We start from the raw sequence: 60,948 nt of genomic DNA, 5'->3' as shown, positions 1-60,948 counted from the left end.
TCTTCACTCTTTTGCAAAAACATTTAACACAGATGTCATTCACACAGTCCGAACTCCATCGTGCAATTCAGAAATCATTCTGTTTTTATTTTGTTTATTTCTTATTCACTGAGCGATTTTTACTTAACATTTCAGTTTTTCAATCATGGTTGCAAAAAATGTAATTGAATCAATAAAATGTGTAAGAATTTCTGATTCTGGATCCAATTTTTTGTGAGAAGGAAAATCTGACAGCACAACAGATGTTACTGACGTCACAGTGACGTAAAAGGCTTCAATGTTAAGCAATGACCCTAATGCCTGTTAGTTTTTTATTTGTTTGTTTCTTTTTTTATGGGGCCCGCTAGTCTCCTAGCACATTTAGCATTTGCCTATGCTACCTAAAAAATAATCCGTCCTTGTCTGACATATAATAAAGATGATCAACGATCAAATTTACAGAAAGGAAAACTAAAACGGGTGAGAAGTTCATTGAAATTTGTAGGAACATGTTTATATATATATATTGTTAGTAGTTTTCTAGTCTTAATAGTCTAGTCTAAACACCAGAGCAATAGAGGCCCAGATCTACCACACCAGACAAGACCCAAGGTGCAGGTTGTGCAAGGAGGCCCCTGAGACAGTCCAGCACATAACAGCAGGGTGCAAGATACTGGCAGGGAAAGCGTACATGGAACGACATAACCAAGTTGCAGGCATAGTGTACAGAAACATCTGTGCAGAATATGGACTGGAAACCCCGAGATCAAAGTGGGAAACACCCCCAAAGGTGGCGGAGAACGCCAGAGCTAAGATCCTGTGGGACTTCCAGATCCAGACAGACAAAATGGTAATGGCGAACCAACCAGACATTGTCGTAGTGGATAAACAACAGAGGAAAGCCGTTGTGGTAGATGTAGCAATACCAAGCGACTGCAACATCAGGAAAAAGGAGCACGAGAAACTAGAGAAATACCAGGGCCTCAGGGAGGAACTGGAGAGGGCCTGGAAGGTGAAGACCACAGTGGTGCCTGTGGTCATCGGGGCCCTCGGGGCAGTCACCCCCAAACTGGACCAATGGCTACAACAGATCCCAGGAACAACATCAGACATCTCAGTCCAGAAATGTGCGGTCCTTGGCACAGCCAAGATACTGCGCAGAACCCTCAAGCTCCCAGGCCTCTGGTAGAGGACCCGAGCTCAGAGGATAAGAACCACCCGCGGTGGGTGACAAGGGAATTTTTATATATATATATATATATATATATATATATATATATACTGTATATATACTGTATATATATAATAAATCTTAGCGTGATTTAGCCTGGATTTGTCCTGCTGCTTTAATTTGTCCATATAAACCACTCAGAATCATGTAATATTAAAAAGAACATCAGTAAAATCTGAAGAACATTTTACGCCCCAGCTACTCATTTTACATTGTTACTCTTGTGCTCTTAAAAAAAAGTTCATATATGTTTCTAAAGGCCCGTTTTTTGTGATGTTGACTTGAATTATTTTTTTTAAAACATTTGTTTAACTATGTGCTCTTTTGCAAACAGGTTGTTTTAGCTCTTACAAATTTGAAGATTTGTGCAAATTTGATGGTTTTGATTAACTTCCAATGTTCTCTGTAATTGAAAATGTTATTTTTTGTGCTGTTTGAATTTATGGTTTATGTGAGCCATATGAGTAATATAATGTTCTCTGCTTGTCACCTGCCAGAGCTGATGCCTGCAGCTTCAAGAACCAGATGAATAAAAGTCACTTCTCAGCACCAGCCCCCTGCAGCCCTGCAAGGATTGACGGTATTGACAAAGGATGGATGAAAGGATACTTTCCTTAAAAATCTAATATTGTAGGTGTTTCTAAACTTTAAAGATCCACCCCTTATAATTCATTGTATGACACTGTTCAGTTGTGGCACATACTGCATGTCTTGCAAATCTTGTCCCGTTCGTTCATGTGTCTTATCTTTTACAATCATTTAATCACCTGCTTCCGGGTGGCGTGGGAGCTGGATTCTGTCTTTAGCCGGGAGAGGGCAACAGGTGGAGTTTGACTCATCCGAAGCCACTGTTCATAGGGCAATTATGACTGGCAAGGTTTGGAGTTGAGTACACAGAGAACCAGTGCATGAACAGAGAGCATTTTTGGACTAATTTGTAAATACGTAAAATAAAAAAAAAGTATAAATTTTATCTCCTCCAGGTTTGATTTATTCTTAAAGTACAAAAAAAAAAATCCCAAGTCTAAATGTGTTCATGGTTCAGATACTCGACAAAGAGGGTTGAGACTAAATCACTATCATCTGTACTGCTTGATGTCAGTACAGACAAATCCAGTGAAAGTTTGAGAACAACATGTGAGCATGAGTCATATTTCTCTTCAACACTTCACAAATCTTCAACACACCTCTGTCACAAGCAACGCCCACAAGAGGGAGAGATTTTCTGAATGAAGTTTGTTCAGATTCAAGTCAGATGTTGTCTTGAAAGCGTCTTTAGGGCTGCCTACAGATGTGGAAAGCTTTAGTTAAACTTGAGGGTTTTTTCTCATGAAAGCAGAGAATAGTGATGTATTTTTGTCTTTACTTTGTCCTGGGACTGCTCTCTTCAACAGGTATGTGTAGAAGAAAGTTTGAAGTTATTTCCTCTGGATTTCATCTTAATGAGTTACAAATGTACCTAAACATGTTGAATGTGTTGTGGAACGCAGTAGACAGGCAAAAATGCCATTTAAAGTGAGATTTTATTTCACTGGAACTATTGAAAGTTTTTAAAGTGGAGAAAGTTTTATAGATTCTTGTTACATTCTGTGATTCAGTATAAACAGTTAAAGTGCAGCTGCTCCAATTTGTTTCTTTTAAACAAATATCAGTTTAAACAAGTTTAAATTGAATATGAAGTGAGGTTTAGGTTTGCTTGACGTGTTGAGTCATTGTGTGGAATGCTTTTATTTAATGTTACACTGATCCACGTCAGACGTGTCAAGAAAACTGGTATGAGGTTTGAGATCTATCCAGGTACACACAGAAAAAGGTGCATGAAAGCCTGAAGGAAATAAAGCAATCTTGTGTTTTGATTTATAATGATTGAGTGTTTTGATAATGATTAAGTTGAACATGGATGAATACAATAGGTAAAATGACTGTATGTAAGTAATCACTGAATGATTCACTGAATGATTCTGAAGTGTACGAATCATGATCTGTAATAACATGACAACAATGAAATGATTAAGGTTTGATGATTTATAATAAGTGAAAGAGGTGATTAATGCTTATGATTAATGCTTAATGGAAATCAGCACATAGTTTTTAATATTTGACTGTGTTTAAAAGTTAATCAGAGGAAAGCACATAGGTTTTAATGTTGAAAAGAAAAAGGGAAAAAGCAGAAGGGGAACTTGTGAGTTCCTGCTGTCGCAAGCAGTTCTGAACAGATGGCCAGATGCACAGGATGGGTGGGGCGGTATGGTTGGCTAAGAACAACGCTGAGGAAAGGACGGTACTTTCCATCCCAGCCAGCAGACAGGAGGGGCCGAAACCACGTAAACTAACACTCCCCATACACATATATGGCAGAGAACTGTATATAAGCAGACGGAAAAGGAGAAGTTCTTGTTCTTTGTCTGCGGCACCGAAGTAGAGCTAACACGAAGAAGCAGATCAAGGAAACAACAGCAGACCACACCCTGAAGCCACGGGAAAAGCTGAAGCTTCGTGCCGCCAAAGGGAGACAAGTTCCAATCGTCCAACCCGGGTTTCTGATTCGATCGTCGGTCTTGCCTCAACCCAAACATTGCAACAGACTTGGAGAAAGGACAAAGGTCCCGTAGGGATAAAAGAGTTGGGTTTTCAAAACAATTGAACCCTCTCTACTTTGCTTCTATTCTAAAGAGGATTTTCCACACAAAGGACAAAGATTCAGACCAAGGTTTTCGGACGTTCCTGTTGCTAAAGATCCACCACCAACTGGGTATGAGTTGAACTCGCTTCCTAAAAAGCTATCTCAGAATCTGTGACATAGGTTAGGGAAAGAGACAGGAGGGTATGATTATACATGTTGATCTTATTACACTGCTCTTGACTTGTATACAATTGATTATTGATTTGTATGTCACATATCCCTGCTTAAGCTTGCTTAATAAATTCTTACTCTAAAATTCTAATGAGGTTGGTGGACATTGGAATTAATTGAGTCATTTAATCATTTTTTAGTTCTTTTAATAAAGGTAAAACTAAGGTACATGGTTCTAGTAAAGAGGAGGCTTCATAATTTCCTTTGGCGAGAGTAAAATAATGACCCAGGGACTTACATCCAAGTCACTAAATTTAATCTAGCCGGTTCCAAGAGCAAGTTATATTTTAGAAAGCGAGCTACCGTTAACAGGAGTGGTTATTGGAATTACGCAGCTGTGAGGGCTACTCAGCTGACTGTTTCTTAACTGAAAAGGGTCGTAACTTCTGGATTGGAGGTAGTTAGAGCTAGACGAATCGCTTTCGACACCAGTTTAAATAGATTATCTCTTATAGATCTCTTTTAGGGTAATACCCAGGTCTTAGAGATTTTCCGGACCTGTTAGACAGAGAACTGGTCAGTAGTCAGCCCCGGAGGGTTGTGATGAAGTGGGCGGGGCTAGCTATTGCAGGATAACGGACATGGCGCCCAACGTGGGGCGGAGCCAAGTAGGCGGGCCCTAATAAACCAAGTCAGTAAAAACAGAAGTGTGATTCTGAATAGCTCACTTGGATGGTTAACTCTGAGGGAACAGAGTTAACGGTGACTGATAAGGCCGTCAGTCACAACCCTTGCAGTAACTGTATAGCATGCAGGTGAGGGAAAGCTTCTACTGAGGATAAGTGATAGTATCCAGACAGTGAAGCCAGTAGCCAACACAGCCTGGACCCATCCCTACTCAAGAGCGCAAAGAGAGGCTTTGGGGGATAGGCAACTCGAAGACAAAGACAACTATGAATGAAGAAGAAAGGGGGGAACTGGATCCCCTGCAAGAGCCAGCAAAGGGACAAGAGGCAAGCAACATCAGCCGGGATGGAGAGAGTCATCAATCCCATCTTTCCCAATCCACATTATCACAATTGCCTGTATCGTTGATATTACTCGGTGATGGATTGGATTCCTGGATTGAGGTAATTAGGAGGGTTTTCTTTGAATCTCACTACACCATCAAAGAGGACATGGCACGGAACTTAATGAAGTACCTGGTGCAGACTCGGATATACTTTTGCACACAGCTTAAACATGGTCACCGACTAGGAGTTGTTAAATGCCCGGTAAAGGTAACCAAGAAATCGGAGATCAGAGAATGGCTGGAATGGTTCGCTGAACTCCTTGAAAGATGGACGATTGGTGAGCTGCGGATGGTCTACAGCCCCTCCGAGAAATATGACAGCCTGGTGAAGACAGCTACATTGGAAGCGGGCATCGAAGGGATCCTGGTGAACCCTCTCGCCAGTGGGGTGCGCAAATACAAAGAATATGCCGAGGTTCTGCAGAGACTTTCGGCCTTCAAAGAGACCCGAGGAAAAGAGCAGGCCCCAGACAAAGCGGAATCGGAGGTGGCTGAAGCCCCCTCTCAACTGCCCAGCAGAGCCACAACACCGACTAACCAGCCGAAGCAAGATCAGCAGGACCTGATAGACCTGACGGAAGGCGATGACGATATCCCAGCTCGACCGGGAGCATCGAGGAACGACGAGATCCCCTCTGAGCAGTCAGAAGAGGAAAATCACGAAGGATCGCTCATTGACGGTTTCGCTGAGGAACAGTTGGAGCAAGCGGCCAGGGATTGGTCCCCTCGACGGGGTCAGGAGTTCGGGTTTCATCCCCGAGTCCACAGCATGGAAAGGAGGCAGCTACTGCCACCCACGACTCCAGCGGGCAGCAGCTCCGACGAGGACGGGGAGGAATCGGATGAGGAGCTATGGGACCCCGGCCGCCCCAAGAAAAAGACCCAGAAATCGGATGTATGGAGGATGGCCCGAGAGCTGGCCAAAATACCATCAGAAACCATCAGCATAAGGCTGCAATCCGGGCTCATAATTTATCAGTTTATTGGAGGAATATGGGACCTTGAAGGTGACGGACTGATTGTGTTCACCAATGACAAATACAAGATCCACAATCGAAAGTTCCGACGCAGCCTTAAAAACCAGGCTGGGAAATATTACAAAAAGGATTCAAAGGTGTTGGAAGCTTCCTGTAGAGTAAAAACTAAAGGAGACGTGGTGATAATGAAGGGATACAGTCTCCCTTACGGTGCCGTAATCCTGGTCCCAATTGATGTTTACAAGAAAGGAGAGAGTCTGGAGGAGTATCGGAAGAAGATGTGGCACGGACTCGAAAGGGGCCTGGTGACTGCCAGCAATGAAAGTATGAGAAGGGTGATGGTGAGCGTGCAGGGACTAAGATCGGCAGATTTGCCAGGAGACACCGCCAGGGCGGTCACAGAGAACGGAGTGGTGAACATAGCCAAGACCAACAGTCATTTCTTTGTGTTCAAAGAGGTGGTGGTGGTGGTTGACCCCCGTATGCATCGACTCCGTACGGAGCAAGGTGTACGAATGGCAACTGAAATGGAGGAGCAATGCCGCATCAGCCACCCAGCAAAGGAGATCAAGAAATATCCCTTAAAAATACCCCAGAGTGGAGTTTCAAACACCACCCAGACCGGCACGGCCAAAGTTATGGAGCCACTCAGGATAAGGTTAAGGGAAGCACCAGTCGGGCCAGAGTCCCAGGCCGCAAGATATGTCAAAGAATTCTCATTCGAGGGAAGCAGCAGTGAACTGAGGCAACCCAACACGGGCAGAGTCAAGAATGAGCAGACGGTCCAGAGAGAAGTAGGACCGATGAAACCAGCCAAGATTCAACCGCTAAACTCCCCCAGGAGGGAACCTCTTAGACAACAACAGTATGAGGACATCAGCGACTCGGAGGAAGGAGAAGAGCAACAGGAGATCGAACATTCCGAAGAAGAAGAAGAAGAGAGTGATCACGGCAGCATCTTCTCCGACCCAAAGCAACCACCGACAGGGCATAAGACACTCCGAACAGGACAGCACCGAGGAAAGAAGAAAGAAATAGAAACCTTTGACATCGAGGGTTCTTCTGAGAAACTGGCGAGAGACGTGACCTGGGGCCCCGTACAAGCTAAAGACGGACGGCGTACGTATGTACCAGAGGTCGGTCAGACAGAGTACCAGATTCCAGCAGGATGGGCCAGCAGGCTGGGAGACAAGGTGCTGCTCGAGGTAGAAGCGACAGTCGGAGAGTGGGCTAACATCCTGATGACACCATCCTGCTCTACCCTGACAGCACACTATTCCCTGACCACCAACTTCAGGAACGCATACATGGGAATTATGTATGATGTGATGCTGCGACGACTGAAGAAAGCGGCCTACAAGTACTCCAGGGAGACTCGACAGAAGCTGGACGAGGTGTCGGCTGATGAAGAAGAGCCGCAGGCGACGTCTTCAGAGCCAGGGCCACAGATCCCGCGGGAACCACAAGGAGTGTCAGCCCAGCCACCGGCCACTACTACCGGACAAGATGCATACGCAGAACTAAAGAATCTAAGGCTGGTAATTCGGAGTAAAAACGCAGACGAAAATAATGAGGAGTATCTGAAAGATGTCTGGCCAACTGTGCTATCTACCACCAACCACGAAGGAGCCAAAAAGTTGTGGCTGACCAGCGTGACTGCGGACCCGATGGTTGGAACAGAGTCAGCACAGACCAACTATGAGAGATTAGTGTTGGAGGACATGGACGACGAAGAGTCCCAGGTGAAGAGGGCTAGAGGACGGCTGGACAAAGGAAGCCGGTTGGAACCGCTTTGGCACACACTAAAGCAAACCGTTTCTCCCGCGAGGTATGTGAAGGTACTGCGTGAGGTGACAAAGGGACGAAGAGGAGAGATTGTGTTTGTGAAACTACCAGTGAGAAGCACAACCGTGGCCCAGATGGATGTGGCAGTGCAGGGATTTGACCTGGAGCAGCAGTACTACGAGGACAAAAGGAAGAAGGAGGCTAGCCAACCAACCAAGCCACCTGGAAGGGTCAACATCAGACAGCCGTCCAACTTCCAGAACAGGCCGTTCCCGCAGGGCACACAGCCATCCAACTTCCAGGGCCGGCCGTTTCAACAGGGAGCACCACCATCCAATTTCCAAAACCGGCCGTTCCAGCAGAAACCACCAGGACCAAAAGGAAGACCGACCAACCCGCCGGCTTCACAAAATCAGCCAGGGAAAGGTCAGTTCCTGACGGATGAGGAATATAGGAAATTGAGCCCAGAACAAAGGACGGCCCTCCGTGAGTCCCGTAAAGCCGGGGCCGGAGGGTCACCAAAGTAATGGCGTCCAGGTCGCGGGTCATTTTAGAAAATGCCTACTGGGAAGGGGACGAAATCTACGCCAAAGTGGAGGGAGTACCCTACCTGGTGGACACCGGAGCAGAGGTGTCTATGACCCGCAAAGACCTAGAAACAGCAGGACACCTGAAGGTTCAGTTTGCTAATGGAAAAATAGAAGAAATGCCATACGGGACATGGAAAGGAGTAGTGTGGGTGAAAGGTCCTTACAATCTACTCACAGTAAAAGACTTAGATGAACTCAGTAAAAAGAAAGGCACACATCGCCGACTAGAGCGAAGGCTGACGAGCTTGAAAGCAAGGTTGGTGAAAGTCGGCCCGACCCAAACCGGATCCGGGCAGCAGGACTGGTACAAACCGATTGACATACCGACGGTGACAGAACAGAAGATCGCAGAGAGTGACTTCTCCCCGGCTGGGAAAGAGAAGCTGCGTGAGATCATCGTTACAGCGCAAGTGGCACGGTTCAAGAACGATTGTGGGGATTTGGGTCCAAAGGTTGTTCATCACATCGAAGGTGGGGTTCATCCACCTGTTCGGCAGTACCCGCTGAATCCGGGAGCAGTCGAGGAGATGGACAAGATAGTGAAGGAGCTGAGCGCCCTGGAAATCATCAGAGAGGAGCTCAACCCGATCACCAACAGCCCCATCCAGGCGGTGAAGAAACCTGAATCGGCTGGAGGGGGTTGGAGACCAGTTATCAACTTCAAGGCCCTGAATCGGAGAACAATAGCAAACCGAGCCAGTCTAATCAATCCCCAAGGAGCGCTGAAAACTCTTCGAGTCAAGAAGTTCAAGTCATGCATCGACCTAGCAAATGGATTTTTCTCTCTACGCCTCGCCAGACAATCGCAAGGTAAAACTGCGTTCACCCACAAAGGTAAGAGCTATGTGTGGCAAAGGTTACCCCAGGGATACAAGAACTCCCCAAACGTGTTCCAGTCAGCAGTGATGGAAGTACTGGGGGACGTAGGTGCAACTGTGTACATTGATGATGTCTTTATTGCTGATGACACAGAAGAAGAACACCTACAAAGACTACAAAAAGTGGTAGAAAACCTCACCAAGGCAGGCTTGAAGCTAAACCTCAAGAAATGTCAATTTGGACAGTTCCAAGTGAATTATCTGGGTTTCCAAGTCACGTCGGACTTGGGACTCTCAGACGGGTACAGAGAAAAGCTGACGAACATTCAACCACCTCAGTCAGAGAATGACTTACAGAAAATATTAGGACTATGCAACTACGTCCGGGACCACGTACCCAATTATCAGAAGTATGCCAAGCCTTTGTACAAATGCCTGAGAAAGAGTGAGGAGGACGAAAAGGACGGAAAAAGACCCTGGGTTTGGACAGCAGCGAATCAACAGAACCTGGAAGACTTGAGAAAAGCCATTCAAGCAGCTGTGAGACTGGAGCCAAGAAGTTTGTCAGAAAGACTGGTGGCAGAAATCAGCTGTGAAAATGACGATGCCATGATCAAAGTGAGTAATGAAAATGGAGGCTTGGTTACCCTGTGGAGTTACACCCTGACTTCTGTTGAGAGGAAATATCCGCAGGAGGAGAAAGAGCTAGCGGTGTTAGCTCGTTACTGGGGTGTGCTGAAGGATCTAGCACAAGGACAACCAGTTAAAGTCATCACACAGAGCCAAGTTCATAAGTATCTAAGAAAAGGTACCGTGGAAAGTACTAAAGCAACTAACACACGGTGGGGAAGATGGGAAGACATCCTGCTGGACCCGGAGCTTGAGATTGGGCCAGCACAACCCACCAGTAAGAAGAAACCGCCAGAGACATCTGAGAAGCCAAAACAACCGGAATGGACAATCTACACCGATGGATCCAGAAAGGGGTCCGACCAGTCGGCATACTGGGGATTTATTCTGAAGCAGGACGGCAAGGAAAAATGCCGTCAGAAAGGAAAAGCTCCCGGTAGTGCTCAAGCCGGAGAAGTAACGGCCGTACTGGAAGGATTGCTGGAGCTGGTGAAAAGGAAAATCAAGAATGCCAGGTTAGTAACCGACAGCTACTACTGCGCTCAAGCCCTTAGAGAAGACTTGGCCATTTGGGAAGAAAATGGTTTCGAGACAGCGAAGGGCAAGCCAGTGGCACACAGAGACTTGTGGAAAAAGATTGCTGAGCTAAAACTACAACTGGAAATAGATGTTGAGCATCAAAAAGCACACACGCATGAGGGAGCTCATTGGCGTGGGAATGATGAAGTGGACTGTTATGTCCAGCAAAGAAAGATCGTCTTTGTCGGTACCGAGAAGTGGGACAGCACTCCCAGAGGACGGGAGGTCCCAGAAGAGTACGTGGTTGAGGTCGTGCGGAGCGTGCATGAGGCCCTTGGACATGCAGGCGTACGACCTACCCGTAAGGAACTGGAGGAGCAGGATCTTTGGATCCCAGTGAAACAAGTCCAACGCGTGCTAAGGGACTGTGAGGTATGTGGACAATACAACGCAGGTCGCCGAGGGCAGCGGATGGAGGGGTTATCCATCAAAAGCACGGTCCCCTGGGGTTCAGTCTGCATGGATGTTGCAGGCCCCATGGGGATAACAGGAAGAAGAGGTGAGAAGTACCTCTTAGTGCTGGTGGATTCTATGTCGGGGTTTGTAACTACAAAAGCAGCCAGGAAAGCAAACGGCAATAGTGTTGTCGGCATGCTGGAACAAGTATGCAGTGCCCTGGGAATCCCGAAAGAGCTGCGCACGGATAATGGGACTCATTTCCGTAATTCACAGGTTGACCAATGGTGCCAGAAGTTTGGAGTAATGCGAGTTTACTCTCCACCCTATACCCCACAAGCTAACGGAGTGGTGGAACGAGCCATAGGGTTAGTAAAAAGCTGGATAGCTAAAAATGCTAACACCAACAGTTGGAGCACACAGGCGGTGGAAATAGGGCAGGCCCTGAACGACAGAAGCAGAGCCGAGAGGCCCGCCCCTGCAATGGAGCTCAACCAACGGCCGTTCACCACGAAGGAAGTGGGGCGGAGCTCCAGCGACAAAAAGGAGAAGCTGACGCCCAGAGTGCCATTCCGAGAGGGACAGCGCGTGTGGGTCAAAGCAAGGGAGCAACCTGTAAATGCAGCAGTAAAACCCAAGTTTGAGACCACTGACATCGTCAAGCAAGTACTGGATAGGAACACAGTATTGCTGAAAAGAAAAGGGATTCAAGGAGTTGAGCAGCTCAAGCCAGTTCCTGACTAAAGTGAAACAGAAGCCGGTGAAATGGCCAGTGAATCATGTACCATTCCACCCTATATCGGACTGGCCACCGTGAAAGGGGTGGTTATAATTAGAAGAACACCTTCAGGGATTTGGGCAGGACGAGCCCTGAAGAAATTGGATTGGGCTAAAAAGGGAGTCCTGTCGGAGGAGCGAGAGATGCTGATATGGGCAAGAGCTAAAAGTCGCTGTCCGGTTTGTTTAGTAAACAACCCACTCCCCATCACCTGGGAGGGACCGGGCCGTGAAAAACCCAGGAAACAAGGAGCCACCGCAGAGATACTACAACATCTCCGCGTCTCTCCGGTTACGGTTTTGAACAACACCATCTGTGGGAACTGCCGGGTAGGTTACCTGCCCCGACTTCAGTTGGATACCCAATGGAGCTGGCAGAATGAAGAACCAAAAAGCTGTTATTGCGTCTGGGATGGGGACGATCTCCATCACTGTTCTACTTGCGAAGACCAGCTGGGGAGAGGAGAACTGACTTTGACAGGTCAGGCTGAGGGATGGCAGGTGACGAGGTTTTACAGCTCGCTGCGATATTACAGAACATATGGACAAGTACAACCAAATCACGGGAGCCCCATACCAATAATATTACCAGGACCTTCAGCTCCCCCAAACACCCCAGAAGAAGCGGATCCATGGGTGTGGAGGAGAGAAGAAGGGCCCCATGATGTCCTGTGGGATTCTGTTCATGCTGCCTGGCCGTATGAAGCTGCCGGAACATCCCTGTCATTTCCACCATTGAACACCAGCCACTCCCCTGTGATCTTCCGGGTACATCGTCCTCACGCGTACCAACCATCAGCTGAGGGGCTAAGTGCACTCCCAGATGACACCAGGGACCAAGCTGTTAATGGAGGTTGGACAGGCCCCTGGGAGCTGACCACATGGGCACATTTGATTTTGGAAGTCATCAATGACTGCACAATTCCTGTGGTGGATTTACCGGACGTGCCAAGGGAAGATGGGGTACGCTGCTCAGATATGTATTACTACACCACTGAGGTGGACGGGTGGGGCAGCAATGCGGTAAGACCTAAGGAAAAGTCTTGCCTGTACTGGATAACAGCGGAGTCCCAGTTTCGGGATGGAGTGTTGCAACACCCGGGAGGCGTGGCCCACAGAGCGGGTACGCCCTCCGATCCTAGCACCTCCTGCCAGATTCAGCTGTCAGTGCGCATGATCACCGTCCCCTTTAAAGGAATCTACTCCGTCGGAGCAGCCATCAAAGTGGTGCCAGACGAGCAGAATTACGCCACCGTGTCCTACACCGAACCGGAGCCTCCTCAGAAGAAACCCAAGACCCACGCCTGGCAGAAGCTCGCTTCAGCATTTCCATGGAGGAAGAAGAACCAAGACTAACGGATAAACCGGAAGGGGGAAAACGAGTCGTCAAGTCCCAACGTCAGTCAAAACCCACAAGACGGACAGGTACAAAGGTTTTTGTAACTAAAATGTTCAAAGTAGGGGCTGGAGTCTCGTCGGGACTATCAGATAAAGGTCCGTTCCTGAGACTCCCTACTACCTCTATTCTCCTGGATATGCCAAGAGAAGATTTCACTCCTTCCAATCCGCTCACCGAAGCATATTTTCTCAAGTACCTCATATATCTTCGACCCACTGATTTTCAGAACACCAAACAGGTGGGGGAAAGTGAAGAGTACACGTCACCCCCTCCAACGAAGCCACATTTATTCATCCCCACCGCACCGCCTGCTTGGCAAGGACGAGGGTCCAATAACACGGTCCATTATGCATCAATTTCACCTATGAGCCCAAGATCTCTGCCATGAACTTTTAATACAGTGTATCACAGGGTACAGGGGATCGAACTACGGATAAGGTGGGGTCCCCATTACCTTGAACCACTGCAAGGACTGTATTGTGAAATTTCACTTAATGACATGATTATTTGGACCACATCACCAAGTATGGCAAAAACCATAGTAAAGAGGGAAATGAATCCAGAATGTTATATATTTAATAACACCAGGCTTCCATTGAAATTGGAAATAGACAGGGTCTACCCCAATCCGCCACACCAGAGGATTTCTACCCCGTCAACCTGGGGGTACCGCACCAGACTAACTTTACATGGGCAACCTTTGTACACCTACATCTCAGTACCCGCCCCAATAGGGTACAATCACGAATCTTGGTATGACCAGGCGTTGAAAAACGGCACCGCCCAAGGCCCGTTTCCTCGGCCGCACTATTGGAGGGTGTTCCACTGGAAGTGGGTGTGGAGGGGGTTGGAGCCCGACTTACCCTACCCCTCTCCTATATTTACAGCCTTGCAACACAGAAGAGCCACCAGACGCGTTGCGAAGGACCCTGCTAACCAAGGCCGTATCAAGGCTTTAAGAAAAATTTGCACAAAGCCTGATACACCGGATCCCAGAGAATCACTAATCTGGCCAGAATGGATGCTATCGGCATGAGGCGCAAGCCTACAGACCAGGGTTGTCTGGACTCAACATCGGATTCGGACAGCTCTACTGACACTGACGACGACTCGGACACCTCTAGCGAACCTCTGCTACGGAAAACGACTACGATAACAGGAAAATCCCTTTGCCTGAAAGGGCTGCTGACGCTTCTTGCTTTGCTATTTGCTGCTGCTATTCTCGCTACGATCTTCTACTTTATCGGAGTTGGACCGTGGTACCTTACGCATACAAAGGTCACTTATGGACATTCCAAGTACGCCACTTTCAACTGCTGGAATACAAGCACCACGGCTATTTTTGTGCCATGGGACAACGAAACTTCTGCCCAGAATCGAACCGGATTATTCGCCAAAGACAACGGCAAAAAGTATGTGGAAAGCCGAGCCTACAAAGTGAACGACTCCTCCCTAGACGACCTCCTGAATCGGACCTGGGAGATCTACGCCTATGACTTCCTCGAGACCGGAGCGCTCTGCTGGATACGGGTTCTACAGCGCAAGGAGCGACGGACCGTGAGATGCAACTGGATTCATCCGGATCGAGGCTTTCCACAATGGCATTGCAATATGGCCTGTCGGTCGCTACTACTTTTACCGGAACAGGAATACTGGGATACCGAAGTTATATACCCGGCCCCGCACAGGTCCTCAGGCTGTCGAACCTGGCTCCCACGAGGGGAGTTTTGGGGAGACTATCACCTAAATTGCAGAGAAGATGCCAACATCACAGAGCGAGAGCGGATCAACAGAACCTCCCGAAACGACTTTCGCGACTGGGTCACGAGGCCCCCCCCCAACAACAGTTTAGCTAATATTACGGCTTTCCTGATTCGGCAAGGTCCTACACGGTTTATGTACCAATCTGACCAACAACATTGTTATAGGCACCACTTTAGGTGGTTGAATGCCTGCCTCTGGAATAAGTTCGTCAAATGCAGGGGCCAAAATTACATTGTAACAGCTGTAGAAGAATACTGGACGGATTTATGGCACTCTGTACGCACAGTACGTACAGAAATTGAAGTTTGGCTGAATAACACATTCCCATGGACATATATAGCAACGGACCAAACGTTCTTTGTGGGAGACTTCCCAGAGGGAGCGGTTCGCTCTCCTGCTGGGTTACAGGAGCTACACATTGCCAACTTGCGTACCCAACGCCTTCCAACTCCTGAGGATCTTCTGAACGCTCCTAAGGATGATTTTGCAAAGATTGATAAGTGTGTCGCCAAGAGGATCTTTGACAGCCTCAACGATACTTATTGGAGGAAAACCCTATCTTCACCGCGATGTGACCTCTTACAAGAAAGCCCTACTTTATTTTCCGTATGGAAGTATCACTGCCCCGATCCCGACACCTTTCCTACCGCTAAATGGGCTCTACAAGCCTGCTATGAGGATTATTATCGAGATTGCGATTGGGAATGGTGGGGACTCCAACAGGAAGAACTTCAAGCCTGGGTTATACCATGTCTCAGTGAATCCACCAATTATTGGATCAAGTACCAGTACCTCGCCACAGTTTATTCTAAGGACCGCGCGATTTGGCCTGGAATTTTTTGGAGACCTGAAAACTACGTCAACCCGAGACCCTGGCGCATGACTTGTAAAAACAACACACGACATGTCTTTGAATGTGTCATCAGTTTGGCCAGAAGACCCTGCCACGAGGTCCAAGGTTGGGAAAGCTACTGCAACCAACATTATGCCGATGAGTATGACACTCACTCTTCTGAAGTTACTTGGCGCAAAATCAATGGTACTTGGCGGAGGGCTATAGTGAGCGGAAAGACCTGCACCGATGCAATTCTGGGATACCATCTCCAGAAGCGCAAGAGCATTCTGGGTCTCCCAGTTCCGTTCATCCCAAATCCCCTGGTGGCCATCGCCGAAGGACATGCTTTCCGCAAGAATCTGTGTGATGGGCACACAGACCCAGGGTTTGATTGGGTTGGGCCTAACCTTTTGTATTCCAATCTCACCTGCCAAATCTCTAAGGAAATTTGGGAAAAATGTGGAAAAGGATCTGACCAACATGAATGTTATTGGTTCGAGACTTTGGGCTCAGCTATCGTGACCACCCTTACCGACGTCGTGGAAGGCGTTGCTAACGTTGTAGAGGGAGGCCTCCACATCGTCGGACAGTGGCTGCTAGATGCTCTGAGCCTGCTGTGGCCATACATCTTGGGCCTACTGGGCGTGGCCGTGGCTTTAATCGTTGGCAAAATTGTCTTGGAGGTGTGGCTGAAAGCACTATGTCATTGCGAAAAGAGGGGGTACCAACCCCTCCCCCCGAAGGAGGAGCCTGCTTCTGCATAAAAGAGAGCTGCCGTGTGCCTGCGAGCCATTCAATCCTCGCTGCAGTTGCCGACAGCACCGGAACCAAACGAACCACCATCGGACATCATGGAATCTAACTCTTCAACCAACACATCAAACCCCAACTCACTTTTTGCTCCAATTCAAGTGAGTACCCTTGAGCACTTAGGGGTTACCCTGGCCTGGGTACTCTACTGCCACACTGGTTCCTGGCCCAGGGGACATCCTATGAGGATCTTCGTTGCGCTACAAGGATATGTCAAGCTTATCCTACGACCCATCATCCTCCAGAAATGGGGGTTAGCTTCATCCCTCTTTGCTTGTTACCTGATGGGCCGTACCCGCATCAACTGGCGCAGGGGCGTTGTGGTCTGCCTATGGCTCGTCACCGACACCACAGCCCTGATACTGGAGTTGGTCGTTGGGGGTCGTCAAGCCACTCGAACCGCCCCACTTAAGATCCTCACAGCTATTCTAGAAGGGCTCTTCGCAGTATCTATCCTCGTCTACTTAGCGCGCCAAGCCTTGTCCATCAAAGGTCGGGGCAGGCGCATATGGCTGCAAAAGTGGATAGTTCTGGCTCTCTGGGCAACGGTTTGGGGGATCTTGGTGGTCCTCTACTGGCTTCAGGAAACCTCAGACCTAGCCATCGTTGTATGGATGATGACCTATGCTGCAATATTCCATGATTCCGCTCATGTCTATGATAGGGGCGAACCAGCTCCAGATCATGACATTCCGGTTCCTGTGATTAATTCTCCCTGGCTGGCAGCCCAAGCAGGCACACGAGCTTAAACCAGCTACACTCTCCGCTTTCGCTTTTGCATATTTGTTGTGTTATTGTTAATCCGAAACCCCTAATCGTGAAGTTACCTAGGTTGCTGTTTCTTCTCAGGCACCAACCTGCTGTGTGGGATGTGGGATCGCCGCAGAGTCCTATGGATTCATATGGGTTGCATCGTCCTCCCGCTGGTGTCACCGTTGCGTGAGCAGCCGTATCACCGATGTAACGGCAATTCTCTGCGCCACAGGGCAAGGAGATTTGCCTTACATAGCGGCCTCCACATCTCGATCCCTGGAACGGGTGCACAAAATAGTGTGGACCTCTGCCTTTGGCCAAGAAGACGACGACCTTATAACATCTCCAATGCACACGGGACTCCTGCTGCCCGTGATCCAGAAATTATGGGAGCACCAGCTTACTCGACAATGCCTGCCAACTCTACACCTTCTCGATGGACGAGTTGTGGCAGTGGGCGAGTACCTTCCACCAGCGTGTCCCGTGTCGCCGGATATGTTTATCGATGTCGGATGCCAAACCAGCAGTGCGACTCACAGAAAAGGTACCCAAACTGAGATTCTCAGTTCATCTCACCAAGCATGCCAGACAGAAGACACCCTCTTCGTGTCATCTCCTTCACCGGATCCGCCTTCAACCGATATGGATTTTCAGGATCTGCTGACTGAGTTGGAGGGATTCTGTGACAACCCACCGACACTGCCAGACTCTGAGATGGATCTGTCTTCGCTTCTGCAATTTTCCCTGGAGGACATTAGCCCTCCCGGATCAGCAGGATCTCCACTTCCTCCACAGTTGGACGCCGAGTGCTGGATTTCTCCGCCGTCCAATCTGACGGAGTATGAGGTTGTGGATACCTGGACACCATCATCATCTCCGGTTGCCTGCTACGAACAGGACATCTTGACTGCTGATTGCGGTGATGGACTTGACCTCTTTTGACCTCGGACTTTGTGTTTTCTGCGATGCACCGTCCGATCTCAAGGAGGGGGTGTCAAGAAAACTGGTATGAGGTTTGAGATCTATCCAGGTACACACAGAAAAAGGTGCATGAAAGCCTGAAGGAAATAAAGCAATCTTGTGTTTTGATTTATAATGATTGAGTGTTTTGATAATGATTAAGTTGAACATGGATGAATACAATAGGTAAAATGACTGTATGTAAGTAATCACTGAATGATTCACTGAATGATTCTGAAGTGTACGAATCATGATCTGTAATAACATGACAACAATGAAATGATTAAGGTTTGATGATTTATAATAAGTGAAAGAGGTGATTAATGCTTATGATTAATGCTTAATGGAAATCAGCACATAGTTTTTAATATTTGACTGTGTTTAAAAGTTAATCAGAGGAAAGCACATAGGTTTTAATGTTGAAAAGAAAAAGGGAAAAAGCAGAAGGGGAACTTGTGAGTTCCTGCTGTCGCAAGCAGTTCTGAACAGATGGCCAGATGCACAGGATGGGTGGGGCGGTATGGTTGGCTAAGAACAACGCTGAGGAAAGGACGGTACTTTCCATCCCAGCCAGCAGACAGGAGGGGCCGAAACCACGTAAACTAACACTCCCCATACACATATATGGCAGAGAACTGTATATAAGCAGACGGAAAAGGAGAAGTTCTTGTTCTTTGTCTGCGGCACCGAAGTAGAGCTAACACGAAGAAGCAGATCAAGGAAACAACAGCAGACCACACCCTGAAGCCACGGGAAAAGCTGAAGCTTCGTGCCGCCAAAGGGAGACAAGTTCCAATCGTCCAACCCGGGTTTCTGATTCGATCGTCGGTCTTGCCTCAACCCAAACATTGCAACAGACTTGGAGAAAGGACAAAGGTCCCGTAGGGATAAAAGAGTTGGGTTTTCAAAACAATTGAACCCTCTCTACTTTGCTTCTATTCTAAAGAGGATTTTCCACACAAAGGACAAAGATTCAGACCAAGGTTTTCGGACGTTCCTGTTGCTAAAGATCCACCACCAACTGGGTATGAGTTGAACTCGCTTCCTAAAAAGCTATCTCAGAATCTGTGACATAGGTTAGGGAAAGAGACAGGAGGGTATGATTATACATGTTGATCTTATTACACTGCTCTTGACTTGTATACAATTGATTATTGATTTGTATGTCACATATCCCTGCTTAAGCTTGCTTAATAAATTCTTACTCTAAAATTCTAATGAGGTTGGTGGACATTGGAATTAATTGAGTCATTTAATCATTTTTTAGTTCTTTTAATAAAGGTAAAACTAAGGTACATGGTTCTAGTAAAGAGGAGGCTTCATAATTTCCTTTGGCGAGAGTAAAATAATGACCCAGGGACTTACATCCAAGTCACTAAATTTAATCTAGCCGGTTCCAAGAGCAAGTTATATTTTAGAAAGCGAGCTACCGTTAACAGGAGTGGTTATTGGAATTACGCAGCTGTGAGGGCTACTCAGCTGACTGTTTCTTAACTGAAAAGGGTCGTAACTTCTGGATTGGAGGTAGTTAGAGCTAGACGAATCGCTTTCGACACCAGTTTAAATAGATTATCTCTTATAGATCTCTTTTAGGGTAATACCCAGGTCTTAGAGATTTTCCGGACCTGTTAGACAGAGAACTGGTCAGTAGTCAGCCCCGGAGGGTTGTGATGAAGTGGGCGGGGCTAGCTATTGCAGGATAACGGACAGACGGGATTTCCAACTTTCGTTAACTGATCTGCTTTGGCTCCAACATTCAGGCTCAAGTTCAACACTTTTGTTTACTTTAATTATCTCTCTGTCCCATTTGCTCGTAATAATGGTTTGTTCAGTGGTATCTGGTGTCAGACAGGGTTACAGAAGCAGGTGTTGATACGTGATTTTGAAATGTAACAAAGGATAACAGAGCCTTGTGGCAGAGACTCATTGCTGCTTGAAATATTGTGAAATATTTTCTCTTTTAAAAATTATCTTGAGGTTGTTTAGAAGTGCAGCTGCTGCCTTTTAGCAAGAGGGATCCAGGATTTCCAGTCTGGGGTTTTCATGCATGGAGTTTGCAGGCAGTCATGGGTTCCCCCTGGGTGTGCTGGCTTCCTCCATTCCTCCATTAATCCAAAAACATGACTGTTAGACTAGTTGGGTCCTCTAAATTAACGCTGAGATAAAGGAGAATGTAAATTACCATTTATTGTGTGTGGGTGTGGGTGTGTGTATGGATGGGTCCGTGCCTCTGGGTGTGTGTGCACGTGTGTGGCCCTGTGACGGACTGACCTTATTTCTTGAGTGCACCCAACCTTTTGGCCAATGATTGCTGGAGAAAGACACCAAACACAGCAACCCTGCAAAGATAAAGCATTCTAACTTTGCAGGGCCCAGCCAACTCACAGAACAGACTTAATGCAAAACATTACAATAGTTTCCAGAATAACCTTTTAATTTGTACTTCTGGCTGTGTTGTGCCTTGTAATGCATGATATGCTACAGTTCCTGAGCATGCTCAGTGTGGAGAGAGATAGAGATGTATTATTGGTAGTTTGTACTGGTGGTGGTAGAAAGCCTACTCATGCTCTCTCTTGTAAACAGAGAGAGCATGAATGACGTCTGTGTTGTGTCTTAACACGGTAATAAAACTGACGACAGTTTATTTTTGACAGTCTGGAAGATTTATTTGCTTGATCCATTCAAGTTGCCGGGTTGTGCAACTGAACCAGTATTCCTGACTCTCAACAAGGTCCCACCTAACCTAACCTCAGTGCTGATGTAAATCAGAGACGTGAGCTCTAAAGTCTGTAACACACAGACATAAAAACATTTTCTGAACCACATTCATTGTTGATGATGTTTCAACAGGAACTTCTGGTATTGAGGGGAAGAGTATGGCAAAGCTTGAAGTAGAAAGAAGCAGCTATTTGCAGACTAGTGTGTTTGGGCTTGTGGTTGTCACTCTGATGAAGACCACAAGCTGAAACATGTTGGTCTGCAAATAAAGCTGGTTTTTAGTTTTAGTAACTTCAGGTGCTGCTGGAGATTTCCCTTCAGCAGTTCTTTGACCCTCTCTGCTCACCAAAAATGGCCAAAACATTTTTGGATTTCAAGTTCCTGTTTCCTGTCTGGTCATAAACTGTGTGGACTGTTCTGATGTACATTATACAGCACATTATTTGAGGTTAAGCATCACAACTGAAGGGAATTTCAGATATATTGCATGACTACTGCAATATATATATTTTGAATAAATATTAAACTATATGTGTATTATTTTCTTCTCAAACAGTATTAAGTATTCTGTGGTTTTATTGCACAGAAATCTGTTAGATTTACAACTCAATGATTAATGTAAACTCAAGAGCCTGCTGTCTGTTAAGTTGATGTATGAATTGGAATAGAACAGAAATTCTCTAGTTGTCCCACAATGGGAACATTTCTGTACAACAGAACCAACGTGACAGGAAATCAGCACAAAAAGATTCATACAAAGATATACATATACAAACACATGACAATAAAAATACTGGTACAGCAAGGACAAGATTTGAACATAAATATTATATAGCTATGAAAAGTAGTACATCCCAGTCCAACATAATGAGCAACTCAGTAGATTAATTTAATTTTATTGCACAAAGTCTGCATGTCAACTAATTAAATCAACATTCCTTTCATATCTGTAGTGATTTTAATGACCCTGAAACGTCAACAACTACGGGAATTTCCCTTCACATTCAATTCCACTGCAGAATGCAGCCAAGACTTTGAACATGACATTTGTTCATGATCATAACATTATTTCCTGAGTACATCTGTTTCAAAGTTGCACAACATTCAGAATCTTACGGTTATATCTTGTAAATAGAGAGAGCATGATTCACGTCTGCGTTGCGTCTTAAGAAGGTACTGAAACTGACAGTTTATTTTTGACAGTCTGGAAGATTTATTTGCTTGATCCAGTTGCCAGGCTGTGCATGTGAACCGTACCTTTAGGAGTGGAAAAGTTTAATCTGCTTGTAATGTGACCACACCTTGAAAGAGCTGCAAACCTGCTGGTTTTATCTTGTGCACGCACAAGTTATTGTTTTTACTTTGTCCGAGCAAGTTGTCTGAATCATGGGGCAAATATGTCTGCTTCTTCTCACTTGATGGGAGTGTCTTCTGTGCAAAAGAGTGGGTCAGGTTCAGAGGGCTCTGAGGAAAGTATAGGATTGCAGAATCACGTGAAGAATGGGGAAGTATCTGCAGCGTTTCGTCAGAAACCTGGTTGCCTTTGCTTTAAGAGTCAAATCAGTTTTTGTGATTAAAACTGAAAATCTCTAAGAACTGGGGGCAAGAGTTTTAAAAGGAGAGAAAATATTTTTCTGTCATTTTGTCATAATTTACTAATAATCTACTACTTTTATTTTAACCTAAACAATATTTATTTCACACACACATCGTTTGTGAAATTAAAACTTTTATTGCATTTTACATCCTTAATCTTGTCTTGCAGGTTGTTTCTCTGCGAATCTTAACCCCCAGAAGGTCGTGGGCTTTGCAGGAGAGAATGCCATCCTGCCCTGCAGTTTGACAAACTCTGGCAGCGATGATTTGCCAACAGTGGAGTGGTCCAAGGAAGGCCTGAAGCCGAACGTGGTCTTCTTGTACCGCAATGGCTGTGAGACGTTTGAGATGAAGAACCTGGCCTTTGAGTTCAGGACGAGTCTCTTCATGAGAGAGGTGAAAAACGGGAACGTCTCGCTGAGGATCTCCAACGTGAAGCCGTCAGACGCCGGGATCTATCAGTGTCTGATCATCCAAAGGAACGGAAGCAGAGAGGCTACCGACGTGCAGCTGGTTGTTGGTATGACAGCTTCAGTTAGCCTTTTCTGGTAGGCTCAACATTTTCCAAATTAATACTAGATTTTAATGTTTGCTAATTTCCCCAGCTTTAGTGTCTGACCCAAGGCTTTCAGTGGATTCTGACCAGAACCAGAGAGTGACGGTGGCCTGTGAGGCGACCTGCTGGCTGCCGGCTCCGCTGATGGAGATTGTGGATGAAAAAGGGAAGAACATCACAGACACTGTGGAGATACGAAGAGCAGATCCCACTGAATGTTACACAGTGAGGCAAACGGCCATCGTGCAAAGTCATACAACCAGGTAACAGAACAAGTCTTCATGTTTTCTTCTGTTTCTGCCTTTTTACTCAACTCTGGGCAAGAAAGTCAGGATTTATTTTAGTTGGTTGGTCAGTGAACCAACCAACTATTCAATTATCTACCTGCTTACTGTTAAACATTACCAGCTACCTGCTTTTCTTTTCCTTACTTTCCAATGACCAGAACACAGAGCAAGATATTGCTTCACAACAGAGTTACTAATAGGGAGCAAAGATTAAATTGGGAATAAAACAAAGAAATAAGAAATAAATTAAAGTCAAGATTATTAGAATAGCACATTTCAGAAACAAGGCAGTTCACATTAAAAAGACAAAATACAGTAACCAATTATGGAACAACCAATAAACATTCGATTTTGTGAAATGCCATCATCAAAATCATCAACCAAATACACATCAAGTATCAATAATCAATATTCCATTTACTATGAATCAAAGGCCCCTCTAAACAGGTGGAGTTTTTAGCCTTGATTTAAAGAAAATCAGTGTTTTGGCTGTTTTGCAGTTTTCTGGAAGTTTCTTCCAGATTTGGGGTCCAAAGAAACTGAATGCTGCTTCTCCATGTTTGGTTCTGGTTCTGGGGATGCAAAGTAGACCAGAACCAGAAGATCTGAGAGGTCTGGAAGGTTGATAAAAATGGCTTTTAATGTATTTTGGTGACAAGTCAAATTTTAGAATGGAAATTATCTACCTGGTCAAGATGGAGCCGAGGAGGAAGAGTAGATTTGATGAAAAGTTTCAGCTGTGTGGTCCATAATTGTTGTAATTATGTAATGTGTCATTATGTAATGATGGCACCCTTTGAATTTTGTTGTCCTTGTGACAATGACAATAAAGATTTATCTTATCTTATCTTAATAACATCCGTTTTGCTATGTTATGTCCAGCATCACTTACAGACACTGGGAACAAGAGTCAAATTGAATTCATTATTTTCATCCAACCATGTTCCTGTTAGAAGTGATGAAGTCATGAACTAAAAGTCATTTTGCTGATATTATATTTAGCAGAGCCAGTTTAAGTGACTTGGTGGTAAATAATTCTTCAGATCGAGGTTGCTTTAGCCAGAGGAAAAAAATCTGAGGTTTGATTCTAGACCTCATTAACTTTTCTGACTTTTGTTCATTTTCTGTTGGTAAATCAGACAGAGATTCTCTTAAATCGCACCACCAGGGAACCAGATGCATTCTGGGGGAAGACCTGATTATCCGTGACAATGCAACTTTGTGTCACTACACTTTGTGATTGTCGTGTGTGAAAACCATTACAAATGGTTGAAGGAAACACACAATGATGCAATTCTGCCACCTGCTGACGTCCAATAGCAGCTGCAGCTGAAAGAGTGAAAATATTTCAAGATATTTTTTGTCATTTTATTGATTGACTCGGAAAATGAACCCCAAAAATTCAGCATCTCAGAACATAAGAATGTTGTGAAAAAGTTAACCATTAATGTCACACACTTCTCAGCTAATTAACTCAAATCAGGTCTTGAACCTCCAGAAAATGGTAATTGTCTCCTTCCACAGTAAGGGGAAAAGAATGGTGGCTTTTCACAGAATGATAAGATAAGATAAGATTTATTGTCATTGTCATCAACAGATTACAACGAGATTGAGATTTGCTCGACTCGAGTTAAGATGCAGGTTATGTGTATATACATAATATACAAAGATAAAGAAATGAATAGTACAAAATGAGAAATAAATAGACATCAGAAGATGGTTGCAGCGCCTGGAGGTGTCGCAACAGAATCTACATTTATAACAAAGTGGTGTCAAGAGCAGAAGTTCTTATGCCTCTGAATTTAGTGCCATGATTGCCATCGGGTAAAAATTGTTTTTTAGGCGATTTGTCCTGGGTTTTTTTGCTGTATCCAATGCTGTATCCAAGCATAGTTAAAGAAAGTTGAGTGGAAGAAAAAAGTGTGCACCAGAAACAGTGATGATTGCAGCCTTAAGAGTGTTAAATGTGTTAGGTGTTAGATCCTGAACATTTTATGAAAAAGGTGTAACAAATAAAGTTGTTGAGGGTTCAAATACTAACAAGCCTAAAATAAGTCAATATGGCCTTTCTGTGTCTGACCACTAGAGGGAGCTCAAAAGCAGTCATTAGGAATCTGCCAGAGTTTTAGAAATGTTGGGAGATTAATGTTATCATCTGTTTAATGTTCTTTAAATGGATAATAACAAGTGCAAGACAACGTGTTAGCAGGAGTGTTCATAATGACACAAAAACTATAGATAGAACTATTAGCATAAAAGATAAATATATTTAAACACTGATTTGTGTTAACAGGATTGTCTGCAGAGTCAAACAGCCGCAGACGAACCAGAGCAGAACTGCAGAAATCCTCCTTTCAGGTACAAAGCTGACTTCTCACTTTATGGTTTAACTAAATCTAATTAAAATGTTATATTTCATTATAGTCACACCGTTTAACTATTCTGTATTCTACATGTATCTTGTGGTCTAACATTTTATTGGAGAAAAAATTACCTTACTTTAAACAACATAAAATAAAATTCAAAACAGGCTAAAATGCTTTATACCAAAGATCATTCAGTGATGCTGGAACAAACTTAGGTTCCTCTTGCGAACGGATTTAATTGTTGATCAAATTTTTAGCAGTTCATATGAATGTTGATCTTTCCATATTGTTGTTTCAGCTCAGTGGATGAGGTCCAGGCCCTTCAAGCTCGCTGTCTTCTCTGTTGAAGTGATAGCTGTAGTTTGCTTTCTTGGACTTTGTGTCTGTGGCGTCTGGTCGGCATGTTCTAAATATGGTAAATCTGAACTTTATTCCATAAATTAAACAATCACATTTTAAAAGGAGATTGTTAATGCAGCAGTTGTTTGGGTAAAACAAGCAGAGCTGACATTACAACTGGAAACTCAAGATTTTAAATGTAGAATATGGTTTTTATTCCCAGGCTAATTAACGCCTTTTATAAGGAGATAAGATTTATCTCCTTTTATCTCCAATAAAAGAAGATTCCACGCCTATGAATAATTGTCATCAAAGGCATCTTAAACTAAGTTTGTTCTTTGAAAGTTGATGTGAATCCTGATTATTTTTGTTTTGGTCCCTATAGCTGAGCGGAAGCAGCAAACCCAAGGAATTTCATTGGATCATGAATTAACAGGAGTCGCCTGCGAAGGCACTCTCCTTCTAAACCCACCAAGTGAGACTGATGAGGTCGACAATACAGCAAACAGGATCATCGAGAATATGAAGAAAGAGTTGGCTGATCTCAAGTTAGAGAACAGCAAGAAAGACCAGGCTATCCTTAAACTGTTGGTGAAAAGCCAATCCATGCCTGCTGCTCCCAAAAACAACCAGCCAGGAAATTCCCCTGAGTTCTCACTGGATTACCCACAATTCTTCAGGTCTTCAGACCACAACTTGGAGAACAGAGAGGTTTTTGTAACAACACAAGACTTCTCAAAACTTCTAATCTCCCAAAACCAAAGTGGGAATCTCGGTCTTGGCCACACAAAACACAAAGTTGTCCGTAATCACAGCTGTCCAGCTGTGTTGATTTCAGCACCTGTGGTCCGAAGGGACGAGGAAACCGTTTCCCCTCCACAAATGGTTCTCTGCACCGACGCGCGTCCGAAAGCTCGGCTGCTTCAACGCAAACACTCTTTAGGGTTTCTTCCGTCTTTTCGTTCCAGAAACATTTACTTTCCTCTCCCTCGTTTATCAGAGCAGTGAAGAGCTTTTCAGCAAATAAGTCAAATATTTCTTAGTCAAAGTTTACCTCTAAAATGTAGTTCTTATGTTTTACAAGAGGATCAACTATGAATTCATAAGGACGACTTTGATACAGTAAATAGAATATATATTTTTGCTATGTGGTAGTTTATTGTAAGATAAATCACTATGCAGTCAAGAAGGGGGAATGCTGGAGTGGATTTTCCTGCTGAATTTCTAGAATTAGAATAAAATAGAAACAGAATAGAATAGAAATTCCTTCTTCCAGAGAGGCATTTCTGGTGCAATTGGAAATTAAAGCTGGTACATTCACACAAAAATAAGAATATAAAAATGCTTAAAAGTGGAATAAAGAATTCTTTCTTAATGCAATTTAGATTTTTACATTTTTAACATTTTCCTCTGTAGCTTTTTCTTCTAAAAAAAATCTCTGATAGATATCAGAGTTCATCGTAGTGAAGATGAAACAGATTTCTCTAAAGTTTGTTCCTGTTAAAAGATGAAGATTAGAAACGAACAAAGACGGTTTCTTAATTTAAATATTCCCTCTTATGCACAGAGGTGGTTTCTGTCCTGCTGCAAAGACTTTGAATGTGTGCAATAGTTTATCTCTAAATACATTGCTGTTTCATTGCTGGTTGGGTAATTTAATATTTAAAGTCTAACACTAGTTGGCTGGATGGAAATGTGAGAAATAATTTTTTTCTCAGGTTTTTAAAATGCTATGGAATGGATCAACTTTTTTTGTTGTTGTTGCATCCAGTTTCATGTTTTTGTGCTCCTCTTTTTACAGTGCACACTTTTATTTTTATTTTATTGTTTGAATTAAATATTGTTCTTTGGCAACATGTTCAGTTTCTACACTTTTGAACTCTGGGATGGTTTCTGGCATCTTCTATCTTTTTCTCTTCTCCTGTTTAATACTGTAGGTCTGCATGTTCATGTAAACTGCTGTACTTGATATATTTATTTTGTGTTAAGCAGGTATGTGCATTATTTCCTTTTGTATATCTTTAAGTTTTAGAATAATTTTCACAAATGTGTGTTCATTTATTCAGAATAAAATGTAAATTGTAATTATCAAAACTGTTTTATTGGGATATCATGTGGTAGACAACAACTTTGTGCTTGAATGTAAAATATATTTATTTTCCACCAGTGGAAAAGTGCAATGTCTTCATTATGAGCAGAATTAATCAAGCAGAGGGAAAACACAGATGAGAAAAAGAACTAATAATTAACCTTTGAAGAACTCGATCAGCAAATAGAAACTTATGAAATTATTGAAACCTGCAGGAATCTTATGATGAATAAGATATTTAATCAAATAAAACTGAAACTGTGCTTGTGAGTTTCTTTATGTTGCTGTTTTCTTTAAATATGTTCCTTGGAGCAGCTGCAGGAAGAGGCTCCTCCTGTGTTTGTATCTTTGTGAATCCTGAATGTTATACCTCAGGCTGAACTCATCGCCTCGGCGTTCACTGCGAGTCTTCTAGTCATCTGACATTTGGAAAGAGGAAACTGAATGTTGCTGTCATCTCCCTTTCAAACTATTTACCAATTGACTTGTTTTCACTGTCACTTCAGTTTTAACATGACCAGAATTATTCAACTAATTTAGTCTTAAGTGAAAATAACATGCTTTTTATCCCCAAAAATGTTTGTTTTTGTTCAACAGCAGATATATTTGACGTCAATAACAATTTGACTAAGCAGGAAAACAATAACAAGTTTCCCTCCAGGAATGCTAACCTCCCCAAAACGGCTAAAAGAGCTAAAGAAAATTTGAGGTTGGTCAAACCAGAAAGAAGAAACTCCAAATATCATTAAAATTACTAACATTTTTATTTTTAGGTTTTGTTATAGGTTCTTTTCTGCTGGTCTTTGTGTGTGACCTGATGTAGAGAAGACATTTTTATTCTCGATCCATCTCTGTTTCATTCCCCTCTGAATTGTACATTAAGGCCACTAGACACAGGAAAACAATTTAACATAACTTTACTTTCGTGACTAAATAAATAAGATGTAAATTAATATTTTTTTATTTGCTTCAGGCAAACAGAAAATCTAACTTATTGCAGTTTTCTTTGCAGAAAAAACTATAATATTATTCTTATGACTGCATTATTAATGCTGTGATAGTGTTTCTCTAAGACTGTCCTGCTCCATTATTTTAATTTGAGCCTCATGTCTGATCGCCAGACACAAGGTGATCAGACTTTTCTGACAGGTCAAAGGTCATCTGTCAAGGGGTTTGATTAAAGGGACTACATTTACTTTTTTCCCAGACGCTAGAATTACCAAGTATTTCTTCTCTTTACCGTCTTATTGTTTGTCTTCTTCCACAGTTTGATTCCATGACACGTTTTCTGAAAGGTCAAAGGTCATCTGTCAACTCATAGTGATGAGTTGATTTTCAGAAAAGTTACAGCCACCAACTGACAAATGAACATAAAAAGCAGAACTTTTCAGTGAACATACCGATGCGATCGCCACTGTCACTCTACAGCAGGGGTCTCAAACTCCAGTCCTCAAGGGCTGCAGTCCTGCAACTTTTAGATGTGCCTCTGCTGCACCACACCTGAACAGAATAATTAGGTCATTAGCAAGGCTCTGGAGAACTGATCTACACAAGGAGGAGGTAATTAAGCCATTTCATTCCAGTGTTTTGTACCTGTGGCACATCTAAAAACTGCAGGACTGCGGCCCTCAAGGCCTGGAGTTGGAGACCCCTGATCTACAGTACAATGTAAACTTCAGTAATGCTTCACTGTTGGCCGTGTTGCGTTCACGGGCCTGGGACTAAACGTAGATGCTCTCAGTCAGAGCTATGAGCTCTTTTGTTAAATGTAAAGGTGTGATTGTTAAATACCCTCCACAGGTTTTGGAAGAAATGTGAAGCCATAATATCCATTTTACTTTTGAGGTAAAACTATAAAACAGTGGTGCCCAACGTGGATCCTACATGTTTTAGTTCTCTCTCTTGTGGTAGTAACAACCTTTGCAGCATGTCAGCGTTCTTCTTAGGCCTCTAATGAGCCATCATTGGGTTCAGAAGTGCTAAACCAGGAAGAGAACATGGAGGATGCCGAACCTCCAGGACCTACTTTGGGTACAACTGACAGAAATTGAACACACTGACCACTGGCAAGTTCAGAACAGAACGGCCTTTTGGAAAATCTCCCAAACCATTTGGCCAATCCGCTCCTGATGCAGAGTCTCTTATGATCTGAGCTCCTTCAGCTTGGTCCTGGTTGTCCTGGTTTCCTCTCACACTAGTCTCTTCTTCCAGAGTCACTCAGTCTGTGAGGATGACCTGAGAAGAGGCAAACATTTATTGTGCTTAGTCTGAAGAGTTTATCTGCTTTTTGTCTTCTAAATAGAAATGTGAAGATAATTAGACGAAATGCACTCTGAACTATCACAAAGTGCAATTGGAAACAAAGACCACCACCCAACTGTGAGAGATCTATTGCATAGGACTTAATCACAACACTTTAACATCCTGTTGAACTAGATGTGAACTATCAGGTCATTTCTATAGAATTTCCATCCATCTAATTTCCTCATTTTGTGGATGTGGCAAGACTAAAAGCTCTATAAATAGCCAGTGATTCTGCAGTAAGGACTAAAGGTGCTGGCTGGCTGAGAAGACGCATCATTCTGCATCAGGTTTGCTGATGAAATTTCTTATCTTTTTTGCGCCTATGTAATTTTTTCTTAACATGTCTGCTTTATTTTGTCTTTTCTTCAGCTTGCAAATTTGCACCACCTCCACTATGAAGTTGTTGGCCGTGTTCCTCCTGGTTTCCCCTGTGGTCGTTCAGGCCAGTGCTAACCGTGAGTATTTATTAAATAAATCAAAAAAGCACACACTGAGTCATGTCCTATCAATGTGGGCATTATGTTTTAGAATAAATTTAATGTTGCACCACTTTGATGTTGTAATTTGTCACAAAATGAAGTTATTATCAAACTAATAAACTATTTAACTGGAAGCCTGCATTTGTTTTTCATCAGCATGTTTTGGCTCGATCCAGACATCGGTCAGCTGTCCTTCTGGCTGGACTCTGATCAACAGTCGCTGCTTTCTCTATGTTCCCACTGACATGACTTGGGCTAATGCAGAGGTGATTTCCAGCAACACTGTGCTCTTAGTTTCCGCTGCTCTGTGTTTTTTCACAGTTCTTAGTTAACCAAGTCCAGTCACTTCTTCATTTAGTTGTTGTGTTTTTATCTGTAGAAAAACTGTCTGTCCATGGGGGCAAACCTCGCATCAGTTCACAACATGAACGAGTACCGTCGGGTTCAGAATCTGATAAGTGCAGCAGGTCATGGGTCCAAACAACCATGGCTTGGAGGCTCTGATGGACAGCAGGTATTTTTACCAGTACAATTTATTTGTGAAGTATTTTATAAAACATTGAATGAAACGAGTCATCTACTGAACTCTGTCTTGCAGGAGAAGACTTGGTTCTGGAGTGATGGAAGCCCAATGACCTACACAAACTGGTGTCTGAAGCAACCTGACAATAAAGCAGGACACCAGAACTGTTTACAGATGAACTATTCAGGTAAAGAAAATGTCACGCCAGTCTGTTTTCTGTAGGTTTCAGGACTCCTGGGTGAAAAGCTATTTACTCTGCATGTAAACCTTTTAGTTGACCTCCACATACAGTTGAAAGCAGAAGTTTACATTTGATCAAATCCATTCATTTCAAAAGATAGTTGTCCATGATAGTGACCAAATGTATGTAAAAGTCTGAACGTAGAGAAAATTACAAAAGAAATCTCCAAAAGAAATTCTTGCTAAGCTTTATGGCATTTAGCAAATAGAAATACAATTCAAACTACCTTAAAACAAAAGAAGTTTGGTCCAGTTTAACTTCAGACAGTGTTTTTTATTCTGTGTATATAAATGTCTGGTTACAATTGTCCATTTACTACATAAACAGCAAAAGCTTGTGATAATTTATTGTAGCAAATTAATTTAGTTAATCATCCTTTCCAATCATTTGTATGATATGTTGTTAGGTCACTTCAGGGTTATCATTATGTGATGTTTGACTGATATTTGATGTTTGTTGTCTTGCTCCTAGCTGCAAAGTGCTGGGATGACGTGGAGTGTCATATCCGTCGGCCTTCTGTCTGCGCCAAGAAAGGCTGAAAACTGTCAGGTTCCCAAAGAGGCTTGATGTGTAAAACGGAACCAGTGGAGGATCAATGCTAGGTGTTTCTGTTTACCTGCCTTTTTGTACCTTCATAGAAAACCCAAAAGATATTTCTGCTTCTTTACTTCCTATAATTTCTCTCTTTAATGCAACCTAAGGAATGAAGCGACAAGCAAACAGCAGCTGGATTGTCTCTCTTTAATAAGATCAGACTGAATGAGTTATAAGAAAAAATTATCTAAGCAAAACTTTATTCTATTCTTTGGCCAAGCAAAAATAAAACTTTGAGGAATCAAAACAAGATGGTGTGTGGTTTATTCTGTGTGTCTGTGGTGTTCTGTTTTCTGAATTATTGTTTTAACACTATTGTATGTTAGTTATTACAATATAAATATTACATTATAACAAGTTTTAGTCAAACTTGAGGGTCCTTTCCTCATGAAAGCAGAGAATAGTTGCTTTCTATCACCTGGTGATGTATTTTTGTCTTTACTTTGTTCTGGGAGTGTTCTCTTTAAAAGTTATGTGTGGAAGAAAGTTTGAAGTTATTTCTTCAGGATTTAATAATAATTAGCTACAATTGTACTTAGATATATTTAAAGTGTTGTTGGACACAGTAAACAGACACTGGCAAATAATTGGCAACAAGTAAATCACCAAAAAATTCATTTAAAGTGACATTTTATCGCACTGGAACTAATGAAAGTTTTAAAGTGGGGAAAGTTTTCTACTTTCTGTGCTGCAGTATCAACATTTAAAGTGCAGCTGTTACATGTTGTTTCCTCTAAAATACATACGAGTTTGTTTGACGTGTTGAGTCATTGTGTGGAATGCTTTTATTTAATTTGACACTGATCCATGTAAGATAATATCTCCAACTTTCGTTAACTGATCTGCTTTGGCTCCAACATTCAGGCTCAAGTTCAACACTTCTGTTTATTTTAGTTATCTCTCTGTCCCATTTGCTCATAATAATAGTTTGTTCAGTGGTATCTGGTGTCAGACAGGGTTACAGAAGCAGGTGTTGATATTTTAACTGATGAGCCGTTCAGATGTGTGGTTTTGAAATGTAACAAAGGATAACAGACGTTTATCTGATACCTTTAAGTCTTGAGGCATTAAATCAAACCATTACAAATGTGTGAAAAATAAAACACCAAAAGGTGAAACTCTGCCACCTGCTGACATCACATAGTAACTGCAGCTGAACATATTTCAAGACTTTATTTTTTGTCATTTTAATGATTACGACTCTGAAAATAAAAATCCCAAAAAATTAAAAAATGCTTGGCCGATTAGGCAAACCACTGCAGGTTGTGGTTGTATCTGAGTTGAAAATCCAGCCAATCAGATCGACCAGGAGAGTTACTGCCACCAAGTGACAAAATGGCCACTAAACAGAGAGCGTAACTTTTCAGTGAGAGCAGTCTAAGTATGTCTAAAACCAGGAGCTAGCTGAGGCTCTGCAGCACAACAAAAAAATCTTCCAGGAAGTAAATACTTAAAGAAAAAGACATGTAACACATTTTATTGACTTTCACAATAGGAAGAAATACATTACAGTAAAAATCAGACTGCAGTTTGTTTCATTATTTCAGCTGAATCATGATAAACTGTCTCGTTATGGCTTGTAAATCAAAACTAGCAAAACTGGCTGCTTTGCTTTTATAGACCTAAGGGTTTTTTATTGTTGTTGTTGAAGGTAGCAGATATTTAAATCATATTTAGCTGTTTAACTCTTACTTTAATGAGATGAGTTTAAACCGGAGGGGCTGATCGTTACCACTAGCCAACAGTTTGGTGTGATGGAGCCAAGAGCAGATAGAAAATCAGAAATGTACGCCTTTAAAACCACAATATTCTTCCATAAAAATCCCTGGAGCTTTGTGCGCCTAGCTTAAGTTATGACATTTCTACTCCAGCCTTCCTGGACATGGAAAAACCAAAAAATGCATTGTGGGATACCTTGCTGGTCAATCCTGTCATATGTCCTTTCACTTTACTTCAAATTACTTACGTTAGATTTTTAAAGGATTTTTTTGCCTTTATTTTTCAGTGGATTGACAAGAAAGTGGGAAATGAGAGAGAGGAGAAAACTAGTGGCAAAGATCAACGGGACGAGAGTCGAACCCGTGAGAGCTGGGTGGAGGACCAGGGCCAATCAGGCTCCACACACAGTGCCACCGCCACCGACCTCAGTCAATTTATAAAACCTTTATATCTCAAGAGGCCCTCAACTTATTGAACTCAAGTGCTTAACTACATTAAACAACATTACATCCTCTTAACTCCTTTCATTGAAGTCAACATTGTAATTTACCATACACCCAAAAATTCACTGGACTTAGTTTTAGTGTTACCAAACCTTGACCAAAGTCCGAGGTCAGTCCTCTGACCGGCAGAAGGAGCAAACGCTTTCGCCAAGAGCTGCTGGGTTTATCTGAAAAGTTACAACTTCTCTAAAATTAAATCCTTATCATTTTGACCCTTATTATATGATGGGGTTCACACATTTAGGTTTTTACTTTCTTTCTTTTGTTATTTTAATCAGATTTTTTAATTGATATAATGTGTTAAAGTGTTTTTGTCTGAAAACATCAGATAAAAAACTAATGTTTTTAACTAGGACATTTGTTTAAAATGTTTATCTAAATGTTTTTATCTGAAACAGCTTGTCCTGGAGCAGGACAAGAGGAACAGCTTGTCCTGCTCTCTCCCATCCTCATCTGAGGACGTTAAACTGTTAAAGGGTTCCAGGATTAGTTGAACATGTTGGCTTAAATATGTTGTAATTATCCTGTTAACTATGTATAGTTAATAGGATGATACACTAAAACTCATAATTACTTAGAAAATGTGCAGCATATGCATATGATGCAATGATGACAAAACCTTCACACAGACTTTTTGCTTTAATACCGTCGATCGCTGTATTTAGCTGTTCTTGGGTCGGCTGCAGGCATTTATCCAACTTTTACATTTTTCCAGACCCGAGTTTTGAAAATAGAATAAAGTCTTTTCCGCCCTCTAGATCCTCTGAGTAAAGCATGTCTTGTGCATTTTCCCCACTGACAACTTTTAACCATTTTTCCGATTATTTTCCACCAAATCTCTTTGACCAGAGCTCATTTAATAGCAAGCAGTCAGCAAATCAGTAGCCAGACCCCAACACATGGTAGAGCCAACGACTTTGTCCTCCAGGTAAGAGGCGTTTACTTTGGGACAAATTGCGACAAACCCACTGAATTGATTGACACGTGTCCTCATGACAATTGAACATTGAAAGAGTGCAACAGAGGTTGGACCCCACATCTCACAATGGATCCTGTACTGCTGGTTATCGCACTTATAGTGAGTAATTTATGGTGAAAGCAACACTGAAGTATCAACTCTGTACTCTACAGTGACGTGCGGTCAGGGGAGGCCTGTCATAATGGAAAAATATAATGATAAAATAATTTGTATTGCCATTTTCACCCTGTGGTTTGTACTGTAAAGTACTTATTTTTTATTTAGCTTAACCAATTTTGATTATTTTCTCTTCAAAGTCGCTGAATTTTCACATTTTTCCATTCAAATGCTCAGAAGTGCAGCTGGTGAGGCGAGCTGAGCCTCACCTGGGATTGCACAGCCTCTCACTAAGCACTGGCTGCCATGTTATGAGAGCATGATCCTCCTGTCTGTACGGCACCAATAAAATGGTTAAAATAACATTTAATATATGAACTGGTTTTCCATAATTTAGCTTATGTATATAAGGTACAGTGCTTTTTGTCACCAGCTGTGTGTGTAACGTGTTTCGTGTGCTGAGGAGCGATCAGAAACGGTAGAGAGCTGATTAAAGGTGAGGCAGGCAGTTCTCTTGCTTCATGGCAGGGGGCGCTCATGATCCTAGACATTGTGACTCCACAACTGCAGAGAAAGAGACAGTAACAGCGAGCTAGCTGTTGAAGAAATTGTATATATTATTATCAAACATTTGCTATTTTATACTTCATATTACTTTTATTGTTTCCTTTACCATAAACATTAATGATGTTGTGTTTGAGTTGCTTTGATTCTGTTTCTGAGAATATTTCAAGGAGGCCACTGAAAGGAGAAGTGGAGATGAGTTCATTGCAGTAGGTTTCTGTTCTGGCCAGTGAAACAGATAAACGCTTGGCTGGAGCCTCCTGTCCTCCTCCTCAGATGCAACTCTGAAGAAATGTGAAGTGACGATTGTATAGCTCGATTAGATGATATGTGACCCTGACTCACTGCAGCTGTGTGATTAATTTGCTTCTTCTTCGTTAGAGCTGCAGCGTACATCTAGTTGTTGTAAGTTGCTATGGCAACGAGTCTGTGTGTAACCTGGCCAATGCAGAGAGCAAGAAAAAAGTGGCTTCGAGTTGTACTCTAAAGGTTTTTCTCTTTGCTGTGGAGCCCAGCACAAAATTCATACCCAAATGTCCAAGTTTCATTGAGTTAACAGAATTATTCTACTGTGGCAGCGCGGCTATGGATGAAATGAAGAAGAATTGTCTTTTTGCCCTCCAGCGTTGTCCGCATGCCTGAAATATTCTTTTGTATATTTCCTGTAATTACAATCAGTGCCTCACCACCTTTGCACCTCACCGCACGTCACTGTACTCTAATATGTGCTAATCCTGAAATCTTAACTCTGGCGAATTTGCTTTGTGTCCTGAGACGGCTGCTCATCAGTTTGTTTTGGAACAGTGTGCTCCTATTGTGTCAAAGTATAGGACTTCATTGTAACACTTTCAGTTCCTGTTGAACCAGGAATTTCTATCCAATTTCATCATTTTGCAAAAGTAGCCAAATTAAAAGCTCTATAAATAGCCTGTGGTTCTGCGGTAAAGACTAAAGGTGCTGGCTGGCTGAGAAGGCAGATCATTCCCCATCAGGTTTGCTGATAAAATATCTTTTTTTGCATCATTGTTTGAATTTTCTTAACATGTATTATTTGTTCTGTCTTTTCTTCAGCTTCCAAATTTGCATCGTGTCATCGTCAGCACCATGAAGTCGTTGGCTGTGTTCCTCCTTCTTTTCTCCATCATGGAGAAATACTCACCGGCACATGGTGACGGTGAGTATTTATTAAATATAAAGAATCATAAAGTGACAAACATACTAAACTCCTGTTTAAGGAGGATTAGTCCCAGATCATGGCTCTCCTGGTGACGGTCAGTGGATGTTTTCAGTCATTGTTTTTATTTCCTCTGCATTAGTGCTCAAAACGCAAACTCTAAAATATATCTTCTTGTATGATATTTTATTAAAACATAATGTATTCCTTCTGCAGATTATTTAGTAGGTTCTTTATCTTAAAATGTCTCCACTGTACCTTTTGAAGTACACACTGAGTTATTTCTCATCAGGGTGAGAGTTATCTTTTAGAATAAATTTAACGTTACATCCTTTTGATGTTGCAGTCTGTCACAAATAACAGACTTGCTATAAGGCCTTATAGCAAATAAGGTTGTTATAAGACTCATGCCACATACACAACTTAATCTGAACTCTGCATTTGTTTGTCAGAACAAGTTAATTTGTTCAGGAGAACTGTTGAGTGTCCCTCTGACTGGACTGCATTCAACAATCGCTGTTTCAGATTTGTTGCCGATGCCAAGACTTGGGCTGGAGCTGAGGTGATTTCCGGCAACAATGTTCTCTTAATTTTGTTTTACTGTCTTTTATTTTACAGTTCTTAATTAACAAAGTGCAGCTACTTCTTCAGCACATCATTATGTGTTTATCTGTAGAAAAACTGTATGTCCTTGGGGGGAAACCTTGCATCAGTTCACAGCCAAGAGGATTACCTTCAGATTCAGACTCTGATATTTACTGCAAGTCATAAGCCCAGTATAACATGGATCGGAGGCAGTGATGCACAGGAGGTATTGTTACCAGAATTCTTTGGTTGTTGTGTATTTTGTGAAACATTGAATGAAAAGTTTCATCTGCTGTATATTGTCTACCAGGAGAACACTTGGTTGTGGAGCGATGGATCCCCTATGACCTACACAAACTGGTGTCCAGGACAGCCTAATGGACATGGCTTTCAGAACTGCATTCAGATGAACTATTCAAGTAAAAGAAAATGTCACACAACCTGTTTTTTCAGTTGGTAAAAGAACTCATTGGTGAAAAGCTTATTTATTGTGTATATTAACTTTTTAGTTGACCTATATAAACATTTACTGCACTGACAGGAGGTGATTATTTTTTGTGGTAAAAAGTTTTATTTGATCAACTTTTCCAAAATATTTTATGATACAGTGTAGACCACTTAGTGATTTTTATGATGTGATGTCTGATTTGTTTTCTTGCTCCTAGAAAAAACGTGCTGGGATGACGTGAAATGTTCTCTTAAGCTGCCGTCTGTCTGCGTCAAGAGAAACTCACCAGCCACAGAGGCTGCAGCTTAAAGCAGACCCAGTGCAGGATGACTGATGCGTGTTTCTTTTTCCTGCAAAATAAAAAATTAAATAAAAATTGTGATATGAGAAACTCTTCCTGCTTTTAATTTCACCTCCCTATAGCTTCATAATCATGCTGTTTAAGTCAAATGTTGAAGCAAATTTTATTTTCATAAATAAGTTGCTAAGTCAGGAGTTTTCTCTGTGAAACGTGTTGAGCACAAATTAACTAAAATACAAAGCTGTGCATTGAACTGGAGGAAAGAAAGGACCCGGTGATAACTGTATGCTGTGTGTATTAGTTTAGCATAAAGAATGAAATCATTTTGACTTTGGGAGGCGTTTCATCTGCACATGTTCAGGTTGTGGCCCATGCTGGCAGGAACATCATCCAACCTCACAGTTTGAAAATCCTCCAAACCCATTCAAGACATTCCAACTGAGGAATGGCCCAAAGAAAGCTTCAAGCCAGATGTTTTCTTTGGCATGATGGTGGTAATCAATCAATCAATCAATCAATCAATTATTTGTATTTCAGCATCAAGGCATTTCAAAGTGCTTTACATCATATCAAACACAGAAACACAAAGTCATCCAGTGGGGGGTTCTTGCTTTTGCATCCATAACAGGTTTACCGGTTACACTCCTACTGTGGTATATGGAGTTTTTATTTTTATTCCCACTAACGCTCACAATCACGCAGTTTAAAACGATGTAAACAGCCTTTCAACGGGCTTCCGGCACAAGGCTCCGTTCACCTGTTTCACAGAATTTCGCTCTGGGACTCCGCCATTCCTCACGGATTTTTGTGCAATTGCAACATAGAATCAATAATCAAAACACAGCATTAAGTCAAGTTCCATCAATAAATTTGTAATTGATTACATTTCAAATTCAATCCTAAACAGGTGGGTTTTTAGTCTAGATTTAAAAGAAGTCAGTGTTTCAGCTGTTTTACAGTTTTCTGGAAGTTTGTTCCAAATTTGTGGTGCATAGATGCTGAAAGCTGCTTCTCCTCGTTTGGTTCTGGTTCTGGGGATGCAGAGCAGAACCAGAACCAGAACCTGAGAGGTCTGGAAGGTTGATACAACAACAGCAGATCTTTAATGTATTGTGGTGCTAAGCCGTTCAGTGATTTATAAACTAACAACAGTATTTTAAAGTCTATTCTTTGAGCTACAGGGAGCCAGTGGAGGGACTTTAAACTGGTGTTATGTGCTCTATCTTCCTGGTTTTAGTCAGAACGCCAGCAGCAGCGTTCTGGATCAGCTGCAGCTGTTTGATTGATTTGTTGGACAGACCTGTGAAGACGCTGTTGCAATAATCAATACGACTGAAGATGAAGGCATGGATGAGTTTCTCTAGATCTGGCTGAGACATCAGTCCTTTAATCCTGGAAATGTTCTTCAGGTGATAGAAGGCCGACTTTGTAACTGTCTTTATGTGGCTCTGGAGGTTCAGGTCAGAGTCCATCACTACTCCCAGGTTTTAGCCTGATCGCTGGTTTTTAGTTGTAATAACTGAAGCTGTGCATTGACTCTAGATCTATAACTCTAGATCTATGACTCTAGATCTATAACTCCAGATCTATAACTCTAGATCTATAACTCTAGATCTATGACTCTAGATCTATAACTCTAGATCGTTCCTCTTTAAGTCCAAAAATAATAACTTCAGTTTTGTTTCTGTTCAGCTAGAGAAAGTTTTGGCACATCCACACATTTATCTGCTCTAAGCATCTGTTCAGTGATTGGATGGGGTCAAAGGTCACCTGGTGACATCGTAATGTAGAGCTGTGTGTCATCTGCATAGTTATGGTAGCTAATATTATTTCCTGTTATAACCTGAGCTAGTGGGAGCATATAAATATTGAATAAAAGGGGTCCTAGGATTGATCCTTGGGGTACCCCACATGTGGCCTTTGACCTCTTTGATGAAAAGTTTTCAATTGAAACAAAGAAATCCCTGTTCTTTATGTAGGATTCAAACCAGTTAAGCACTGGACCGGAGAGTTCGACCCAACTCTCCAGTCGATTCAGTAATATGTCATGATCAACAGTGAGGTCCAACAGAACCACCATTGTGGTTCTGCCACAGTCCGTATTTATATGGATATCATTGAACACTTTTACGAGGGCGGTCTCTGTGCTGTGGTGACCATGGAAACCAGACTGGAAGGAGTCAAAGTGGTTGGTTATCGTTAGGAAGCTAGTTAATTGTTTGCATTCAGATGAACTATTCAAGTAAAAGAAAATTTCACAAAATCTTTTAACGATCAACATAAAATAAACATTACATCTTCTTAACTCCTTTCATTGAAGTCAACATTGTAATTTACCATACACCCAAAAATTCACTGGACTTAGTTTTAGTGTTACCAAACCTTGACCAAAGTCCGAGGTCAGTCCTCTGACCGGCAGAAGGAGCAAACGCTTTCGCCAAGAGCTGCTGGGTTTATCTGAAAAGTTACAACTTCTCTAAAATTAAATCCTTATCATTTTGACCCTTATTATATGATGGGGTTCACACATTTAGGTTTTTACTTTATTACTTTTGTTATTTTAATCAGATTTTTTAATTGATATAATGTGTTAAAGTGTTTTTGTCTGAAAACATCAGATAAAAAACTAATGTTTTTAACTAGGACATTTGATAAAAAAGTTTATCTAAATGTTTTTATCTGAAACAGCCTGTCCTGGAGCAGGACAAGAGGAACAGCTTGTCCTGCTCTCTCCCATCCTCATCTGAGGACGTTAAACTGTTAAAGGGTTCCAGGATTAGTTGAACATGTTGGCTTAAATATGTTGTAATTATCCTGTTAACTATGTATAGTTAATAGGATGATACACTAAAACTCATAATTACTTAGAAAATGTGCAGCATATGCATATGATGCAATGATGACAAAACCTTAACACAGACCTTTTGCTTTAATACCGTCGATCGCTGTATTTAGCTGTTCTTGGGTCGGCTGCAGGCATTTATCCAACTTTTACATTTTTCCAGACCCGAGTTTTGAAAATAGAATAAAGTCTTTTCCGCCCTCTAGATCCTCTGAGTAAAGCATGTCTTGTGCATTTTCCCCACTGACAACTTTTAACCATTTTTCCGATTATTTTCCACCAAATCTCTTTGACCAGAGCTCATTTAATAGCAAGCAGTCAGCAAATCAGTAGCCAGACCCCAACACATGGTAGAGCCAACGACTTTGTCCTCCAGGTAAGAGGCGTTTACTTTGGGACAAATTGCGACAAACCCACTGAATTGATTGACACGTGTCCTCATGACAATTGAACATTGAAAGAGTGCAACAGAGGTTGGACCCCACATCTGAAGTATCAACACTGGTACTCCAATATGTGCTAACCCTGAAATCTTAACTCTGGCGAATTTGCTTTGTGTCCTGAGACGGCTGCTCATCAGTTTGTTTTGGAACAGTGTGCTCCTATTGTGTCAAAGTATAGGACTTCATTGTAACACTTTCAGTTCTTGTTGAACCAGGAATTTCTATCCAATTTCATCATTTTGCAAAAGTAGCCAAATTAAAAGCTCTATAAATAGCCTGTGGTTCTGCGGTAAAGACTAAAGGTGCTGGCTGGCTGAGAAGGCAGATCATTCCCCATCAGGTTTGCTGATAAAATATCTTTTTTTGCATCATTGTTTGAATTTTCTTAACATGTATTATTTGTTTTGTCTTTTCTTCAGCTTCCAAATTTGCATCGTGTCATCGTCAGCACCATGAAGTCGTTGGCTGTGTTCCTCCTTCTTTTCTCCATCATGGAGAAATACTCACCGGCACATGGTGACGGTGAGTATTTATTAAATATAAAGAATCATAAAGTGACAAACATACTAAACTCCTGTTTAAGGAGGATTAGTCCCAGATCATGGCTCTCCTGGTGACGGTCAGTGGATGTTTTCAGTCATTGTTTTTATTTCCTCTGCATTAGTGCTCAAAACGCAAACTCTAAAATATATCTTCTTGTATGATATTTTATTAAAACATAATGTATTCCTTCTGCAGATTATTTAGTAGGTTCTTTATCTTAAAATGTCTCCACTGTACCTTTTGAAGTACACACTGAGTTATTTCTCATCAGGGTGAGAGTTATCTTTTAGAATAAATTTAACATTACATCCTTTTGATGTTGCAGTCTGTCACAAATAACAGACTTGCTATAAGGCCTTATAGCAAATAAGGTTGTTATAAGACTCATGCCACATACACAACTTAATCTGAACTCTGCATTTGTTTGTCAGAACAAGTTAATTTGTTCAGGAGAACTGTTGAGTGTCCCTCTGACTGGACTGCATTCAACAATCGCTGTTTCAGATTTGTTGCCGATGCCAAGACTTGGGCTGGAGCTGAGGTGATTTCCGGCAACAATGTTCTCTTAATTTTGTTTTACTGTCTTTTATTTTACAGTTCTTAATTAACAAAGTGCAGCTACTTCTTCAGCACATCATTATGTGTTTATCTGTAGAAAAACTGTATGTCCTTGGGGGGAAACCTTGCATCAGTTCACAGCAAAGAGGATTACCATCAGATTCAGACTCTGATATTTAAGGCATCTCGTAAGCCCAGTATAACATGGATCGGAGGCAGTGATGCACAGGAGGTATTGTTACCCCAGGACACTTTGGTTGTTAAGTATTTTGTGAAACATTGAATGAAAAGTGTCATCTGCTGTATATTGTCTTCCAGTCAAAGATTTGGTTGTGGAGCGATGGAACCCCTATGACCTACACAAACTGGTGTCCAGGACAGCCTAATGGATTCTTCCGTCAGAAGTGCATTCAGATGAACTATTCAAGTAAAAGAAAATGTCACACAACCTGTTTTTTCAGTTGGTAAAAGAACTCATTGGTGAAAAGCTTATTTATTGTGCATTCTAACTTTGTAGTTTATCTATATAAACATTTACTGCACTGACAGGAGGTGATTATTTTTTTGTGGTAAAAAGTTTTATTTGATCAACTTTTCCAAAATATATTATGATACAGTGTAGACCAGTGGTTCCCAACCCCCGGGCCGCGGACCGGTACCGGTTCGTGGACCAATTGGTACCGGGCCACGCAAGAAATAATTAAATATTTCCGTTTTATGTATTATTTGAGTCTGGGGGATCTTTCATTGTGAAAATCCTTTAACCGGATTCTCTCGTTACGTCTTGCCGCCAACATTGAGCCACAAGCAGCAAAATGAGTCAGAAACAGATCAGATTCTTTGGAAAGTTTCTTTATGAAGGGAAAAGGCCCAGAGAAGAGACAGGAGGATGGATTTATCCCGGTAGGTGATTCCCACAGTCCAAGCTCTGCATGATGTGGTGACCGGATGTTAATGAGGCAATGAAGCTTCAAACTGCTTAGAGACCAAGAACCCTGAGTCGTTATTGTGGGTTAAAATTTTCACAAAAGTAAAATGTTCGTTTTTGTGGCGCATCTGAATCTTATTTTGAAGGGATACGTAAACGTTACCATAGCGACCAGAGTCAAAGAGCGTTAGGGCAGTGGAGAGACGAGATGAGAGGAGAGGAGCTTGTGAGTTTTAGGTCTGGTTCACACGATTTAAGGATTGTTGGCCGATTTTCCAAACCTCTGTGACCACAGAGCTGATAAAAGTCCAACAGGTTCGGTCGGTTCGTGAGTCCAGCAACATGGCAGGAGCAACACACCACACGAACCGGTTCCACTCACGAACATCCCGATTCCAGAAGAAAATCCAGTAAAACCCCCAACAGACCAAACATGAATTTAGAATAATCAAATGATTACGATGTAGCAGCAGTGATAGTTTGTGGCTCATTTTAAGCGATAAAAGACGTCAGAAGAAGAAAACATGTTTGATAAATAAACTATTTAGGATTCCCTCCGTTCTTACGTCACCGCGCTTTCTGATTGGCTACCTGTCACATTCAACAGGCTGCGTCCTCTCTCCCAGTCAGGGAAAACCCCACAGGCTGAGATAATCGGGCCAAGACAATGTTCAATAAGCCCGATTTTAGATCGGGCTTGTTCAACACACCACCACGTAACACACCACACACTGCAGGACGTTGTAGGATTGTCGTAAAGGGAAAATCGGGGCAAAAGAGACAAAATAAGGCTTCAGCGGGAACACCAAATGCAGAAGCATTAGGCCTATCTGATGATCTCTCCTCCCTCCCACCCTGGGCCGCAGCAAAATTGCTAATTCTTGACCGGTCCGCGGTAATAAAAAGGTTGGAGACCACTGGTGTAGACCGCTTAGTGATTTTTATGATGTGATGTTTGATTTGTTTTCTTGCTCCTAGAAAAAGTGTGCTGGGATGACGTGAAATGTTCTCTTAAGCTGCCGTCTGTCTGCGTCAAGAGAAACTCACCACCCACAGAGGCTGCAGCTTAAAGCAGATCCAGTGCAGGATGACTGATCCGTGTTTCTTTATTCCTGCAAAATAAAATAAAAAAATAATAAAAATTGTGAAATGAGAAACTCTTCCTGCTTTTAATTTCACCTCCTTATAATTTTGTAATCATGCTGTTTAAGTCAAATGTTGCAGCAAATTTTATTTTCATAAATAAGTTGCTAAGTCAGGAGTTTTCTCTGTGAAACGTGTTGAGCACAAATTAACTAAAATACAAAGCTGTGCATTGAACTGGAGGAAAGAAAGGACCCGGTGATAACTGTATGCTGTGTGTATTAGTTTAGCATAAAGAATGAAATCATTTTGACTTTGGGAGGCGTTTCATCTGCACATGTTCAGGTTGTGGCCCATCCTGACAGGAACATCATCCAACCTCACAGTCTGAAAATCCCCCAAACCCATTCAAGACATTCCAACTGAGGAATGGCCCAAAGAAGGCTTCAAGCCAGATGTTTTCTTTGGCATGACGGTGGTAAGAGTTTGTCCTGCAACTGGTAGGTTGCCAGTTCGAGTCCTCTCCTCATCCGTCACTGTTGTTGTGTCCTTGGGCAAGACTCTCCACCCACCTTACCTGCAGGTGGTGGTCAGGTAAGGTGGTGGAACTCACCGGCTGATGGCGCCGGTGTGTCGCAGCCTCTCAGTTTGATTGGGAACGACTGGTTTCATTGTAAGGTCTCTGAGTGTCCAGACAAACGCTGTATAAGTCTGATGTCATTTCCTTTGTTTACTGTTGTGGTTGTGGGACTTCTGAGATGAAGGTCCCAGACTTTGAGTCCAGGATGAAACGCATCATGTGAGAGAAACTTAGGGTTGATTGTCTTACCAGGGGTATATTGACATGTGGCAGTTGATCTGAATCAGGTAAAGGTTTGTGGTTTGTGATCCATCGCAAACCTCATTTTGGACTAACTTATAGATGACTTGAACTTTTAAAATCCTACATTTTATAGTATATTAACCAGCTTCAAGGTTGTGTTATAACTTTAGAAAAGGCTAAAGGTTTAGTGTAAAACTTTTCCAAGATACTGTAAATATTCTGAATGACTTTAGACTATGTTAGATTATTAAAAAGATTGTGAGAATTAAAGGATATGAAATACATTTTTGAGTTGGAGATTAAACTGAGATCTGTGTGATATTAAATAAGAATTAAATATTTTGTTCTATTAATAATCTTATAAGAAATACTGGAAAGAAGACTAAATATTTTTACTATAAGGAATAAAAAAATAACCTGGCATATTGATGAATGAATATCTGTTGAAGAGTAAAAAGTGACCTGATAGTATTTTAATTATTTTAATATTTAAACTTAATTTTTGTAAATGACATGTAAAATGAAAACATGGTTCCTGAGGAAAAAAAAAACTGAATTGGAATAATTTATGCAAACTTCTGAGCAAACTTCCAACCGTCTTCTTGTTTATTTTATTAACATGTAAGTTTGTAATGAATTAGCCTTTAAAGTCTATAATTGTATGAAAGTTGTTTTCTTCTTTTTCCAAGTTAGTTATGACAGAGTTGTCATAAATGTTTGCATGTCTTTAGGTAACAATGTGGACGAACAGGCTGGGATTTTCCATTGACTCAAACAAGCTAAACATTAACTGTTCATAACCACTTTGTGGTTTCAGTTCTGATGTTTGGCTGCGGTTCCTTCGCCATCTTTCAGACACCAAGAGGTTACGCAGGTTTTCACTTTGTCACGAGAGAAGAGCTGCACCCTTAAAACAACTGTGTTCGTTTGCACACGGTATCTGTGGCCTGATCACGTACATGAACGCGCCACACCCAGAAAAGGAAAGAGATTTATGAATGAAGTCACAGAGTCAGACCAGCTTTTCTGCTGACAGGATTTAAAAGGCCTCTTCACACGTGGATTTTGTTTTTTTTAATTAAACAACTTTTTTTTTTCTTGTGAAACTGAAATTTGGTTCCGATCAACCGATGTATTTCTGGCTTTGCTTTGTGGTTGGAGCGATCCTCTTTAAAGGTATGTAAAAATATCAAAACATTCCTTAGAATATATGATGTAGGTGATAAAATAACAGTCTGAGATTTAATCATTCAAACTTGTGTAACAAAACAGGATCAAAGACAACAAAGCAAACTTTTTTTAACCCCTCCAGGGGTCTTTTGTGGGCTCTAGTGTCCCTTAAGTGAAAGTAGGCTGACAGGAAAGGGGGAAGGGAAGACATGCGGCAAATATGGTCGGGTCCGGGAGTCGAACCCGCGACGAGGACTCGAGGCCTCCAAACATGGGTCACTCTATCCCCTACCCACTAATGGGATCAAGTTGTAAACTGACATTTCCTATCAAATATTCATGGAAATTTGATCCTTAAGATTTTGGGTTTTTTTCGATGTTTAAATGAAAAAAATTACATTTGTGATTTTGTGTACGCTTATAGTAAAATCCCACACTTCTGTCTTAATGTGCTGGTAGACCATCTGGAGTTGGTCCTTGTTGCTGCGGAGACCAAATATACTGTATTTATTGTTATTATTTGAATTTAATCACTACATTAACATGTTTCCAAATACAGTCACATTATATATTTTTTATTCAAAAACAATATGTTTAATGTGTCATTATTATTATTATCATGTGTCTTCACTGGTTGCTGGGATTAGATAGATAGATAGATAGATAGATAGATAGATAGATAGATAGATAGATAGATAGATAGATCATGCTGTTATGAAGCGTGAACCTGTTATGTCCGACTGCAGTGAAAGCAGCACGACGCACCATTGAATTAAAAAATAACCTCGAGAAATCTCAGTTTCACTTTTTACTTTCGATTTTATACTGGCAAATTGAAAAGGCCAACCAGATTGTACACATTCGTGAAAAATGCAAACATTGGAATGTTGTGACTGATTTTTCGGAGTTACAATAAATGCAACATTTCCTAATGAAAAACGAAGCGGAAGTAAAAGTTCCTGTCTGGGTCTGAACGTGAGCGAATGATTGTTGCTTTTTGTCCTGAGAATAAAGTAAAGATAACTTCATATTATCGCTCAGTGATGTATTTGCCTCTTGTCCTGGTTCAGGTTTTACTCGCAGGTAAGGAGTAATTTCTTTTTTTTCCTGTAATGTCGGAGGCGATTTGCGGCGAATCACACAGTCATCCGACCGTGTCGTGTTTATTTGTGTTTATTTGTGATCGTTTGCATAAAGTTTTCTCTAGTGATAAGAACCAAGCGGTTTACTATCAGGAGTTAACTGACAGGAAAAAGGGGCTTAATGATAATTAAATCGCCACTATTATTGATTATTGACACAGGAGGAGTGAAATAAACTTGCTGTTGATTGGTGTGCATTCCATGATAGTGTATTCATCTGACTGTGGGTAAACAAATAGTCCATGGGCGTAGGTTTGGGTATGGACGGTCGTGACATGTCACGACCAATATTCAAGGGATATAAAATAGTCCCGACCAATTTTTGCCATATTAATTAAAAAAAAAAAACAACATATATATTCTTTAACAAAAACAAAATAAATAAACGAAAATCTACATTGATTAGTTTAGTAAGTTGTAAGGTCCCACCAAAACTTAGACCAAACCTATGCCCTTGCAATAGTCTATTGTTCAAGCAGTTTCATCTTTTCCTTTTGAAACAATGAGACATCGGATGTTTACAGGAAGGTGTGTTAGCAGTTGATTCAGATAACTTCATGTAAAACTGAAAGTGGACAATGTGAAAACGAACTGACTCAGAGGATTGAGTGTCTTCTGCTTCCTGTGGCCCCTGGACAAACTGCTGGCCCCACGTTCACCACCACTTTTTGTATTTGTGTACAAATTGTGAGTGTAATTAGGTTTTTGATGTGTATATTTAGTCCATTTATAATAGACACGCTTCCAGCATTTACATTTCTGTCATGCAGTTGTGTCCATTATGTACATTATGACAACCCTCATCTTGAAACATTTTGTCTAATGGACACAATTAAAGTAATTTGTATCAGACGACTGTCAGGTTTTTGTTTTTGTGAAAATAAGGAACTTACCTTCAAAGGTGAAAAAGATAGAGCTTTACCCCTTGAATTGCTTTTAAAGATAATTAAAAGTAATTATCTTGGATAATAGAGTTGTGAGATGCCCATATGTATTCACACAATAATGTAGCAGTAATTATCTTTATTTCATCCAAAGTTACTCATTTAAAGTCAATCAAATTCACATTTTTGAGTTTAAATCAGTTTAGTTCACTACTTTTTTTTGTTTTTCTTTTGCTAAATAAATAGTTTTATAATCTTATTTAGGGCTATGAAAGGTCTATTGGCATCGTCTTAATCCTATTCTATTTTTCACATCTGAGACGATGACAGAACTTTGGTTCCTCCTGCTTAGCTTCATAATATGTTGAAGAAAAGAAAGAAAACATCACAAAGTCCAGGATACGTGAGATTTTAACGTATTTCAAGTAAGTTTAAAGTAAGTTCAGTCGAAATATCAAATTATTGAAACACTTAAACAACTGGCCAGATTCTCTGTATTTTCACTTTGACTTGCTCAAGAACTACAGAGAGTGAAGAATCCTGGCCCAGTTCTACATTTCTTTCTTGATGTATTTAGTTAAATAATGAACCTGGGATTTATGTATTTTGGTAGTTAGAGAAAGATAATTACATTTCTCCATCTGTTTTCTCTGCTTTGAGTCAAACGATATTTGGGCCTTATGCTCCTGGTTTCTGTTCACAAATCAGAAGAGTGATATTCCAGACTGCTGTGACTTGACAAAATATCATCACTCATAAAATCTGCTTTGAAATGGCAAATAAACTCTGGACGTTAACGTACGGGGAAAAAAATAAAACGGGAGTAAAAATTTAGTTTTCTTGACATTTAATTTAAATGTTGCACATGCCTTTTTAAATAATCAATAAGAAATAAAAAACATTATAAAATAGTTATAGGAATCTACCCCCATCCTGGAAGGCCGTCTTGTCATCACCCTAATTTTTAGCTCCCTCCTCAGATTTCCCTGCTAAACTTTAGTCCAGACCTTAATTGTCGCTGAAAAACCTCCATAGTTGGAGTTTAGGTTGATAATTGATTGTAAATTGATTCATACATGGTTGAAAAATCCCTTCTTTCAGTTTTGCTGTGCATAATTAGCAGATGCTGTGGTAACATTTTATTTGATGGGATGTAAAGACTGTTTATGACACTGTCATAAACATGAAGGAGTCTTCATGAATGTCTATGGCTGCTATCATGATGTGTTATTAGGTAAATATGACTCTTTATGATCACAATATCATGTTCATGATGATGTAAAGTCTGTAATACTTCAAATAAAATGTTACCGATGCAGCTAGTATTTTGTTTTTGTCATTGGAAAAGTCAGTAATCTGCCAGTGATGCTCATTTTTGCAAGAGTTTCTTTGGCACAAGCTCAGCCTAAACAAGTTGATGCCTTTGCTGGTGGAGACGTCATCCTTCCCTGCACTTTCAACATCCCAGCTAATAAAGACATTCCTACGGTGGAGTGGTCCAAAGTGGTGGAAGGGCCCAAGTCAGTAATCGTCTTCTTGTACCGCGATGGCTGCGAGATCTTCGGGATGAAGGATCCCGACTTCGAGTACCGGACGAACCTCATCTTGAGACAGCTGCAACATGGGAACTACTCACTAAGAATCTCCGAATTGAAGCTCTCCGACAGCGGAACGTACCAATGTCTGATAATCCAAAAGAACGGAGCCAAAGAACAAACACAAGTGGAGCTGGTTGTTGGTACGTTTCTTTCAGTCACTTTTGTTTGCTAAGCCGTCTGTTCCCACCATTTATTGATGGAGAGAGTTAACGCAGTTCAGTAAGTCATTTTATTCTAATAGCATCTTTTAAGATCATGGTTACAAAAGGCTTGATGTATGATATTGGCAACTATGAGGAATGTAAGGGGTAAACCTTTATTGCTGTAAGCAGGAGCCCAATATTTTGTTGTTTTAGAGAAGAAAAAGGATTGTGATATGATTTGGACTTATGGGCTCAAATCAGTGACCTGCAGTGAGATTCATGACTCAAATGTACAAATCCACAATCCAATATAGAAGCTATATTTTAATTCTGACCATACTTAATTAAAGTGTCTAACAATATGATTGCAAGAAAGATAAAATAATATTTAATAAGGTAACAAAATATATATATTTAAATGTTTTGTTTGGCTGACCTCTCTGTTCTGATTAAAACTGAAAATTGTGTTTAATCATAACTTTATTTTCCAACGTCAAATATCTCTATCACTCTGTTAAAAAGGAAATAAATAACATCCTTGTTTCTAGTTTTTCTTTCATTTTCAAGAATCTGGCAGCTAAAGAGAGTGGCCTTGAACGGTTCTCTTCCGTCTGAACTGTTTTCAATGCGTAGAAGAAGAACACCTCTTGCTCGTTGTGTCTGTGGGGCTCAACACTGCCCCCTGTCAGTGAGGCATGATACTTTCTGCCTCTGCCACTGCATTTTCACTGCATATTTATGGCCGATCAGAAATAAGTCACATTAAATGTATCAAACAGACTATGGAGCGTCAACATATGTAGAAAATGTGTTATTAAACAAACACATTGGCAATATAAAGACAGGCAGCAATGGACACCAATTGCTTGCTTCATTCACTTGTGTGGTACAGCGCCCCCAGAGGTGAGGCACAGCAATGCACTGCCTCACCCAGGTCTTATTTCAACTATTTCAACGAGCAATGTGTAAATTCAGCAATTTTGACCATAAAAATGATGAAATTACCAATAGAAAAAAAAAATTCCTAGAAAATTCAAGTGGACAAATCGATTTTCTTTCATCACTGTTATCTATATTTTACTGTTCATGGCCTTATTTTTAATTACTGGGATTAATGGCCCACACGTCACTGTCTCCAATCTATACATACACCTCACCTATAAAAGGCAAATGTTGGCTAAAAATCCATCAGCCAGTAACAGAGGAAACATTCCCTTTGAGTTGGTGAATATTTACTTTTAAACTCTCTTCACGGCAGTGGTAGTGATGGTCTGTGATCTCTGTCTCCACAGATTCGTTGTCGGATCCGAAGTTTTCTGTGGTTTCTACTGATGGTGGAGAAGTGACCGTTGAGTGTAAAGCCCTCTGCTGGAAGCCAGCGCCATTTATGACAATCCTGGATGATGAAGGAAAAAGACTCTCTGATGAACAGCCAAAACAAGAACAAGATCCCAGAGGATGTTACAACACGAAGCAAAATGTCACTCTGATAAAACCAGTAAACAGGTCAGTTACCTTTACAGTCTCTTCATATTTCTGATGGTGTTTGAACAGACTGGCGGATAAATTCAGGTGTTTTGGAGTGTGAGCATCTTTTTATGCCAACCACTAGAGGGAGCTGATGCTCCACCAGTTATAAACATCTCACTGGTTTCCAGAATGAAAGATTTTTACATTATTAGACCAGCATTATTTCACGTCAGCAATTAAACTATTGTTTGTTTCACTAAATGTCTCTAAGATCTGCTTGGATACTTTCAATTTTACTGCAAATCTTTGTGTTGTTAATATCAACATTTCTCAGGAAAAGCTGGTAATTTTGTAACATATTACATAATTCATTACAGGCTTGTGTGCAGAGTCAAGCAGACAGGGAGGAATCAAAGCAAGGTGGCAGAAATACTCCTTCCAGGTACAAATCTCTGATAGTTTTAATTTTAAATTATTGTTTTTAAAGGATTTTTCCATCTTAGGTAATCATTTATCTCATTTACATGATGCAGAATGATGCCACCTTAATAAAACAATCTTTAAACTAGAGATGCATGATCCGATATTAATATCTGTATCGATCCGGAAGTGGAAAATAATTCTAGATGGGGTATCAGTGACAATGTGGCCTCTCCATAAGGGCGGATCTATTCAGTCTATTTCTATGCTTTGTGCTCTGAGTGACATCATGGTTTGTTATTTATTTTACATTATATTTAGAATTCCTAATTGCACTTTCTGAACCATTTCAAAGGTTTGTTGAAGTTTATTTTGTACATATTTGACCAAGATGGTCAATCTATTGGTTTTATCGGTTTTAGTTTCTTTATTATTTATGTTAAATCGGCTGTTAAACTCACTAATTGCACTGACTGAACAAATTCAAGTTGCTTTTACTGGTGCAGAATTACCAAGTAAATCTGTAATGTAGTATGTTGTCTGTTTTACAAAAAAGAAACATTTTAAGTCAGTTCAACAGTTTTTTCTATTCAGATTGATATCGGCTGATACTAAACCTCAGACTTTGGTATCAGAAGTGAAAATGGTGGATCGTCACATCAATACTTTAAAAATGGATGAAATTTGTTCTTGTTTATTCTATACATTTTTGTGTAAAATCAGCTCAACTGCTTTCAGTTGGCTCCACCTAATTAAAACCTTGTGCTAGAAATAAAAACGTTATGATCTTACAGCCAACAGATAACAGACCTGCTTTTCATAACTCGATGTCGGATTTGTGATCCTTGAAAAAATGCACTACTTATTTTGCCACAGAAAAAAGGGCATAATACAAACTCTTAGTATATTGGTATATTTATATCTTTACACATCTTTCACTACAGGTTTCTGGAAGGAATTCCAGAGTGCTGCCATTTGCCTCTCAGTAGCAGGAACAGCAATAGTTTGCCTGACGGGTTTCACTTTGTATCGGTTGATCAAGAAACGCTCCAGTTCTGGTAAGTTGTTTAAATCACATAAAAAAAATACAGATCTATGAGTGAAACAGCATGGCAGACAAGCTCCAATACATAATTTATATATTGTATTATATTTACACACTCACCGGCCACTTTATTAGGTATGCCTGTCCAACTGTTCATTAATGCAAATGTTAAATCAGTAAAATCACATGGCAGCAACTCAATGCATTTAGGCATGTAGAAAAGGCCAAGACGATCTGCTGCAGTTCAAACCGAGCATCAGAACGGGGAACGTGGCATGGTTGTTGGTTCCAGACGGGCTGGTCTGAGTATTCCAGAAACTACTGATCTGCTGGGGTTTTCATGCACAACCATCTCTAGGGTTTACAGAGAATGGGCTGAAAAAAGTAAATATCCAGTGAGCCTCAGCTCTGTGGGTACAAATGCTTTGTTGTTGCCAGAGGTCAGAGGAGAATGACCAGACTGGTTCAAGCTGATGGAACGACAACAGTAACTCAAATAACCACTCGATACAACCGAGGTCTGCAGAAGAGCATCTCTGAACGCACAACATGTCAAACCTTGAGGTGACTGAGCTACAGCAGCAGAAGACCACAGCAGGTTCCCCTCCTGTCAGCTAAGAACAAGAAACTGAGGCTACAATTCACACAGACTCACCAAGGACCAGAATTTGTGTCAACTAGATGAAGCATGAATCCATCCTGTCTCGTATCAACGGTTCAGGCTGGTGGTGATGACGTTATGATGGGGGGATATTTTCCTGGTACTTTGGACCCATTAGTACCAACTGAGCATCATGTCAAAGCCACAGCCTGCCTGAGTATTGCTGCTGAATGTCCATCCCTGTATGACCACAGTGAACCATCTGCTGATGGCTCCTTCCATCAGGATAACGCTCCATGTCATAAAGCGCCAATCATCTCAGGCTGGTTTCTTGAACCATGAGTTCACTGAACTCGACTGGCCTCCAATCACCAGGTCCAACAGAAACCTTTGGGATGTGGTGGAACGGGAGATTCACATCAAGGATGTGCAGCCAACAAATCTGCAGCAACTGCTTGTTGCTATCAGGTCAATATGGACCAGACTCTCTGAGGAATGTTTCCAGTACCTCATTGAATCTCTGCCACGAAGGACTTAGGCAGTTCTGAAGGTAAACGGGGATCCAACCCGGTACCAGCGAGGTGTACCTAATAAAGTGGCAGGTGTGTGTATAGATGCAGCAGTATAGATCTGCTGCATCTATACAGCAGATCTCAAAACCAGCAGCTGATGACCAAAGTTTGTAATTAATAAATGACATACAAACAAAAGACATGTAAAAAGGAGAAACTTTGGTAACACAATTAAGACAGAACTCATTCTGATTAAAACCCAAAGAATAAAATTGAGACTTCTAAGTGGTTTTAAAAATGTCTAATGTTTGAGTGGACCTGGTATAAAGAGACACTTTGTTCATAAATTTCTTTTATCTAGACCTGGTATCAGATCAGAAATGTATGGGAACTACACAAAACTATTGTTCCTTTTTTTACTCCTGTAATGACTCTTCAAAATTAGAGCATCGATGAAACACTGTTGATGTTTAATGTTTTCACACAGAGGGAAGGACGCAACTACAGACGGCCACCAAATCAGACCAAATCAAAGGAAGTGGCTCCTCTGACCTCTTCATCCAGCAAAGCATGGAGGACAACAAACTAAACAGCATGACTGAAGAAAAGCAAACATATAATCAAAACCTGAAATTGTTAAACAAGTCAAGTTCCTAGAAAACCTGAAAAAATCTCCTTCATTTTCCTGAAAGAGAGACTTGAAATGTCAAAGCCACACTAAACAAACACACCACACTGAAACACTAACAGAGCAGATGTCTTCGGTTTCTCAGGGGTAACGCTCTTCTGATAGCTGTTAGAAAAAAAAATACTTTTCCACATTTGTGGCCCAACCTGTACATTAAGCAAAAACTCTCTGAGTGCCAGAAAAATTCAATCAAAACTTGTTTGCTACAAGACATCTGACAAATATGTTTCAATCTAAGGTTTCATTTTTAACCTAAAGAAAACAAACACCTTCAATCATGAATTAACTCATAATTAATTATTTTTCTTTGATCAGAATTCATAAAACCATTAAAAATATGACTCTGTTCAATAATCAGAGCTGACAGCTGTATGCATAGATATGTTAACCAAATGTAGGTGAAGGTGTTGATTTTTACAGAAATGGTTCCAGAAGGTTGAAGACAGAATACACTGCACTACTTACTGAGCAAAGCAAACCTTTTAGAGAAGTTAAGTATCAAAATGAATGCCAGATATTAAGCATTAAATGTATTTTCAATTACTTTTTCAATAAGTTTACCAGTTTTAAAAAGCACAGTCAAAGTTGTGGTCACTTACAATGAACACTAGACTTTTAACACCTTTACTGTATTAAAGGCCATTTTAGCTTTTTGAAGTTCAGTACATATAAATCCTGTTGAATGTTATAACATAAATCTAACAGAGCCATCACTCCTACCTCAATATATTCTGAGCTGAAAATACGAAAATAAAAGTCAGTGCCTGGTTCCCAAGCTAGTGAGAGAAGCTCAAACCAATGTATTTTCTGCACATTATGCATTGACAGTTCTTTAGTTTAAAATATTAATGATCTGCTCTACATCAGGCTCTGGATGTTTCTAGCTCTTGGCAACGTGCGACATTCAGAGTGATGGCTGTCTGATGAAGGGTCAGTGTTGTGATGTTTGACTCTTCCCTGTGCTTTAAGGGCTGGTGTCGTCCATGTTTTCTAAACTGTTTGTATCTTACCCAGTCTGTTCTTCAGAGGCCTTGTAATAAAATACTCAGGTGTGTAAAAGTAGAGGGGGAGAACACATGGACGATATCGGCCCTTAAAGACTAACTTTGGACATCTCTGGAAGAAATGCTGTAGTCAAAAGCTACGAACAGGAAACTTGTATTTTTATGACCTATCACAAGATATCACTTTTTTTTCAGGGATTTATTTACAAGGGACAAATTACTTGCTGGACTTGAGCCAGTTTGATATTTTTAAAAAGCAAAGCTGATGACTATTTATTTTTTCTGAATGGTTCATATTGTAGGTACATATGTATAATTTTATATTTATATTTACATTATTGTTATTTAGAATAAAATCTGACATTTGTCATACATGAACTTGAGGAAATAAATAAAGTCTTGATTAGCATTGAGTTATCTTATATACTATATACAGGGTTGGTTCTGGTTTTCCAAGTTTGTAGCTACATCTGGGTCAACTTTAAAACATACCTTAAACCTAAAAGTTTTTAAGGTATTACATTTTCAGAAAATGACCCTGACTCTTGCCCATAAACTGCTGGCAGTACGGACATGAACCCCCGTCAGGTAAACCGTTTGGTTGACCACTATTTAAAAAAAGTGTTTATTTTCAATTATTGATGTTTATTTAATCGTGACACTGTATTAATGATGCATTTGTGCATCCATGCTGCTGGGACACGTCCAAATGGCACATCCTTTGTGTCCATTTGTTGTTTTTTATGTATATGTGTTATTAAGCTACATGTTTCTCCCAAGTATTGTTTCTACACAAATGGAAATGAACAAGAATAAATAAAATAAACATTTGGATAAAGTTGCATTTCAAAAGTCAATATATTTTCACTGCATTTTCAGTTAAAGAAGGAAACAGCTGAACACAGAGCTACAAGTTCAAGATAATTAGCATGATCAGCAAGTTACAACTGATTTCCAGCAGGGGGCAACACCAAAACCTTCACAGCATTCCTTACATGCAAGCAGAGCTACAAAAACAGCTCAGTGTATTTAGACAGTGTGAGTCTAAGTGCAAATTTATCAGCAGTTGGCTGGACGATGTTTGTACATTTCTATGGAGTTACGTGTCTTAAAATTCATTCATGATGGAACTAAAAAAGGTCTTAAAAAGTCTTAAATTCATGGATGTAAAATTAAAGCCTTAAAGGAGCCAGAGAGATGTTTAGAGTTTGTCCCATTTGGCTGTGACTCTGGAAAAAAGGCCTTTAGTTAAACTTAATGTTGAGATATTTTCGCTCTTCTGTGTTTAACTCTGGTAAAAATCATCCAGTGGAAGGAAAACAACTTCTGATGCAAATGAATGTTTTTCCTGCTAGTTTCTGTTGCTCAGGTTCTGCTGAATGAACTCTTGGTTTGGTTTAAAGTCTGATAAAATGACTCCAGAGTCACGTCACCATTCAGACATTTAACGCGTCACTTTGTGCCTAATGAGCCTCGTTTAAATGGATTTTCTGCATTGTGTTGCTTACAGGACATTTTGCCTGTATTTGCAGAAAAGTTGCAGCATAAACAGTCTGCTGTATTCATACATATTGAAATGTGCAATAATTCCTAGACATTAATCCAAATCAAGCCCCTTAATTAAGAACTGCTGAATTCGTTCCTGATTTGAATAAAGAGCCAGTGCAGTGCCCCCTGTGGGGGCACTGCACCAAGAACCACTGAAGGAAACGACACAAAAACCTCTGAAGACACTGAGAGCAACTTCCTTTGGAGGTTCGTTTGGAGGGTTTCTCTTTAGTCTTTGGATAAAAACCACCAGCCTTTTCTCCTGCTAGCGCTAGGCTAGCGTGTTAGATTTGGAGAGTTTGCGTCACTCGAGGTTTGTAGGTGAACCAGAGTTAGATTAGCGTTCACATCTCACCTACTGAACCGGACTTCCTAGACTAACGGACTGGATTTGGGTTGAAGCAGCTCTGATGTGATCTGGTGGGAATAAACCAAAGAAGAAGAGGTTCCTGTTGATGACAGGAAGTCAGGAGGAAATGATTCGGTGACGAATTGGAAGCAGTAGGCGTGTAGAAGTTGTTCTGGTCAGACGATCCCAACATTAAACCGGGAACGAACGCTGTACTTCATCCAGGCCACGTGGGAATTCATCATGTTGCTTGTTGTGATACGAAGTTTGATTTTTATCAGCAGTGAACTCCAAACCTACGCAAAACAAATAGGACTTTTTAACGGCAGTCTGAACCGCCCTACTCTGATGTTTTCACCTTCAAAATAATTTGATCGGTTCCACTTCCATGTGTGGAATTAAATCGTATCCGATAGTTTCCAGTCTGAGTCGCATTTTATCCGACATTTACATCATTTACGTGAGACATGCGTCATAATTCTGCACCAGATGTGAATCTGGACGTTAAAAACAGCTGAAGCCGTCAGTGCCTCGTTTATAAAGTCGGATTTTGTTCTCTTTTCGTAATGTTGTTAATTTACTAAAATAAAGTGAATCTGAATCACTTTGGATTCTTTTTTTCCTTCTGGTGACGATTCATTTAAAATCTGAACCATTTTAAAGCCGATCCATAAACGGCAGCGGATAAAGATTTCATCAACTCTGACGACGTTTTTATTTCTGATTATAAATGTATTATTTTGTTTCTCTCTCACTGTGAGTCTATGCTCTATGGATTATTTCTGTTTTTATTAATTATCGCCTTTAATCATATAAAAATCTTACTTTCTTTAACACTTCCCATTTCTGTGGATTGATTATTATCTGCTGTTTGAAGCGTCGTTGCTGAGAAGCTGAATGCTTCAGATGAGAAGTCGGCTTTATTTTCATTTGTCTAAAAGCTGTTTTGGCTTATTTTGATGCCTCTGCTGAGGACGCGAAGGCTGCCAACGTCTCCAAGCTGGATCACATCAGAGCTGCCGTTCAACACCATCAGGAGTTTTTATTCCGTCTCACCTGAAATGGACTCAACATTTTCTTCTGTCATTGTAAAAATCGCTCCTAATGGAAATAATGTCTCTGTCCATTCCTGCTTCTGTCATGTTCCGTGTTTTTCTGTGTGTTTATTTAGAGTTTTCCTTGTCCTTGAGCCTCTTCGTTGTCCTGTCCTCCCCTTGATTGTTCCCAGGTGTGTCTCGTTTCTGTGATTACCCTCCAGTGTATTTAACTGCACCTGTGTTCCTTGTTCCTCGTCGGGTCCTTGTCAATGTCAATTCAGTGTCTTGTCAGCGTCTAATGTGTGCTCAGTCCTTCATGTTGTCCTGTCGTCATACCAGTTGCTACCGGCGTTGACCTCTGGCTTCTGCTCAGTCGTGCTGCCTGGTTGTGTGAACTTATTCTGAACATTCATCATTAAAATAATTTATTTTTAACATCCTGGGTCTACAGCGTCTGCCTCACCACCATCTACACCGCATTTCATGACAGCTTCATCTCAGCCGGTTATTTTAGATCATTTCCTGTTTCTCTGCCTGAACGAAGCAAACCTCCATGAATGTGTCTAATGTTGCTTTTATTTAGTTGATTTCAGTGTAAATGGTGGCAGGATGCTCTGTCGTCAGCTACACGAACTTTAATTTTATTCTAATCATTTTGATGAGAAAAGGAGACATTGATGGGCATTGGCTGTTAGTGCTAAGCTAAGATTAACCTTCATATTGAGAAAGACTAGTAAGTTAGTAATTAGTAATAATGGGTTATTAAAAGAAGGTTTGTTTCTAATCATGAGTAACGATGGAGAAAACGTCCCTCCATCATGTAGCCTAGCATGTACAAAAACAAGCCAGTTAGCATCTGGACTTTTGTTTGCTTTGTCAGGTTTAAGCGCCGTTACTGACGTAAAAATATAAATTATGTTCAGGCAGATTTGATCAAATTAACAGAGAGAGAGAGAGAGAGAGAGAGGTTTGGGTTGACTTTTTATCTAAACCCAACTTCTATAAATATCGCTGTCAGTAGCTGCATTTCTTTTCACCATAAAGTTGCTCAATTTGATATTTTGACATTAAGTTTGCCTAATCAAAGTCCAGATCGACTAGGCCTGATGGACACCTGCTGACCTGCCTAAGGCTCATCCTGCCATGACTGAGAAACTAGATGTGAAACTAGTGTCAAAACTCCCTCTAAAGTGGGAACTGTATTAGTTTTTCTTTCGCTTTAAAATTGTTTCTGTCACTTATGGCAATGAAGATGTTTTAATCTTTGTTGCAAGTGGTAGCTCCCAGTCTGCTGCTTTCTCAGAGAAAAACAGAAAATCTAGAAAATCTAGCTCTCTGGCACCCTTTTCTTCAAACATTTGTGTTGTGTTGGATTTAACCCTCCATAAAGAACCATTCCTAGTTGGAATAGTTTGCACACAGTTTGTTTTGTGAACCTTTATCTCCAGAAAGGAAATGCATGTATCTGACACCCTTCAGCAGCCTCTGCGGCGCCTGCAGGATCTTT

At 41.2% G+C, this 60,948-nt stretch overlaps 6 protein-coding genes across 9 annotated transcripts in view; all 6 read left to right on the top strand.

The window, feature by feature from the left end:
* The first annotated feature begins 2,442 nt into the window (after window positions 1-2,442).
* On the top strand, window positions 2,443-28,363 carry LOC114156932 (butyrophilin subfamily 1 member A1-like). Its single transcript, XM_028037562.1, has 6 exons — window positions 2,443-2,604; window positions 22,633-22,983; window positions 23,069-23,282; window positions 25,600-25,664; window positions 25,971-26,087; window positions 26,397-28,363. Exons 1-6 carry the CDS (start codon window positions 2,559-2,561, stop codon window positions 27,017-27,019), a joined length of 1,416 nt encoding a protein of 471 aa, XP_027893363.1. The 5' UTR covers window positions 2,443-2,558; the 3' UTR covers window positions 27,020-28,363.
* Window positions 28,364-30,635: 2,272 nt separating this feature from the next.
* Window positions 30,636-32,491, top strand: LOC114156991 (ladderlectin-like). Of its 2 annotated transcripts, none has more exons than XM_028037675.1 (6): window positions 30,636-30,691; window positions 30,774-30,859; window positions 31,040-31,149; window positions 31,263-31,397; window positions 31,482-31,593; window positions 32,119-32,491. In XM_028037675.1, the coding sequence occupies exons 2-6, from the start codon at window positions 30,799-30,801 to the stop codon at window positions 32,184-32,186; spliced, it is 486 nt and encodes a 161-aa protein (XP_027893476.1). In that variant the 5' UTR covers window positions 30,636-30,691; window positions 30,774-30,798; the 3' UTR covers window positions 32,187-32,491. The 2 variants fall into 2 exon arrangements, with proteins under 2 accessions (XP_027893476.1, XP_027893475.1); XM_028037674.1 differs by having other exon boundaries at window positions 30,762-30,859.
* A 4,520-nt stretch (window positions 32,492-37,011) lies between these two features.
* On the top strand, window positions 37,012-38,674 carry LOC114156987 (ladderlectin-like). Its single transcript, XM_028037670.1, has 6 exons — window positions 37,012-37,094; window positions 37,174-37,276; window positions 37,729-37,838; window positions 37,953-38,087; window positions 38,172-38,280; window positions 38,527-38,674. The coding sequence occupies exons 2-6, from the start codon at window positions 37,207-37,209 to the stop codon at window positions 38,616-38,618; spliced, it is 516 nt and encodes a 171-aa protein (XP_027893471.1). The 5' UTR covers window positions 37,012-37,094; window positions 37,174-37,206; the 3' UTR covers window positions 38,619-38,674.
* A 3,422-nt stretch (window positions 38,675-42,096) lies between these two features.
* LOC114156988 (type-2 ice-structuring protein-like) lies at window positions 42,097-45,084 on the top strand. Its single transcript, XM_028037671.1, has 6 exons — window positions 42,097-42,235; window positions 42,315-42,417; window positions 42,870-42,979; window positions 43,094-43,228; window positions 43,315-43,423; window positions 44,903-45,084. Exons 2-6 carry the CDS (start codon window positions 42,348-42,350, stop codon window positions 44,992-44,994), a joined length of 516 nt encoding a protein of 171 aa, XP_027893472.1. The 5' UTR covers window positions 42,097-42,235; window positions 42,315-42,347; the 3' UTR covers window positions 44,995-45,084.
* Window positions 45,085-46,746: 1,662 nt separating this feature from the next.
* LOC114156956 (butyrophilin subfamily 1 member A1-like) lies at window positions 46,747-57,351 on the top strand. 2 transcript variants are annotated; one of them, XM_028037602.1, is made up of 6 exons: window positions 46,747-47,006; window positions 50,408-50,764; window positions 52,060-52,273; window positions 52,615-52,679; window positions 53,602-53,715; window positions 55,303-57,351. In XM_028037602.1, the coding sequence occupies exons 1-6, from the start codon at window positions 46,961-46,963 to the stop codon at window positions 55,470-55,472; spliced, it is 966 nt and encodes a 321-aa protein (XP_027893403.1). In that variant the 5' UTR covers window positions 46,747-46,960; the 3' UTR covers window positions 55,473-57,351. The 2 variants fall into 2 exon arrangements, with proteins under 2 accessions (XP_027893403.1, XP_027893402.1); XM_028037601.1 differs by lacking the exon at window positions 46,747-47,006 and adding an exon at window positions 47,718-48,083.
* Window positions 57,352-60,941: 3,590 nt separating this feature from the next.
* The window catches only part of LOC114156970 (high affinity immunoglobulin gamma Fc receptor I-like), a 5,026-nt gene continuing 5,019 nt past the window's right edge, over window positions 60,942-60,948 (top strand). For both annotated transcript variants that reach the window (XM_028037632.1, XM_028037631.1), the window contains exon 1: window positions 60,942-60,948. This exon is cut by the window's right edge and continues 87 nt beyond it. The gene's annotated coding sequence lies outside the window, so the exon portion shown is untranslated.

Source organism: Xiphophorus couchianus, chromosome 14 (assembly GCF_001444195.1).
Source record: "Xiphophorus couchianus chromosome 14, X_couchianus-1.0, whole genome shotgun sequence".
Classification (NCBI taxonomy): domain Eukaryota; kingdom Metazoa; phylum Chordata; class Actinopteri; order Cyprinodontiformes; family Poeciliidae; genus Xiphophorus; species Xiphophorus couchianus.
Note: the sequence above shows the minus strand (reverse complement) of the source record. Positions and strands in the feature narration are given on the sequence as shown.

Coding starts and splice junctions, on each gene's coding strand:
- LOC114156932 (XM_028037562.1), top strand. CDS start 2,559: ATGTATTTTTGTCTTTACTTTGTCCTGGGACTGCTCTCTTCAACAG. Junction 22,984..23,068: donor CGACGTGCAGCTGGTTGTTG/GTATGACAGCTT, acceptor TAATTTCCCCAG/CTTTAGTGTCTGACCCAAGG. Junction 25,665..25,970: donor TGCAGAAATCCTCCTTTCAG/GTACAAAGCTGA, acceptor TTGTTGTTTCAG/CTCAGTGGATGAGGTCCAGG.
- LOC114156991 (XM_028037675.1), top strand. CDS start 30,799: ATGAAGTTGTTGGCCGTGTTCCTCCTGGTTTCCCCTGTGGTCGTTCAG. Junction 31,398..31,481: donor GAGGCTCTGATGGACAGCAG/GTATTTTTACCA, acceptor TCTGTCTTGCAG/GAGAAGACTTGGTTCTGGAG. Junction 31,594..32,118: donor TTTACAGATGAACTATTCAG/GTAAAGAAAATG, acceptor TCTTGCTCCTAG/CTGCAAAGTGCTGGGATGAC.
- LOC114156987 (XM_028037670.1), top strand. CDS start 37,207: ATGAAGTCGTTGGCTGTGTTCCTCCTTCTTTTCTCCATCATGGAGAAA. Junction 37,839..37,952: donor AGACTTGGGCTGGAGCTGAG/GTGATTTCCGGC, acceptor GTTTATCTGTAG/AAAAACTGTATGTCCTTGGG. Junction 38,281..38,526: donor CATTCAGATGAACTATTCAA/GTAAAAGAAAAT, acceptor TCTTGCTCCTAG/AAAAAACGTGCTGGGATGAC.
- LOC114156988 (XM_028037671.1), top strand. CDS start 42,348: ATGAAGTCGTTGGCTGTGTTCCTCCTTCTTTTCTCCATCATGGAGAAA. Junction 42,418..42,869: donor CTCACCGGCACATGGTGACG/GTGAGTATTTAT, acceptor TTTGTTTGTCAG/AACAAGTTAATTTGTTCAGG. Junction 42,980..43,093: donor AGACTTGGGCTGGAGCTGAG/GTGATTTCCGGC, acceptor GTTTATCTGTAG/AAAAACTGTATGTCCTTGGG.
- LOC114156956 (XM_028037601.1), top strand. CDS start 47,984: ATGATTGTTGCTTTTTGTCCTGAGAATAAAGTAAAGATAACTTCATAT. Junction 50,765..52,059: donor ACAAGTGGAGCTGGTTGTTG/GTACGTTTCTTT, acceptor CTGTCTCCACAG/ATTCGTTGTCGGATCCGAAG. Junction 52,680..53,601: donor GGCAGAAATACTCCTTCCAG/GTACAAATCTCT, acceptor CTTTCACTACAG/GTTTCTGGAAGGAATTCCAG.